The sequence below is a fragment of the Sorex fumeus genome, unplaced genomic scaffold, assembly GCF_029834395.1.
Source record: "Sorex fumeus unplaced genomic scaffold, SorFum_2.1 ptg000014l, whole genome shotgun sequence".
NCBI classification, from domain to species: Eukaryota; Metazoa; Chordata; class Mammalia; order Eulipotyphla; family Soricidae; genus Sorex; species Sorex fumeus.
This window is the reverse complement of record NW_026606071.1, coordinates 33270444-33333446: the sequence shown is the minus strand read 5'-3', so window position 1 is coordinate 33333446 and position 63003 is coordinate 33270444. Positions and strand designations below refer to the sequence as shown.

Here is a 63003-nt window from a genome sequence, read left to right as displayed (position 1 = left end):
GGTTTCTAAAATGGTTCTTGGCCCTTCTCCTCCCCAAACCTTGAGATTCATGTTGTCTATGGGGCACAGCACAAGGAGTACAGGGTCCTGGCAGGAGCACCCCATCGTCCAGGAAGGACTTGCTTCCCAGTACTTTACAGACTGGCCAGTACAACAGCCAGCCCCAAGGTCAAACTCATCAGACAAGGTTTGTGTCATGAGGCCTCTGGGATCTGCCCAAGGCATCCCAGGAGCACTGTCTCCGTCATGAGCCTGCCACAAAGGACCAGCAGCTGAGGTCTGCAGAAGTGTATTATTCAGAATTCATTTGGAGATGTTTAGTCAAGTAGTAGGCTCAAAACTGCTGGTTTGGGGGCTGGAACAATAGCACAGCGGGTAGGGCGTTTGCCTTGCACACGGCCAACCCGGGTTCGATTCCCAGCATCCCATATGGTCCCCTGAGCACGGCCAGGGGTGATTCCTGAGCGCAGAGCCAGGAGGAACCCCTGTGCATTGCCAGGTGTGACCCAAAAAGCAAAAAAAAAGAAAAACAAAAACAAAAAACAAAACTGCTGGTTTTAAGGGGACAATAGACTCCCCCTCCTACAAACGCTGCTGGAAATGCAGCTGCTTTGGGGACGCTGGAGAGTTCTTCAAGTTTACTGCAATTACCACATGACCAGCTTGTCTACTCTGAGACACATACTTGAGAAGTGAAAATACATTCATGTAAAAATGTATAAATATGCCCACTGATATTATTTATGACTGATCTTCCAGAATCTCCCATGTTCAGGTCTGCGGCCCCTTCTGAGGATACGGTGCACTTTGGAACCCTACAGCGCCACATTGTCCTGGTCTCTCAAGGAGAACGTAGGGGCCATCTTAAACAGTGCTGGGAGGGTTCTGGGACCACCGCTAGGGAAGTTAGGGAGACCCTGTGGTGCCTGGGTGAGCCGGGATCCACTGTGTGCAAGACGTGTGTCTTAACCTCTCTACGATCTCTATGCACCACAAATTTTAAGCAAAAGTGTGTCCAGCAGTGTTTTGGCAAAAACAAAATTATTTAAGAGCTTTCAAGGGGGCTGTACAGCAGGGAGGGTGTTGGCCTTGCAGGCAGCCAACTCAGATTTGTCATCTGGGACCCTCAATGAACCTGAGTCCTGCCAGGGGTGAATCCAAGCATAGCTGGGTATGCCCACAGCCCCCCCCCCCCCGCCCCCCCCCAAAAACACACACAAAGTGAACAAAGTGGATTTCAAAACCAACCACATGTCTCTGCAACCTCGAATTACAGCTCAAATGCCCCAATGGTAGGGAGACGAAAAGGGAATCTGGAGGTGACACGTGGTGTGAACGCTGGGGAAGTTCCTTGGTGGACTGAGTAGTGTTCACAGCAATGAGTGACTCTTTGGGGGCCCAGGCATTCCTCCAGTCAAGGAGAGCTGGAGAAGTGATGAGGTGGAGAAGTTGAGGCACATATGAAGTCAAGTTAGGCACCCATGAGTGTTAGAGATAAAGACCAGGAGGTCTGCTCCACGGCTCGGAAACCGGCTCGGAAACCGGCATGCTGGGGGAAAAGGCAGCTCACATAGAGAAGGGAACACCAAGTAAAGGATGTTGGGAGGACCCATTTGGGTTGAAAGATGTGTGCTGAAAGTAGACCATAGATAGAACACGATGGCCGCTCAATACCTCTATTGCAAACCACAACACCCAAAAGGAGAGAGAACAAAATGGAATGCCCTCCCGCTGAAGCGGAGTGGGGTGGTGGGAGGGATGCTGGGACATTGGTGGGGGAGAATGGGCACCAGTGGAGGGATGGGTAAACGATCATTGTATGACTGTAATGCAAACACGAAAGTTCTTAAGTTTGTAACTATACTCGATGATGATTCACTAATTTAAAAAAAATATCAAGTTAGGGGCTAGAGCAATAGTATAGCGGGTAGGGTGTTTGCCTTGCACGAGGCCAGTCTGGGTTCAATTCCCAGCATTCCATATGGTCCCCGAAGTATAGCCAGGAGGTATTCCTGAGTGCATGAGCCAAGAGTAACCTTTGTGCATCGCTGGGTGTGACCCCCCCCAAAAAATAATCGTTACTGTAGATTCTGGCTTTTGTTTGAGATAATGTCCCATTCCAATTACATGACGAAAATGACAAGGATGCATCAGTCTATCGTGAACTAAGGATAACTTCAATTCTCTCCAACATAAGTCCAAAGTAAATAGTCATCTGGAAAACAGGGGCCTGAGCCATAGTATGGCGGGTGAGGCGCTTGCCTTGCACACGGCTGACCTGGGTTTGAACCCCAACATCCTAGCGTTCCCTGCAGCCACCAGGACAGGTGTGATCCCTGAACCTAAAGTCTAGATAATAACAGTAAATAGAATGTCACCTCTATCTCTTATTTTGTAGAACAATGATTAAAAGATAAATTTTGATTTAAAAAAATGGATAACTATATTTATGCCTAATTATTTTGTAGCACCTGGCTTTAAAAATCTCTGTAAGCAATTAGGCAGTATTGTGTTAATAACAGCAATGATAGTTCCAATAATTTTATCCTTAATGTTAAACTGCAGTCAAATTAAAGTTCAACAGCTTAGAGAATGGGGTGGGAAATAAAAATGTGCTCTTAACAAAAACCTGTATTAACTACTGATTGCTTAGATAACAAAATTCTATGTTTCTGTGCAACAAGAATTCCCAGAAAAAACCTCTGGGGAATTTTGGCTCAGGTCTCGTACCAACTACCCAAAATACAGGAGTAATGCCAAGGTGGCAGGTCATGCTGGCAAGATGGCATTTGCCTGCAAGGATATACTCTTCCAATGTGTCACAGGCTAACTCTAGAGTAAGCGACTCAAGAAACTGATGTGATAACCCAGAAATAATAGGAAGTTGACCTTTTTCTACTCTCTTACTGGATACACAAATCAGCATTAATTCAATGTTGGAGGCTACTTGATAAAAGACTAATAGTCAAGATATTCACACTAAAAGGAATCATTATTGATTTAGGGAGGAGGTGGGATCATCACACAGGAAGTGAACCTACTCACTTCCTGTGTGATGAACCCACCTCCTCCCATCCAGTAAAGGTAAAACAGCCCCAGGTATAAGAGAATCAGGACCACGCACACGAGCCCACACAGGGCATCTCTAAGTCCCCATGCAGGGAGGCGGGGCCTTCACTGAGCCATGGAATTAGCGGGGGGCCATCGGGGCACCAAGTGCTGATTCCAAGCTGATCTAAGAGAATGTGATCACATGTTGACTGAAAGGAGGGGCAACGCTTCACTTAACAGAGAGGGGAGTATCTGCTGGCACGAGTCCTCTCAAAGGTCAATGCAGTTCATCGCCTGCCAGGTTCCGGTTTGCAGGTCATGGATGGCTGTTGGTTCAGGAAATTAAGCGCCAAGCTTTCCACAGCTATGATCCTAAGAACTGTGCTTGGCTTGGGCAGACACCCTGAGAGGGAAACCACAGGGACCTGAGGTGGTGGAGCTCCTGGATTTGATTTGGTAGTAACGTGCAGTGCTGGTCACTTGGAAACGGTGTCTCCAAACCGGGTGTCATATCGACCCTCCCACCCCCCCAGCTACTACGATGTCTCAAGGGGCTATAGGTGAAAATTCTGTCAACAGGGAGAGGGCCACAACATAAGACTATATGGGGCTGGAGCGACAGCACAGTGGGTAAGGCGTTTGCCTTGCACATGGCCGGCCTGGGTTCGATTTCCAGCATCCCATATGGTCCTCCGAGCACTGCTAGGACTAATTCCTGAGTACAGAGCCAGGAGTAACCCCTGTGCATTGCTGGGTGTGACCCCAAAAGCCAAAAAGCCCCCCCCCCAAAAGACTAGAGGGTTAACCAGTAAGGGGAGGGGCGACACACACTAAGGAAATGAAGTCAGAAAGGGTCACAGCAGCAAAAAAAGTCATAAAGCACTGCCTTAAACACCTTGTATCTTAGAGACGAATTAAAACAGAAGACACACCCTGGAACCAAGATGATCAATATTTACTATTTCTTAAAAACAAAATCAAAAAATATGTTTTTTTTTTTTTCACCTACACAGCAGCAAAATCCCCTACAAAAGGCAGGTTGAATCAGTGGTGGAAGAGCCGCAGGCTGGTATGAATAAGGACTATCCCCAGCTCGTCACAAGCTTCAATCACAACTTGGTCAGCGGCCGAGCCGGAAGGAGCAGCAATGTAGGCCACACCGCTCTGCGGGGAAAACAGACAGCGCCGATCAGAACGGGAACGACAAGGAACGCCGGTAAGGAACGAGACTGTGTCTCTTGCAACACCACAGATGGGACTCGGTGCGATCATGCTATATAAACAAATTCAGGAGGTGATATGGTAACAGAGGATAGTTTCACCCATCGCTGGAATGTGCATGAGCAAAGAAAGGAAATGGGCAAAACCCAAGAAAAACTCAAGACTCAGGAAAATGTAGTGGCTGCCAGAGGGATGGGTGAAGCCTGCCTGTGTGACATCAGAGATCAGCATATGCCATTTGTGCTCGCCAAATCTTTTGATTCTATACTAATAGCAGGGTCACTTTAAAAAAAAAAGAAAGGCACAATTTTACACTAAAATGGTAAAAGTCCACCCCCAGCCAACAACAACAAAAAAGCACAAGCTGACAATTCAGATAATGCAGACTGTTCCACTCATTTCTTTTTTTAAAAAAAAAAAGCAAAAGAGGATGTGTGTTATCTACACATCAGATGTAAATGGGGAAGTCAAAATAATTCTCCAAATCAGTGCTTATCCATCTTTTTTACACCGGCAGACTGGAGAAAATTGGAGAACCACTTCGAGGACGGGCTGACAGCTAAAAATGGAAAAACCACTGTAGGCAGGATTTTATTTATTAAACTTCAAGTTATAAAATTACAATGTTCAGCTACTATGACATTTGCTGCTTAGACTGGAGTGAAATTTGTGGCAGAGCCCAGACCACAGGATAAAGGACAGGGTATAACTAATACTGCTATTTCCATAGCCATAGCTCGGATCAATTAACTCCCAGTGTTCCAAGAATCTCCCAGAGAGGAACAGAGGGTCTGGAGCTCAAGGGCTGTGCCTATGCCCCACAAGTCATGCATATGTCTGAAGAAAACATAAAGGGGTCTTGAGACCCCGGCTCAGGAGCCTGGTGGTTGCCAACTTCCTGAAAGAGGGGGCCTTTGGAAAACCAGTTCCAGAAGTCACTGGAGCCTGCTCAGAACAGAACCCTGACCTTAATCCCCCGCTCACATTAAATGCCAAATGCATCTTAGCTCAGATATTAATGATACATGGTCCTGGAGACACATGCACAACTTTAACACCACCCCTATCACATTACGTATACACAATCCTTCAGATGCATTCCTCCCTTCTTACCCCTTGAAAACCCTTGCCCCAAATCCGGTGTACTGCCATCCCTTTGGCGTACCCACACCCACATCTCTGGTGTACCCTCTCTTTCATCCATTTCTCTGCTGTCATCTACACTGTCTTGTTCTTGAATGCTCTTTCAGACAAAGACAGAAGCTGTCCCTTTTTCTGTCTTTGTTCGAGGGGAACCCGAGTGGTGGCATAACCAGTGCGTCGCTTGCCTTGCATGTGTCCAACCTGGGTTCAATCCCTGCCTTCCACTTGGCCCCTGAGCACCACCAGGAGTGATTCCTGAGCACAGAGCCAGGAGTAAGTCCTGAGAGCCACCGTGTGGTCCCCAAATCAAAACCCAAATAACGAAACAACCCGTTTTATGGGGTGGAGGCTTTTTACCTCTTCTGCCAGAGCGGACAAAAGCTAGATCTAGAGTCAGTCTCGGACCCAGGGCATCAGATTCAGGATAGTAGAAGTGAAGAGCCAGGCCCAGCAGACCAGGCCAACACAGTGTGGTCAGACCACCCATGGGACTGGCAGGGCAATACAATCGCCCGCATGAGGTCTGTCCTCCTGGGGTGCCCCCTTCTTTTCCTGGAGGTTCGTGCAGGGAGCTCACGTGACTCTCCTTTCTGTGGTCTCTGAGTCCATTTTCCAGGAACAACATGACTTACGCATTAGAAGGATTTGAGATACTTTCTACATATAACCCAATTTCGTGGAAATGCACCCAATTCCATACATACATACCCTTTTAGCTCTGTCTACGTTATCCCTGAAGGGAAAGAAAGCATCAGAGCTGACGACAACTTCACGGAGTTTGCCAATCCACTCCTTCTTCTGGGCCTCGGTCAGTAATTCAGGCACCTCCTCAAAGAGTGCCTTCCACTTTACCAAGTCTTCATCCTTTTGCGGGAAGGAAGGGAAAGGTAGATGCCACCTTTAGTTAGTAATATCCCATATAAATCAGAATGCCCAAGAGAATCTGAATCTATGTCCTAGGACTTATAAACACCCCAATGGCTACTTATCTCTAGATGTCCTTTCTCATTTTGATGTTGTTAATATTCATTAAGAAAGAAAAGCTCAAAGGATTATCAAATGAAGACTATACCATTTGTTTTCTATAAGTCATTCTGCATATACTTTGCCCTTTTAATCTTTACCTAAGTTAAATCAGTATTCAATTTAGTGTTAAGTAAGCAAACAGATAATGGAGCATTTTATTTCGTATTTGTGTCTTCAAGACAAGTACCATATTTGCTATAGTAGCTCTTGGTCCCAGATGACAGAAAAGTCTAAAACTACATTTATATAAGAGTCCTTTGTGTATAGTGAGACTCATGGATAAATCAGAACAGGATTCACAAGATTCCTAGCTGGAAAAGGTGCTTTGACTCTGGGTAAATGTCATGGTTTAAAAGATGCTTTTGTTCATTTAATACATTTAAATTTTTGTTAACTATCAAGACTGCTGGGAGTATTAGCAGAATTTTGGTGGATACTGTGAGACTTAGTATCACAGTATAGCACTGCGGTAAGGCATTTGCCAGCCTGGCCGAGCCGGGTTCTATTCCTCCGCCCCTCTCGGAGAGCCTGGCAAGCTACAGAGAGTATCTCACCCGCCCGGCAAAGCCTGGCAAGCTACAAGCTACCCGTGATGTATTCAATATGCCAAACACAGTAACAAGTCTCAAAATGGAGATGTTACTGGGCCCGCTCGAGCACACTGATGAACAACGGAAGGACAGTTGTTTGTTTGGTGGATACTGTCAAATGGGAGACCCTAAGCACTACAGTAAAATGAAAGATTTTAATGAAGGTAAAAATCTGTTGCAGAGAAAAGGATGAACAAGGCAACAAAGACGATCCACAGCCTCGTACCTCACCGATGGTCCCAGTAACATACTGGTCAATGGCATTGGTGATTTCTGCTCTCTTTACTCCTGCTTTAAACTTCATGGAAAGCACCTGCGGGTGATGCCGAAGCCACCAAGCGTTTGCCTTATCCCCTGCAAGGCGAGTACAGTGTATCCGAGACTGCTGTCCTGCTCCCATGCCAATAACCTACAGAACACGCACAATTAAGCACCCCTTCAGTAAGACATTTTTTTCTCAATAGATCTTCAGCACATTCAATTCTGTGGAAAAAAAACAGTATCAGGCCAGAACAGCAGGAAAGTCATTTTAGTTGTTACCAGGTATGGGTAAAGAAAATTATAACTCCCACCTGTATGATTTACCCTGCGCAGGAAGTTTCTAGAACTCCTGGATATACTAGCAGTGAAGCATAGTTTGACGAGTTTATGAGGAACTGCGCTTGGGGCAGTGACCCGGCTCTGCCAGGTAGTTCTAATCAGAGACTAGCAGCATTAACAAGTAAGTGGAGATCACTGCAACACCAAATGTGAAAGGGTCTTTGGACCATAGAGTAAATTAATATTTACGCTTCCAACTCCCACTTACAGGCTGAGTGATTTAACAAAGGCTAAGATAAAAGGGCTTCCTCCAAAGCTGCTGGAGCCACAGCAAAACCAGGCTGGCCATGGGGCGAGGAGAGGCCTGAGGGCCCAGCTGCTTCGGTCCTGCCTTGGGCAGCACAGTAAGCTGGGAAGGAGACCAACCACCTTGCTCGACATCAGTAAGGAACCGTTCACTATCTCAACTGCAGCCGTGGATATAATCATGTAATAATATAAAAACTGGTGAAACCCTTTAAAAGGGGGCAGATTTTACTGTACACAACTTATGCCTCCCTAACATAATTAAAAAAAAATTAACTCCTCATTTATGAATTCTGGGTAAAATAGCACAAGAAAAAAAAACATAAAAAATACCCCACATGCTGCAAGTGGAAATCCTCCTTGATCTGATATGACTAGCAGGAGCAAGGGGGGTGGGAGGGAGAGGCAAAAAAGTCAGTTACATAGAAGCCATCCGAGTCCCTCTGATCCAAAATGTGCCATGGAGGCAGCAGGCAATTACCAAGACACTTGCTCATCATCACTGGAGTTAACAACAGTGAAACAGTTTCAGATTTACTGAGAGCCAGAAAACGTCCTCTTTCCCGCTGGCTGGTACCCGAGACAGATAGGTGCTTTCTGGGTCCCTGTACAGAACAACCGTCCCGCAGGGGAGAGGACCATGGGGTTACCTGGCCATTCTTGACGTAGCACACGGAGTTGGACTGAGTGTACTTGATAGCCACAGTGCCCACTATGAGGTCTCGGAGCGCAGACTCTGGCAACTGAGGAAAGAGGGAAGCGTCAACGGATCAGCCATCCCGGAGTTCACGTTCTGCAAGTTATGTATCATTTACTGAAGAAGACCTCCAGTGCCGTTACAACCCTCAAAAGGAAGTGAGTGAAAGGAACTCTCCAAGCTAAGCAGGAGGATCCACTGAGAAGCTCAACTTCAGGGATCGGCGGGGAACTCAGCACAAGCCTCAGAGACTCAAAGGGAGCTCACTTCGTGGCTGCTGAGTCTGTTTACCTGGTACACAAGAGAAACAATAACCACTCCAAATTGGACACACTGTGTTTTCTTTACTATGGTACTAATGGATATCTGGAGACATAACATATACATTCAGGAAAAAAAAAAAAAAAGAAAACAACGCTTGGGAATCATTTTCACAGATATTAAGAGGCAACTGTGATATACCAAAGTTCTTCAGGAAAAAAAAATCAAATTAGGACCATTTGCTGCTCTGCTTAGAATATTCTAAGTCAAAACTACTGAAAAACAAACTGAAACCCAAGCACAAAAAGTTGTAAGTCTACAACTGTACCTCATGGTGTTTCACTAATAAAAATTAAAAACAAAAACTACTGAAAAACACACAGTAAACAATTAGCTCAAACAAAATAAGTTAGCAAGTGGAGTTCATGCCCAATTCAATCAGCTAATCAGTGGCTGAATAAATAGCAGTACTCCTACATTAAAAAAAAAAAAAAACAGAATAAGTTAACAAATACTGTGACTAAAAATGTCATTCTTGGAACCAAAGCCTTAGCACAGTGGGTAACGTGCTGCTTTGTACATGGCTAAACCAATTTCAATCCCCAGCACCCCATATGGTCACCCGAGTCCCTCAAGAAACGATTAATAATGAAGACCAAGGGCTGGAGGGGTAGGGTGTTTGCCTTGCACGTGACTGACCCGGGTTCGATTCCCAGCATCCCATATGGTCCTGAGTACAGCCAGGGCTACTGAGTGCAGAGTCAGGAGTGACCCCTGTGCATCACTGGGTGTGACCCAAAAAAGCAAAATAAATAAATAAATAAAAAAGAAGGCGCCTCCTACTCATTTACCTTCAAATAAGACCTTGGTACAGTGAAGTGATTAACATCTAGTTTTATAAATGGCACAAACAGTCAAACAAGCCAAAGCAACACTCAAGAGCAACGGGAGGAGAGAGAATCCAAGTCTGTTCCGTGGGAATACATACTCCTTACACTTCTGTTCTCCCAGCTTGGGGAAAGTGTTTTAATCTATTAAGATATTCTGATTACTTTGAGGGCAGAATGGTTGCAAAAGTCTGTACTAAATGATGAGAGGCTGAGGGCCAGAGCAATAGCATAGCACGAAGGGCATTTGCCTTGCAAGTGGCCGACCTGGGTTCGATTCCCAGCATCTCATATGATCCCCCGAGCACTAACAGGAGTAATTCCCGAGTACATGAGCCAGGAGTAACCGCGGTGCAACTCTGGGTGTGACCCAAAAAGGGCCAGGCCGGAGAGAGCGTATGGTAAGTAAGGCTCTTGATTTGCATGCAGCAAACCTGAGTTCAATTCCTGGACCTGGATTAAACAATGAGCACAGCTGATGTGATTCAAAAATGTAAAAAATGCACCCAAACTGATACAGCCATTGGGACAAGACCTATTAAATACTGATGATTTATCACTCTAACATCTACAAATTTTAGTAAGAAGAAGAACTAAAGACCTTTAATAGCTAAGTACAATGTTCAACATGGAAGAATGAAACCTAAAAAAATTATCTATTTAGCACTTAAAAAAAAACCCATTAGCCCAAGTTAATTGGGGGGGGGGGGGGGGTTGAGAGAGCACAGGAAATTAGGCATTTACTTTTTGCATGCTCCCTATCAAGAACTTTTTTAAAAATTTGAGCCATCTTTCATTTACTTTTCTTTTACTAGATGGTAGTGAATTACAAAGTTACAAAGATATTTCTGATTGAGTTTCAGGCATTTATTATTCCAACATCACTTCTGTCTCCAGTGCCCACAACCCTCCACCAATAACCCCTAGCTTCCCTCCTCCCCGACTGTCCTAGAGCTCTCCTTCCCAAACTGAACCCCCCAACCCTGCCCCAGAGACAAGCTTCCTACAGAAAACCAGTGCTCCTGCTCTTCATTTCTATGGCCACAGGGCATTTGATGTTCACCTAGGAAGTTTCTTTTTATTCCATATTCTGAGACTGTTCCTGTCCCTCGAGCTGATTTCACTCAACATGATACCCTGATTCCCAGCACCACACTATGGTCCCCGAGCACCACCAGGAGCACTTCGGCACAGAGCCAGGACTAAGTCCTGAGCACCCAAACCCAGGCCTGGAGAAATCCCAGTGGCTGGGAGGAGACTCCTGCCCTTCGAGGAACAAACAGAAGCAGGCGAGAGGCAGTTTCTTAGGGGTACAGATCCCAGAGATAAACCGAAAAAGCCAGCCTCAAGGCATTTTTCTAAGTTTGCAGGCAATCAAACTAGAGATGAGTGATCTGTGCAGATTTGGGCATCCCTTTGGGCTAAGGGTGAAGACAGAGTTCAGAAGATACAAGGGGAAAAAAAAAAAAAGTGAGCCGGCAGATACCCAGACGTTCCCCAACCCAAAAGAAAATAAGACTCCACAAAAACTGAAGCTTAAAATCCCATCAGTTCAGCTCCTGTCAGGATGAACATGCCTTCTCAAATGTAAGACCACTTCTGGAAGGAGAAAATAAACATCATTCAAACTCTCGAAACAGCGCCATGTTTTATTCATACCCAGTTCCCAACTTTCGATCAAAAAATAGCAGGCACACCAGCAGACAAGAACAGAGAACAGTGGAGTGACACTGCTGAAGAACTGGGAAAAAAAAAAAAAGGACAGGAAGCAACATGAACTGAGCAAAAAAAACCAGTCCCTTGAAACTGGAGGCCCAATTATGGCATTTCAGAAAGCAAGCAAAAAATATCATTCATTTCCTTAGCTCTGTCACTTTGAAGAATTTCTTAATGTCCCCTATGCCACAAATCTTGGCATCTTTAACAACAGAGATAACAGCAGATAATTCCCTACCCCCACCTCCTTTGCAGTGCTATTTGTTTTATATGATCTAATTCCTGCAATTAAAATGAAATTTTAATTTGGGGCATGAGATAGTAAAGTGGGCAAGGTGTTTGCCTTGCATGTGGTCCTGTACCCATGAGGTTTCCTGAGCACAGCCGGGAGTGATTCCCAGAATGTGGAGCCAGCAATAAGCCCAGAGCATTGCTGGGCGTGGCCTCGGAGCAAATAAAACAATTAAAAAATAAATAAATAAAAAAACACCCTATTCTGGGATTAAGCTCCTTCATAAAAGACAAAGAAAATAGAAATAAAGCATACCTGCACAGGAAACCACCCAAATATCCATCCTGAGACCTCTATCTACAAACAGATTCAGGTGGCTACCCAGCACAGCATCAATCTATACAGGAATCCAAAGGACCTTTGGACAAAGATACAAATCTGTACTAATTAATATAAAAATATACCAATAGCTTGGGCCATAAAAAGAAGGCATAAAAGAGAACATAATATTTTTAGAAATGATCCTACTTATAGTCAATGGAGTTTTTCATATAGTACATATGCACAGAACCTTCTATTACGGCTTTTTATTATTTTTTTGTTTTTAAGCCACACAGGCAGTGCTTGAGGCTCATTCCCGGCTCTGGCCTCGGGGGCTCATGCTGGGGACTGGGGGCCCATACGTGGTGCTGGGGATCAAACCCTTGTCAGCCACAGAGATGATAAACACCCTACACACTCTACCATTACTCTGACCCCGTCTGGTTCTTTTATTTTATTTTTTTTTCTGTTTGTTGGGTCACACCCAGCAATGCACAGGGGTTACTCCTGGCTCTGCACTCAGGAATTACTCCTGGCGATGCGCAGGGGACCATATGGGATGCTGGGAATCAAACCCAGGTCGGCCTGTGCTATTGCTCCAGCCCCTCGTTCTTTCATTTGTAAGCTTTCAAATTTACTTGATGACTTAATTCTCTATTTGCATATTATCCATTTAAAACAAAGCAATTCCTATTTGAACAGGCCTTCGGAACTCAGTGCTTATGTATTCAAAACTTACTTCTTTATTCTTGGTAACAATATTGCTAAATAATGACTTGTCGATGACACCATTGTTTCTTTTCTGGCTCAAACGAAGACCGAAGAGAGTGCGCTCCTCATTCTCATCTGGTTCGTAGGATGGATCCATCTAAAGAACAAATTTAAAGAATACAAACTTATTAAGCTCTTTTGGATGGAAGATCTGTGACTGACACTACTGTTAGATGGCTTCACAGGGATGTAACCCCAACCCCACACCCATCAAAAGAAACCACGTCCCATGCTGCAGCCTCTCCCTTTCAACACCCCTGAGCAAACCCCCTTCAGGCGCCCTCGAAGAAAACTCAGTTGTGTGTATGTGTTTGGTGGGAAATCATCCCCCCTAATGAAACACCCAAGACCAGGCTAGTTCCTGGGTAAAACAGTTTCTGTCTTTCAGAATATAATCCAGGCAAGCAAAAACTGCACCCGGGCAAGAAGAGAATTTTTCAGTCTAGATGTGGAGGGCAATAAGAGACAGAAACAGAAGAGAAATTCTTCGGGATCTTAGATGGTATCTGCTGACTGAGGGATGCTGGAAGCTATGCTCTTCAAGCGCCTATAGTGTGTGTATGCACTTCTTACTAATTCCCTTCCTCAACTTACACAAAGGCTCCTGGCAGGAGCCAGGGTGGGGGAGCAATACTGTACAAATAAACAGCCAGCGGGAGGCGCCCGCCAAGCTGCCCAGGTGCTAAAGCTCAGATAGTTCCTGTGTACTAGGCTTCTCTGGACCAATACCCCCTTACCCCCTCCACCCACCCGCTCTGAAGGGGGTCAAAGGGAGGGGGGCAGGGGGGGAGGTGTCAAAGGTGCCGACCACACAAGTTCTGTCAACCACACAAGTTCTGTCGGTCCACCTTGTTGCCACCTTGCTGTGTTTTAAAGAACACAAATTTAAAACTACAAATGTAAAGGACTGTGCCTACATCCCTCAAAAACCTTATGTCTGCGTGAGACTTCACTGTAAGTTCATGTGCTTTTCTAATTTAAGCACCTGTAACTGAATCACCAGGCCCCAATATTTTCCTTCGATATTTGATAGGGCTTATTTTCATATGAGGCTTTTAAATTTATATATTCAAAACAAATGCTCCCAATGAGTCCATCAGTCAGTACACTAACCCAAAGGACCATCTCCATAGTCCTTGCTAAAGAACAATTTCTGATAAAACAAATTTGTTGAAAACAAAGAAACTAACTTAAAAAAAAAAAGGTTGCTGGCACAAAGATTAAGGTAAAGGTAAAGGCCCTCCCGTTGTTCATCGATTTGCTCGAGCGGGCCCAGTAACGTCTCCATTGGAGACTTTGTTGTTACTGTGTTTGGCATATCGAATACGTCATGGGGAGCTTGCCAGGCTCTTGCGGGCGAGATACTCTCAGTAGCTTGCCGGGCTCTCCGAGAGGGGCGGAGGAATCGAACTCGGGTCGGCCATGTTGGCTGCGTGCAAAGATTAGATTCCAATTTCCGGTTCTTTCTATAAACATAAAATATGTGGTTCACACTTGATTTCAAAAAAGTTAAAAGGAGGTAAAGAGAATTCATAGCCTGTGTCGATTTTTAAAGGAAATAGTTGATGGGATTTATTCCTTCCTCCTAAACTGTGAACTCCAGAGATATGAAGAGGACTGGGAGGTCTGGCCGCAAAGGCTGGGAAGTGAACCCCTGGGCACCCCACACACTGCCAGGCCCATGAGTAGCTATAGGAGTGGCCCCAGAGCCTCCTGAGCACTGTTTATGGGGCAGCTTCCACAAAGGCGGGGTCCTCTCACCAGCTTAGACAGAATGTGGGAAAGCGCCTAAGAACCCCCTCTCAGACCAGGCATTTTTCTAAGCGTTTCTTCATTCATTCTGCAGCTGAGCTCTGAGTCAGAAGGTAAAGGTAAGGTAAAGCCCTCCCGTTGATCGTCGATTTGCTCGAGCGGGCCCAGTAACGTCTCCATTGGAGACTTTGTTGTTACTGTGTCTGGCATATCCAATACTCTCGGCAGCTTGCCGGGCTCTCCGAGAGGGGCGGAGGAATCGAACTCGGGTCGGCCATGTTGGCCGCTTGTAAGGCGAACGCCCTACCCGCTGTGCTATCGCTCCAGCCCTAAGGTAAAGGCCCTCCCGTTGATCGTCGATTTGCTCGAGCGGGCCCAGTAACGTCTCCACTGGAGACTTTGTTGTTACTGTGTCTGGCATATCCAATACTCTCGGTAGCTTGCCGGGCTCTCCGAGAGGGGCGGAGGAATCGAACTCGGGTCGGCCATGTTGGCCGCTTGTAAGGCGAACACCCTACCCGCTGTGCTATCACTCCAGCCTGAGTCAGAAAGCACTGGAATATACAGCCTGTATGCAAGCCATCCCATGACTTGCACGCAATTCATTTTCCTTCATTCTAAAACATTCCTTTTGTCTCTGGGTCACAAAACTTCTGCCAAGTGTGATGTCTCCATTAAATGTGCCAAACCAGTCCCAAGACAGGCAGAAGAGGATTAAGCTGCCTCACGGTGGCAGTTACGTGTCCCTGTGTTAAGAAAAAAATCTCAAAAAAAACCAACTTTTCAAAACCAAACAAAAATCAAACACCGGACAGAGCAGCCCAGGCAGTGTTTTGACATCTTTCCGTATGGGACTGGCAGGTGCTGAAGAGGTAGAGATGAGCAAGAGGTCTGAAACACACTCCCCCCCCCCCCCCCCATGCCAGGACAACCTGTGTAAGCATAAGCACGCAATTCTCCTAACAGCAGCGGGAACTGCACGATGAAGAAACTGCAGAATACAGTGTTAACAAATAGACAGGGTAAACATGTGGCCACATGCCTTTAAAGCAGCCTTTTTGGAGGGAATGCCCTGCCACAGAGGCAGGGTGGGATGGGGGGTCTGGAGGGTGGGAGGGATACTGGGACGCGTGGTGGTGGAAAATGGGCACTGGTGCAGGGATGGGTACTTGGTCATTGTATAACTGAGACCCAAGCACAAAAATTTTTAAGTCTACAACTGTGTCTCATGGAGTTTCACTAATAAAAATTTTTAAAAAATCAGTTATAATTTGAAAATAAATAAATAAAACAGCCATTTTGTGTTTCACGTATTCTTTTAGATGGGGTAGGAAGGCCTCCCTGGCAGTGCCTGGGAACGAGAGGCCACTCCTGTGCTGTGGGGTTTGGCTGTGCAGGTGCTGCTTAAAGTCACCTAGTCACCACTGCAGTGCCCATGTGCCACCAGGGTACACCCTGGGCACACAATGCCCTGCACGTGCAGCCTGTACTCCAGCCCTCCGATACTCTGGATCTCCCCCAAACGGTATTTATATTCAGAGCAGAACTATTTGCTCTTTCCTTGGAAAGCTGACTCGGAATCCATAATGACCATCTACCGCGTGATAGCCGACAATAAAGGCCATGTACCTATTAACTTCCGTGATACGAAGCTGGAATCCCAGCGGTTTCGAGGCACCAATTACCTTCTGATAAGCAGTGTTAGGGATGTTTACTTTCAATTCAAGTAGTTCTTTGCTTTATCCATCTTTATCTTAAGATCATGTAAAACACGAGGATTTATAAAAAAATGAGTAAGGAAATAATCTCAACAGTTAGAAACACAGGCAAAGAACATGAACAGACTGGGCGCATCAAGGAAGTGAAAATCCCCTGAAATGTAAGAGGTCCACACACATCACGCGATAGTGAAAGCACAGAGATCCCATTTCGCGCCTTATGTCTGGGACACACCTGGCTATGTTTGAGGCACACCCCTGGCTCTGCTCTCAGGGGATCCCTCCTGGGGGGCTCCTGGGGTGCTGGGGATTGAACCTAGGTTGGCCACATGCAAGGCAAGACCCCCACACTATCACTCTGGCCCCTCATCTATCTTTTTTTTTTTTTTGCTTCTTGGGTCACACCTGGCGATGCACCGGCTTTGCTCCTGGCGATGCACTCAGGAATTATCCCTGGCGGTGCTCAGGGGACCATATGGGATGCTGGGAATCGAACCCGGGTCGGCTGCGTGCAAGGCAAACGCCCTACCCGCTGTGCTATCTCTCCAGCCCCCTCTCAACTATCTTAATGCTAAGATTATATAATCCTAGCAATGGTGTTTGGAAATAAAAATAAGCACCTTCACACATCCTAGATATAAAATGCACTGCACAACCTCTAGGGGGCGATATCAAGCAAAATTACCAACAGAATCTGTATCGGAGTTCTAATTTCAGTCCTACAACTCCTTCCTCCCCACACCTGAGTTATTCAAGGAGAGGATGTAAAGGTAAAGGTAAAGGCCCTCCCGTTGATCGTCGATTTGCTCGAGCGGGCCCAGTAACGTCTCCATTGGAGACTTTGTTGTTACTGTGTCTGGCATATTCAATACTCTCGGTAGCTTGCCGGGCTCTCCGAGAGGGGCAGAGGAATCGAACTCGGGTCGGCCATGTTGGCCGCTTGTAAGGCGAACGCCCTCACTAACACCTAGTGATGGGTCACCTAATTGAAGACAGAGACAAAACAAGAATGGGGTTGCAGTGTGCACTGGTGCCACTGAAATAAAGGAAGGAGGGTGGGGGTGGAAACCCACAGATGCAAAAACTTACTGAATTCAATAAGTGAGAAAAGAATCAGTGATTTGGAAAAAAAAATGCTACCAGATTTGCAGAACAGAAAGAAAGATTTTGATCATATTATCTTTTGAATAGTAAAATAAGTGATTGAAAACATTTAATTAAGGGGAAGAAAGGCACCCTGATCTTAAAACAAAATCCAAAATCCAGGTTGGTGTGTATGTGTGGCTGAGGGTGGTGGGGGGGATTATGGTGGTCCTTAGAAAGGTGTTATCATAAGGGAAAGATGAAAGATGAAATAGCAGGGGGGAGAAGAAACACCCCACGCCAATGTGCGTGCACACCTGTTTCAAATCTGAATCGCACTAACCTGAAGAACACAGTAGGCCCCTTTCTTCTTTTTGGAAAGTATTTGCAAAGCTTCTTGTTCATAGCCTGGGGCGATGATACCATCGGACACCTGCAAACATAGGATCAACGTCTGTTTGAGAAAGTGGAAACCAATGGCTGGGGATGAGAGATGAGCTCAGAGGCCCAGGGCCTGGGGGAAGCCCCAGCTTAATCAGGTGACTGTGAAAGAGAAAACAGCACAACAGCTCTTCAACAGCCTAAAGAACTAAATGCTCTAAAGGATGTGAGAACCTTCTCCTGTTTTCCCCTCCACAGATAGCACAGGCCCTCTCCTCAGAGACTAGGCTGTGTGGCCAACAGCTTTCTTCTCCTCACCGGCTACCCTAACCAGCTTCCTTAACTGCACAGAAGTGAACAGTGAGCCTGAATACATGTTCCACAGTAGGGAAAATGGACCCTTCAGTCCCCTTCCATTCCCTTGGCAAGTGCCAATCTCATCATCGAAATCAACAGCACCTAAATACTCAATTTTTTTCATGTAAGATTCATCATGCCATCCAAGATGGTATCCCTTATTCTTCAAAACAAACACTGGCATTAAAAAAACTACTGTGGAAGCTGAGAATGAAATATATAAACTAATTCATATTAGTCAAATACTCATTTGAAACCTTCACTAAATCACCAAGTGCAATGCTGTCAATAATTCACATCCTACATAAAATCTGAGCATTCTAAACAGCACACTGAACTAATTTACTGGAAGTATATATAAAGGTTCTGAACTCTAAAAATAATTTTACTCAGTTATGAGAAAGTGATCAGTGACCATTGGACTCCTTTTTTAGGGGGGGGGGGTATGTGTGTGACACTAACTGCCCGGCTCACGGATCACCACGGTGGGAGAATGGTGAGGGGAGTGCAGAAGACGGACACCATACAGGTTGGCTCCACACAGGGCAAATGCCTCAAGCACTGTCCCATATCTCCAGCTTATCCATGAAATCCTGATCCATGACTGACCGCTCACCTCTCTGGAGATAATTTTGGCAGTAGGAACATCACAAACTTCAGATAAGGCAATGAAGTCACCAAAAGAAGACATCCTATCAGCCCCTATAAATAAAGTTAAGATATTTATCATCAATTACCTTTCAACAACACACACACACACAAAAAAAAAACTTTAAGAACTGCCCAGTATGATCTAACTGAATCTAAACTCTAACACATTTCTCTAAAGCTCGGAGAGCCCGGCAAGCTACCGAGAGTATTTGATATGCCAAACACAGTAACAACAAAGTCTCCAATGGAGACGTTACTGGGCCCGCTCGAGCAAATCAACGATCAACGGGAGGGCCAATAAATAAATAAATAAATAAAAGCTAACATAATTACGGAAAAAAGACAAAGAATATGTTTAGAAGTCACTTCGACTGAAATAACCCTTTGGAATACAATTTTAATTTTACCTTCTACAACAGCACTCGGCAAGCTTTTTCCGTGACAGTAGGAAAATTTAAAACTTTACAGTCACTTATCTGTGACAGGAACTGTACACAGTGGCTGCAGGAAATCAGTCACTGAAAATATACAGCAGACTATATTCATGAAAACAGAATTCAGAACTCTATTTACAAAAATACAGTTCCAAACTGTAGTTAAAGGAATAGGTGGCAGATGACATTCAGTCCGCTGAGTCGTAAGTTTATCAAAAAATGTGTTAAACATTTTACGTTAAACTCATGAAACGGGTATTTCTGAAATACACATTAACTCTCAAGTCCTATATTAAGAAATACAAATTTGCAATTCTATGCACCAAATTCCAACTATGCCTCCGTTTATTGGACCCAAAATACATTTTACAGATGAATTTATTTCTAAGCATTCATGTAATTATTCATATTTCAAAATTATTCATAATTCATTTTTTTAGAAAATAACCTAAAAAATCTGCAGCCTTCTACAGAAAAAAAGGACAAGTTATTGTACCTACGATAATACATCACTTTTTTTTTTCTTTTTGGGTCACACCTAGCAATGCCCAGGGGTTACACTCAGGAATTACTCCTGGCGGTGCTCGGGGGACCATATGGGATGCTGGGGATCCAACCTGGGTCGGCTGCGTGCCAGCCAAACGCCCTACCCGCTATACTATCGTTCCACCGTAATACACCACTCTTTCTCCAAAAACCAAACCCAACCCCAAAGCCCTATTGCTCTTCTGACCTCTTGCTCTCGCGTACGCCGTGGCTATGGGTGTGAGGGTCTGGAAGATATCATCGACCATGCAGACTTTGGCCTCATCTTCACTGAGTGGGATTGCAACAGCAGCTCCTGTACGGAAAAACCACAGGACAAACGCCCAACCTCAATCACGACCCGTCAGCGTCTAAGCCAAGACATTCCCCCGTAACATCTAGTCTCCGCAGCATCATTTCGGGTGCTGGTTCCAAATCAAACAGAGGTCTGTATTTTTTTGGCAAACTGCAACACCAAAAACAGAGCTGAAGAGAAGGATGAAAAGTGGGGAATCTTTGCTCCCTGGCCTGAGAAAACAATAATCTCTCAGCTCAGACCTGACCAGGCACAGCTAGAAAGCCAGGTCCCTTTTTTCTTTTTTTTTTCCCCCCTTTTTAGATCACACCTGGCAGTGCACAGGGGTTACTTCCTGGCTCATGCATTCAGGAATTACACCTGGCAATGCTCGGGGGACCATAGGGGATGCTGGGAATCAAACCCGGGTCGGCCGCGTGCAAGGCAAATGCCCTATCCACTGTGCTATAGGTCCAGTCCCGAAGACAGGTCCCTTTGCGCTGATTCTGCATCCTGGTTACTGCTACACAGCGGTTATTCGTCACTCAGATCACTTCAATATTCAGTAAACATCTAGACCCACGTGGAGGGTCCGCAGAACCTGGAAAACCCGCCCCTGTGAGGTGCCTTCCACGCATGCACAGGGGCTCTGCAGTTGGGGCACAACTTCCTTTTGCCTACTCATGTTGTCTAAGGAGGAAGAAGACTGGATCTAATCACTTTCATCCATTCAAGTCTCTAAAGCATCCCGCTTTTATTTACAAAACATTATCGGGCCTTCCTATCTTCTCATCTTACACAAACCTATGGAGGAAACTGTGTGTGACATTGCTGAGATTTTTATCAGGCTACTCCAGTGATGCTGTTCTCAACCAAACTGGTTTCGAATTTCATAGCCTAGCAACAACTGAGTTAGATTTTGCCCAATTTCTGAGAAGCCCAAAGACATGTGCCATTCGGCCCGTCCCACGGCTTTCATTACCTGCTGGGCTGACGTGCTTGAAGGAGGCGGCGGCGGGAACACCCAGAGCCCCCTTGAGCTCTTTCACCAGCTGCCAGGCATTCAAGGCATCACACAAGTTGATAAATCCAGGGGCTCCGTTTACAACTACAAATGACAAGAGTCACATTTTAGGGCTCAAGGTGAGTAAGGACAGGCACGCTCGGATACACTCTTCCCTAAAAAGAAACAACGTACAAACCAAGGCAGAAAAAAAAAATACGTTTTAAATCTAAGAGGCACGCAAGCATTTAAGAACTTGATAAAATAAATCAAGGCAAACCAAACAATAAAGCCTCAGCCTATTTGATACCAAAATTCAAACGACCCATCTACAAACGTTCTCTCACCCAGGGTATACCCCACAAATGTATCATATCCAGACAACCGAACAACCAACTGTGCAGAGAGCTGCTTTGTACACGACGACAGAGTGAGGCAGCAAATGAGAGAGATAATGTTAAGCTAGACAGCTTAATTTAAGGAATGTTCCAACCTGGGTGGGAGTAAAAAAATTAAGGAATGTTCCAACCTGGGTGGGAGTAAAAAAAAAACAAGAGCTTGCCTTCAACACACAGGCTCAATCCCCTATACCCTGGGTGGTCAGAGCTGTAACCTCGCCCCAAAGAGAAAACCAGTAATGAAGAATACCCCCCACCCCACCACACACATTTTGACTCTTAATTCCACTGTTTCTATACAGAGAGAACCACCATCAATTAAACTGCCCCAAGTGACCCATATTCAAACTGCAAAGACAGACACACACTTCTGCTGAGAAAATCCTTATGTTCAGAAGAAATCCTGTGACGTGCTTACAAGACATCCAAACTTATTTGATTGACCCAGCGGCTCCTCTGCCCAGTTCATCATGAACAGCAAACTTCAAAAAAAAAAAAAAAAGAAAAAAAAGAAAAAACCAACCCCGCCCCCCCCAAACAAAACACACTAAGAGATAAGACTTTTACATAATACAATTGAAAACTTCTAAAAATGAAAATTTGAGTAGTAAGAATACTTGGGAACAGAATCCAAGTGGCAAGTATTAACTTTAAGGAGGAAACAGATCAGAGAAAATAGCATATAAATCTCTCTTAGCAAATTGTGTAAGTAAAAATTTACATGAGGTGGAACATTTCCTTCTTCGCTCCAGACCTCCTGAAGGGCCTGGCCAGGCACTCTCCTCAGCACTGGTGACAGGTAAGGGGCAGAGAGGCAGAGGTGTGGTTTCTGCCCTCAGGAGCCATCGGGGCTAGAGAGGTGGTCTAGAAAGGAAATGCATCTGCAGCGTGTAAATGGTGAGCCCCCCCCCCCCCCCCGAAAGTGAGGTAACGTTAGAGGGACACCTTCTGGATGAAAGGAAGAGCTAAGCGCAGGCCCTAGGATGGAAGTAACACCGTCTGCAGAAGAAGGAAGGTGCTGGGAAGCTAAGTGGTTTGCGGGCAGGGCGGGGGGGGGGGGTGGGGGGGGGTGGGGGGTGGGGTGGGGGTGGGGAGGAGGGTCCCAACAGACACCAGGGTCTAGGGCAGAGAACAAAGGCAAAAAGACAGCCAATGGAGGTTTGTGTTTCCCTCCCCAGGAACCTGACTTGGTACTAAGCTCACAGATCACACTTGCCCTGGGGAAGCCACTTTTCTTGGCAGAAATCCCCAACAGCAGGGCTGCCGAGGTCACCCACCGCTGCCAGTGCTGGAGGTTCTGGGGTTCGAAATCTGTAGCCCTGGGTCACTGTGCCATCCTCTGGGCGCAGAGAGGCTGCGGGCTCTGAAAGGACCACAGACACCCGCCCACTCACCCGTGGGTGATGAGGGGAAAGGGGCATGCCAGGGGTCGAAGCAGGACCTTCCCAAGTGCCCTGTTGTGATCTGACCCGTGTGCTCTCTCCCTGACTCCAAAGAAGGGGGTGAAAGGCAGGATAGATCCCCCTTGGGTTTACACTTCTTTTTTTTTTTCTTTTTGGGTCACATCCAGCGATGCATAGGGGTCACTCCTGGCCCTGTATCAGGAACTACCTCTGGTGGTGCTCAGGGGACCATATCGGATACTGGGAATAGAACCTGGGTCGGCCACGTGCAAGACAAATGCCCTACCCACTGTACTATATCGCTCCAGCCCTGGGTTTACATTCCTTAATATGGCTGAGTAGTCAATGGCAAGGACAAACAGCACAGAGGAGTTCTGATTATCATCACTGTGGTGACATGGGGGGCTTGGGCCACATTACAGGAATCACAACAGAATCGAGGGGCTGGCGATGGCTCCGGCAGCAGGCGGCCTCGGGTTTGAGCCCCAGCACCGCCCATAGGCCCCAGTGAGTTCCCAGCGGCTCCGTGGTCTGGACCCACGGCACAACAGCGGGGAATACCCCACACACAACGGAGCACCACCGCCAAACGTGCAAATCTTCCATCACTTCAACCCAAACGTGCGCTGCGAGAAGATCCCCCTCACCACAACGACCACCAAAACGGGATGGGGGGAAAGCAGGGAGAATGTTACTTGAGTCATAGCAGAGGAGGGACAAAACCTGCCGGACCACTCAGCAGGCAGAATGAAGACTTTCACCTGCTCCCCAAAGCGCCTTCCTTGCTTGCTCCCGGTACCCACCAGGCTCAGTGGCTGAGGGTGTAGGAAGGCGCGCGGACGGGAGGGCCGGAGGCTTCCGTCCAGCAAACGCACCCGTCCCACGAGCTTGCCTTTCTCACTCTCACCCAACCCCAACCCCTCTGCCAAAGCCCAGGTCCTTTTCTCACCCCTTTTCTTCCTCCAAGACTTGGGGCCAGCAGGAACAGTCCAACCTCACCAACGCAACACAACCACTGTGCAAGTTCTGACTAAGCTCTCGGCTCAAGGCACGGTACTCGGGAACTGCCGTTTTCCCTCTAACCTCACATTCCTAACTCATTCACTTCGCTGGGCTTCCAGATCCATCGCGGCCAGGAATCTGCTTCTGATTGTCCCTGGATCAGTCACTTGCTCATGGCAGCATTCCACAGCTGACACAGGCTCTCCTATCTGGTTCTGAAAAAGGCTCTCAATTATCTGGTTTCTGCGGTGCCACCCCCTGGTGTGATGGCTCTCGGACTCCAGCCATCCACAGTCTCTCACTCTGCCCGTATGCCAGTGCGACAACCGGGCCTTCCAATTTTCCAACCTGATGTCTCTCCAGAACCTTTGAGTGGCAGAATGGAAGCAGATACACTTTGTGTAGGAGATGAATCAGTGCTTCAAACTTCAGGAGGTTACAGGCGCTATTATGCAATTTATTTACTTTTTTTTTCTTTTTTTGCTTTTTGGGTCACACCCGTCGATGCACAGGGGTTACTCCTGGCTCATGCACTCAGGAATTACTCCTGGTGGTGCTCACGGGACCATATGGGATGCCAGGGATTGATCCCGGGTCGACCGTGTGCAAGGCAAATGCCCTGCCCGCTGTGCTATCGCTCCAGCCCCTGCAATTTACTTTCTCTGCTAGTCACAATTCCTACAAGAAAGGAAGACCTCCTCCTACCTACCCCCCAGAAAGAAAACACCCCCAATCCTGCCACCTAATACTCAGCCTTTACCTGTGATGGGAAGCTTGGGACTCATTGTGTACAGCTGGGCCGGACACTGGTGGGGGTTCATTCCATACCTCAAGGGCAGCTGAGAGACCCCTTTACTGTACTGCTTCCGGAAGTAATCCGAAATGGCTTCATCATACCGCGCCGTGTGAGTGAAAGCCTGCGGGGAAGTCTAAGTCAGGGGGTGCGCTGGCAGCAGCCACTTCCCTGAGTGCGGACAAGACCATCGGAGGTGCCACGAGGAGATCATAGCCCACGTGTCCGTGCAGAAGAGGGGGCAGTGGAAGCGATGGCGTGCGGGGGGTGGGAGTGGGGGGGATACACCTTCCCTCGCTGCCTCTAACAGCGCTCCTGTCACCGACAATGAGAGGACAGTGGCCGAGCAGAGCTGCATGCTGGCCTCGAGTCCCATTCCACTAGAAGGGACTTTCCAAGGCTGGGCGGGAAAGGGGTGGGGGTGGAGGGGCGGGGGAGGGCGCTCACCTTCAAGGCTAACTGGCGCCTCGTCTCCAAGGAGGTGTCTTTGCTGTCGGAGCTCTGCATCTCGGCAGACACGGCGGCATAGTCCGCAGGCTCACACACCACCGTCACCCGGGCGTGGTTTTTCGCGGCCGCCCTTAGCAGGGTCACTCCACCTGGGAACAGTAAGAGACCATTTATGGAACTTGATGAATTTAGCTGCTTTCAAATAAAGCCACCGCTCCCATACTACAACTACCACCGCCGCCACCACCACCACTACTACTGCTGCTGCTGCTACTACTACTACTACTACTACTACTGCTACTGCTATTGCTACTATTACTATACTGCTGCTGCTGCTGCTGCTGTTATTGCTACTACTACTGCCAAAATTTCCTTTAACCACTTAGTAGAGAACAGCACTGTTGACATTACTACTGCTACTACTGCTTTTACTGCTACTACTACTACTACTGCTGCTACTACTACTGCTACTACTATTACTGCTGCTGCTATTACTACTACTATTGCTACTACTACTGCCAGAATTTCCTTTAACCACTTAGTAGAGAACAGTACTGTTGACATTACTACTACTGCTTTTACTGCTACTACTGCTACTGCTACTACTACTACTGCTGCTGCTACTACTACTGCTACTACAACTACTACTACTGCTGCTGCTGTTACTACTACTACTGCCAGAATTTCCTTTAACCACTTAGTAGAGAACAGTACTGTTGACAACATTACTACTACTGCTACTGCTTTTACTGCTACTACTACTGCTGCTACTATTACTACCGCTGCTGCTGCTGCTACTACTACGACTATTGCTACTACTACTCCCAGAATTTCCTTTAACCACTTAGTAGAGAACAGTACTGTTGAGAACATTACTACTACTGCTACTGCTTTTACTGCTACTACTACTATTACTACTGCTGCTGCTGCTACTGCTACTGCTTTTACTGCTACTACTACTATTACTACTGCTGCTGCTGCTACTACTACTACTGCCAGAATTTCCTTTAACCACTTAGTAGAGAACAGTACTTTTGACAACATTACTACTACTGCTACTACTACTACTGCTACTATTACTACTGCTGCTGCTGCTACTACTACTGCTATACTATTGCTACTACTACGGCCAGAATTTCCTTTAACCACTTACTAGAGAACAGTACTGTTAACAACACTACGAATCAAATTTTCAGTGCCTATATCCTTTCCAACGTTAGTTACATCCCCACCAAAGTCTGTTTCCCTCCACCACTGTGCCAGGGGCCTGGCCTCCGCCCCCCACCCCCCCGCCCCATGTATGCTCAGGAAAAAAAAATCTTCATTCCTGATGACTGTAACAATTTGTTCTTCCTTGACTGCTTCTTTCTTACCCCACATAAGAAAAAAATATGGGAAGAGTTCTCACTCCATTTTTTAAAAAATTGTGGTGGCAGTGACATCTATGCACATGGAGATTAATAGAGCTGATCTGAGATTCCACAAAACTGTACACTGATGATAAAGTGAAAAACTGTATCTTTACAGGCATGCATATTTAAACAATATTACGAACAATTCTGTGCTAGTACCTTTTTAAATTTACATGAAATAGATAAATCCTACCAATGTAAAATTTAGTAAGAGTGAAGATAATTAAGAAAAACCTAAGGGAAAACCTGACTTTAAAAATAAGGAGGAAAAAAAAAAAAGGACAAAAAGAATATAGATGAATTCTGCACCAAGGAATCCCTTAGAAAAACACAGGCATATGACAACCAGATCGGAAGAAACCGTTTTCTGCTCCCTCCATAAACATCAAAATAAAATCTCACTGAAAATGGAAATCACCCTTTCCTGTCTTCAGAAATGATGCTGTCCAACTTACCGATATCAATTTGCTCAACAGCCTCTCCAACGGTCACATCTGGCGAAGCCACCGTCTTCACAAAGGGATACAGATTACAAACCACAACTCTGAAAGAGAGGCATTTGACCAGCATTAAAAATTTAGAGTGGGGCTGGAGAAATAGCACAGCGGGTAGGGCTGTGCAAGCCTTGCACGCGGCTGACTCGGGTGCAATTCCCAGCATCCCATATGATCTCCCAAGCACCTCCAGGAGTGATTCCTGAGTGCAAAGCCAGAAGTAACCCCCGAGCATGGCCGGGTGTGACACCCACTCATGATCAGCGCTCAGCAATTTAAGAAGGGAATTTAAGAAGGGGACTCAGGATCATGAAAAGGATTTCAGAACACCAACTGCTAACATCACATTTGAAAGTGAAGTTGGAACTCTTTCCTCAAGACACTCTCAGCATTGTATGAAACACTACACCGACCTACAAAGGTCTACTAGGGCCGGAGAGAGCCAATAGTCTGAGAGAACGCTTTTCCTGCAGACCCCAGCCCCTCAAGTGTCCCCCATCCCACTCCCACCCCCCCAAGTAGAGATAAATTTGCAAAAATTTTTAAGAAAGTGAAGCTATCTCTAGTAGCAAATAACATGAAGTTGCATACAGAAAATCCTAAGAACACATACACATACACACACACACACAAACACACACACCCCAAATCATGAGCACTCACAAATAAATCTAAGATTTGAAGGATATACATTGAACTGACTTAATATATTCCCCATCAACGATTAAAAAGTGAAACAGAGCAAACAATTTCATTTGCAAAAATATCTAAAGAAAGAAATGAATTAAAAAAAATCTAAGAATTCAATTTTTAAATTAAAATTTCACTAATGTTTCTAAACAATAAAAAATTAATTCTATATACTCTAAATTTATATAAAAGGTGTAAAACTGTTGGGAAAAAATTTTTTTTATTTAGTAAAAGCAACTTATACAGGTGGACTGGAAGTCTTATTAAGATGGTAAGATCCCTCCAAATTGATCTACAGAATCAAAATAGAAACAATTTCCAACTCCCTTGCTATACAAGGCATCCTATGCATCTAAAACCATCTTTAAAAGGAAGAGGAGGGGGTTGGAGCGATAGTACAGTAGGTAGGGCATTTGCCTTGTATACGGCCCACCTGGGTTCAATTCCCAGCATCCCATATGGTCCCCCCAAGCACTGCCAAGAGTAATTCCTGAGTGTAGAGCCAGGAGGAGTAACTCATGTGCATCTCTGGGTATGACCCAAAAAGGGAGAAAAAAAAAAAGAGGATTAGAGGGCTGGAGGGATAGCACAGCAGGTAGAGTATTCACCTTACATGCAGCTGACCCGGGTTCAATGCCCAGCATCCCACATGGTCCCTCAAGCACTGCCAGGAGTAATTCCTGAATGCAGAGCCAGGAATAATCCCTGAGTACTGCCAGGAGGTGTGACCCAAAAAGCAAAGAAAAAAATAATAAATAAATAAATAAAAGGAGGAGGACCAGAGAAATAATATAGGGTTTAGACCCTTGCTTTTGCACATAGCTGACCGATTCAATCACCGGGTGGCATGGCAATTCAGTTAAATATACGATTTTAAAAGTAACATAAAGAAAAACAAGGAACCAAGAGTAAAAGTTAAAATTTTTATTTTTAAAATTTCAAAGAAAATACAGGTGTAAATGTTCATTACCTGTGACTATCCAATGGCCTCTTGGATAGAAAAACAAAAACACCAACAGAAGAATAGATAAATAGAAAATCATCAAAACTTCTTTATGATAAGCTAAGAACACAAAGACAGTAAAAATAATGCACAGAAGAAAATGAACTCAGTTAAATAAGGAAAAGTAAAATAACTGAATGTAAGAAATAGACAAAAGATCCAAATAGACATTTCCAAATGTATACAAATGGGCAATGAGTTTAAGAGCATTGGTATCCGAAGGAAATACAAATCTTAACAATACCCATACGGTAGCACTGTAGCGCTGTCCTCCCAATGTTCATCGATTTGCTCGAGCGGGCACCAGTGACGTCTCCATTGTGAGACTTGTTGTTACTGTTTTTGGCATATCGAATACACCACGGGGAGCTTGCCGGGCTCTGCCGTGCGGGCGGGATACTCTCGGTAGCTTGCCGGGTATTGTTAGAATTTTATTTAAAAACATACTACCTCTTTTCACTGCCACAGGAATTGTAAAATGATTACTGCCTTGGAAAACAGTATGGTGGATCTCCTCAGGAGTGTCAAGATGACCAAAATGTTTCACTCTGAAGTAACAATGAATGTCCATAGAAAAACTTATGGAACGAATATTCATAGCTATCTTATTTATACCTACCTCCCAATAGACAATCCAAACATCAATTAGAGAACAAAATAGGTCATATCCACATAACAGGTGACTTTTAGCATTAAAAGAAGGTACTGATAGATACGTGTCCTTACGTGATAGGACACAACTCTCAATACACTAATAATCAATGAATTATAAAGTGGGGAATTCCATGTGAATAGTATCTGAACAAAACATTATTTGCATTTAAAACAAGCTCAGATAGAGAAGGGAGCACCAAATAAAGGGTGTTGGGATGATCCTCCCAGGATGGGAGAAGCATGCTGAAAGTAGACTATAGACCAAACATGATTGCCACTCAATGCCTCTTTTGCAAACCACAACACCCAAAAGGAGAGAGAGAACAAAAGGGAATGCCCTGCCACAGAGGCAGGGGAGAATGGGGGGGGGGATGGAGGGTGGGAAGGATGCTGGGATCCGTGGTGGTGGGATATGGGCACTGGTGGAGGGATGGGTATTTGATCATTGTATAATTGAAACCCAAGCACAAAAATTTGTAAGTCTACAACAGAACCTCATGATGTCTCACTAATAAAAATTAAAAATATAAAAAAATAAAACTGTGCACCTTTATGTCAATAACCAAGTTGCCAAGATACAATAACACACAGATTATAACTCCTTAAAATACAAAGTTTATTATTTTACTACTGTAAAATGAGCAAAATCTAAATGCTTACACTGGAAGGTCACACAAAAGAGCCTAAACAAAAATCTACCATGATAGATCAGGAAACTCAATCTAACATCAATGATGATTTAGGTCAAGTGACGCCAAATTTGGCATACTCTTTAAATTTAATCCCTATTAGCTTGAAAACTCAACTTCGAATATTTACCTTATAAGATTGAAATCAAGTCTGGCCATGTCAGCACTATCTTCTGGGATATTACGAGCCAAGATTCCTAATTATTAAAATGAAAATATTAGTTCCAAAAGCCAGTAACAGGATACTTCTTTCTGAGGTAATAAAGCCTGTAACACTGTTTCATAAGTAATGACATCTAAATAAAAACAAGAGCGACGGGACATGGACACACACGGACACACACGGACACACACGGACACACACGGACACACACACACAGAGGACGACAGACAGATGCTTGCCTTGCAGCAGTCAACCCTGAGTTCCACCCCCAGCACCACAGTTGCCGCCCCGAGCACTGCCACCAAGGACTCCTGAACAAGTCAATGGTGCCCCTTCTGCCAAATAAAAAAAAGAGGCCCAGGGATATAACGAGTGCAGTGCGTGGCTCAAAGATGTGAGTCCCTGGATTCACACAGCACCAGGAAAAATAAATTATTAAGATTAATGAATATAATAAAAATTTTAAAAACTTTTGGTGGTGGGAGGCCACGCCCAAAGGTGCTCAGGGCTTACTCCTGGCTTTGTGCTCAGGCATCATGCCTGGCAGTGCTCGGGGAACCATATGGGCTCCCAGAGATCGCACCCAGGTCTAACATGTGCCAGGAAAATACCCTACTGCTATACTATCCCTAGGGACCCCTTTAAAATATTTTTGTATCAGTTCCCCATTCTTCTTTCCTTGAGGAACAAGTAAAAGCAAGTTTCACAAAAATGTTGCCGGTCCCCCTAATTAAATAGCTTGTCTGATGATGCTTCGGGGCTAAGTCTTTCCTTTTTTTTTTTTATTAGTGAGTCACCTCGGGGTACAATTACAAGGCTAAGTCTTTTACAATGGACTTTATTGTAATTGGAGGAAACATGAATAATACTGCCATTTCTTACTGTTATGGTCAAAATGCAACTTTTCTCTGGCCAGAGGAAAGTAAAGTGTTTTGAAAAAATAATTCTTTTGAAAGTCAGTTACATTGGGAAGCTTTAATCCAAAGTCTCAAATGTGATGTCTTTTTATGCACAAAATCCAAGTAACTTCATTAACTCCAGCAGAAAAGATTTTCAAATGAGTGATCAGGTCATGACCAGTAACAAACAGAGGAAAACAATCTCAATCCATCAAAGAATAAAGCAAACCAGATTTTAAACAGGGTCTTAGGTGTTCTGAACTTCAGCAGTGCATGTGAAAAAACAAACAAACAAACAAAAAAAAAATACAAACTCAGAAGATTTTGTCTGAGCTCATGACCTTCCTTTCCAAACCCTCATTCACTCTTCAAAGCAAGCAAATAAAATATTTCTAAAATCCATCAACCGTTCTCAGTTGAGAGCAGCAAACACTTACCAGCGTGCACTGCAGGATGCAAGGTTTTCACACGTCCGCCTAGCATTTCAGGAAAGCCTGTCAGTTCCGAGACATCTCTGCAAATGGATGAACAGATCACAGCTTTGTTTCTGCCGGACTGTCACTCCAAGTTACTCAAAAGCACCTTCCAATATGTATCCACTGCTCTCATTAAGAGATTTTTTTTTTTCAGTTTTCAAAAACTAAATCCTGAGCCACACGAGTGAAATATTAAGACATAAACTCAACCGAGAGAAAATTTGGCCATCTCTTATAATAAACAAGAAATGTCCTTATCGTAACAACAAACTCAATTTAAAAGCAAGAATACAGAAACCTGAAAGCTAGTTCAATGGGTTAGATTGCATGTTCTACACACAGGAAGCTAGGCTCTGACACCCAGAACATATGAACAGACCCCCAGCACCAGCAAACAGTGACACCCCCCCCCCCCCGCCTTCCCATGCCCAGCAAGGAGTTGGGTGTAGCCCCCAAGTGAAAAGAACAAGAATATTCTTTAATGATTAAGAAAGCTTAAAGCTGGAAAACCAAACAGGTGGGAAAAACTTAAAAGACTGCCAAGAACTCTCTATACTTGGAGTATAAGGTTAATCTCACACAAAATTAAATGACCAACGAATCAAAGGCTTAAAATGCAAAAAAAAAAAACCTAAAACTAATATTTAAAGAGTATTTTCAAAGCATTAAACTGAAACCCAATAGATCTGACTCTAATATTAAAGTCTATTACAAGAGGAAAAACTAAGCTGGAAAAAATACTATCAAATATAGAGAGTTATCTGAGTATCCACCCACATCAAACTGACCTGAGCCCTCTCTCTGCCATTATTTTTAAGTAAATTTGGTGACATTTAAAAAATGGCTCAAATAACAAAAGGGAATGCCCTGCCACAGTGGCAGGGTGGGATAGGGGGAAGGGGGATGGGAGGGATACTGGGACTGGTGGTGGTGGAGAATGGGCACTGGTGGAGGGATGGGTATTCGATCATTGTATAACTGAAACCAAGCACAAAAATTTGTAAGTCTACAACTGTACCTCATGGTGTTTCACTAATAAAAATTTAAGGAAAAAATAAATAAAAAATGGCTCAAAACATGCTGAGAAAAATAAAATAAAAAATCAAAAAGCAAAACATCTGAGGCTGGAGAGATAGCACAGCGGGTAGGGCGTTTGCCTTGCATGCGGCCAACCCAGATTAGATTCCCAGCATCCCATATGGTCCCCCTCAGGAGTAACTCCTGAGCGCAGAGCCAGGAATAACCCCTGTGCATCGCCAAGTGTGACCCAAAAAGCAAAAAAAAAAAAAAAAAAAAAAAAAAAAAAAAAAAAAAAAGACATCTTCACTGTGAACTGTGAAAACCAATATATGCTTTAAAAAAAATAGCATTTTGGCATCAACATGCTTAACAGAATTAAGTCACATTACTATCTTCTAGTTTTCACAACTTTCATATTTCCTGCAGTGTACTGTGACTTAATTTATAGTAAAATAATATGTACACTTCAAGTATACAATTATGCCAGTGGATTTTTTCCCCTGGGTAGATTCTACGATGTGAGACTGGGACGGAACAAGGATGCAAGGGCTCCCGTCAACTGCTGACATTATGATTCCCAATTCAAAATTCCCCTGGACAGAAATCAGAAAATAAAATCCCCTTTTCTCCAACTGAGAACAATTAACAAAATCCTAAGAAGGCAGACCTTTCCTTAAAATGAATGAATGACTGGCATAACTGAAAAGCTCGTTATTCCTTTTTTATTTAAGATAGAGCTGCAAAGTTAACATTTTTCAGAACTGTCTATATGCTCACTGAATACATTTTCATCAGTTTACCTCACGTCTCAAGGTTCATTTCCTGATATAAAACCTGGGTTCTTATGATTTGTGTAAGTTGTATGCGCAAAAGTGACATCTCCGTGCTCCGGCTGTTTTATTATTTATCCAATGGGTTAATGCCACCTACACCAAAAAGCAGTCAGGCTGGCGTGGCAGTTATAGTCCAACAGGGTGCTGGCTTTGCAGAGGCTGACCTGGGTTCTCCCCAACATCTCATAAGGTCCCCTGAGCCGGCGAGGAGTGACCCAAGTGCAGAGCCAGGAGTAAATCCTAAGCACCAAAGGGTGTACCACATACACCCCACAAAAAGCGGTAAGGATTATGTAAGTCTACATTCACACAGTCTGAACAATTTCTTACCTAACAGTAAACAGTTACACATTGCCATTGCCCACCTTAAAAAAACAACAACAACAAAAAAAAAACTAGCCATGCTGGAGGTGAATGAACAATGGTGGCTACACCTGGAAAAGAAAAAAAAAAAAACTTCCCCAAGACAGAGGTGAATAAACAATGGTGGCTAGAGAAAGCCCCAGATTAAACATAAACAAACTAATGGAATGTGCAGGTTGGGTAACAGAACAGTCTGAAGGGTGACTGTACTCTTTCCTGATTTATACCTAAAATGCCTACCAGTTTAGTGGGCAGAGAAAGACGGAACAAGAGGATCACGGATCAAGCTTAATTTGCGAGGTCCCAGTGGAATACGCCCCAGCGTGGCCCAAAGGAAAGCACCACGGCCTAGATTCTGAATTCCCAAGCCAGGATTTCAAAAGAGCTGCCTGGCTTTCCATTCTAATTTTTACTAGGGTCTTAGAAAAACCAGGCGAGAGGCCAGAGTTTCAAAGAGTCGGAGAAACTGAAAGCACTTATTTAACAAAGTGAGGCGTTCTGGCCTCAAGAAAGCGGCAAATTTAGAGCCGCTGAGAACTGCTCACTCCAGGCAGGGGTCAGAAAGCAGAGAAGGTAATTTGCCTCTGCACGGGTCTGGAAGGCAAGTCTTTCCCCTCCACCCAACAAGAAAGGTGGCTTGAAGTTTCATTCATTTCCTGAAAAGTATTCTGAGGGATGGGTATGTCAGTCCCCTGAGGTCACTTCTTACAACTGTTCTATCTGTGGTCTTTTTGTGGTTAATTTGTGGGTCACACTCAAGAGAGGTTCAGGGATCTCTCCTGGTGGGGCTGATGGGGGGACGCTATGTGGTGCCTCGGATCAAACTGGGTCGGGCGCTGCAAGACCCACTGTGCAATCACTCCAGCCCCCTCTATCTATGGCCTTTTCATCTTCTACCTCTGAGAAGCTCGACATGCTCTCATCAGAATACTAGTTCCCAAGGTGGGCGGAAACATTCCTCTTACCAACACCAATAAGCAGTCTGTGTGTAGAGGAGACAACGAATCTATACCTGCTGGTGGTTACCAGGGATGCTAAGGCAAGAGAGGGAGCAGGGATCTGCATGCCACTGGTTTTCACTGAAGGGCCCCCAAAATTGGAGGACAAGGGAGCCCCTCTCCCCAGTGTTTTCTTCTTGCACCGCACAAGGCCATGCCTGTAGGAATCTGTTGAAGGGAGCCACTGAGCACTCTGCAGCGAGGCCTCCGGGCCCTGGATCCTTTTCTCCATCCTTAACTGCAGCGGCCCAGTGCCGGGTGGGGGCGGGTGTGAGGTGTGGGGTGTGGAGTGTGGTATGTCCCGCTCCTGCCCTTGCAGAGGGGAGTGTGTCCAGCACATCAGGCTCTGCTGCCTGGGGCGTTGGTGTCTTACCTGACGGCCAGCTTGGCCTCCCGGAGGGCTTTGGCGGTTCCTCCTGAAGCCACCAGATCCAAACCCACTGAAGCCAGGCTTCTGGCAAATTCCACCAGGCCGGTTTTGTCAGAGACACTAAACAAGGCTGCAAACAGAACATGCCCCCCAATCAATCAATCAATCAATCAATCACCCCCTCACAGCACGAGCAACCAAAGTGCTCCAAAGCCTGGAGCAAAGGTGGGCGGGAAGGGGGTGCACATGATGATGATGAGGGGGGTTGCAGGAGCTAATCATGATGCAGGGGGCCCCCCAACCTCCCCATCGCCCCCATCCCAGGAATTTTGCAGGAGCTGATCATGTTGCAGGGGAACCCCCCCCAACCTCCCCTACACCCCCCCCATCCCGGGGAGTTTGCAGGAGCTAAACATGATGCAGGGGACCCCCACACACACTTCCCCTCCAACCCCCCCATCCCGGGGAGTTTGCAGGAGCTAATCATGCTGCAGGGCCCTCCCCCCACCCACTTCCCCTCCACTCACCCCCCCCATCCCCACTCCACGCTCAGTCTCCCGAGCTGCGCAGCTGCGGGGCCGCCCGCCCGCCCACCCCAAGGCCGGGGAGCAGAGGCGGGCACGCGGGCGGCTCCAGCGGGGCTCACCGAGCTGGGCGGGCGCCATGGCTGCAGGCGGCGGGAATCCGGGGGTGGGGAGCGACGAGCGAGGCCTGGACGCCACGTGCAGAGGGAGGCGGCGCGGGTCAGTGCCGGGACGAGAGGAAGCGGCGCGGCCCGGCGGGCACCTGACCCGTCACGTGACCCGCCCGGGCCCGCCCCAGCCCCACCCGGCCCCGCCTCCCCGAGTCGCGGAACCCGGCTTCCGGATTCCCGGGCGCGCGGCGCCGGCGGGGCGGAGCTTCCCCTGGGCGGGGCGAGGCGGGGTTTGCCCTGGGGCTTTCCCTGGTGGGCGTGGCTTCGCCGGGCGGGGCGGGGCTTCCCGGGGTCCTGGGGCTGGAGCTGAGTGGGGATGCTCCGGGACTCCTAATGCCGGGTGCGGCGCGGTCCCATCCTGCCAGGGTGGCCCAAGGCGGTCTCTGCGGAGTCGAGAATAGTGGCCTGGATATTTAGAATCTTAGGGCGAGGGATGCCATATAGTTCACCGAGGGGTGATGCTTAAGGCAGAGTTGGCTGGGAATTCCTTCCTGCCATCCTCCAGGGTTGCACAAAGTCGCAGAGCTGCTCACCTGGGAAAAGGGAACCGTCTCTCCAGATTATTAATTAGCAGCAATTAGAGTCAAGTTGACAGGCGAATGTTTATTTTTTGTCCTAAAAATGTTTATTTTTTGTATATATATACATATATATATATACACACACACATATATAAATTTTGAACAAATTGGCAGGCTACTCAATGTAACCTGCCCACAGGGCAGAGTCTGGCAAACTCCCCATGGCGTACCCAATATGCCAAATACCAGTAACAATGATGGGTCTCATTCTCCTTACCCTGAAAGAGCCTTGAATATGGCACTTTTTAAAAAATCTCAGGGCTAGGACGAAAGGAGACATTGCTGGGACCTGCTCGAGGCAATCGCGGAACAACAGGAGGGTCGTGATCGTGATATATAATATATATTTATTAATTTCTACAATCGGTGTCATCTTTTTAGTTTAAACTACAGGTTCATTTTATAAGTTTATCCATTATTTGAAATGTCTCCTCTCCCACCGTTTTAAGATTTATAAATCAAGAAAGTGATGTTTTTTCTGAAATTTGAAAACCAGCAATTAAATAATTTATTTTGGACTGTCACTGTCTTCCCGTTGTTCATGGATTTGCTCGAGCGGGCCCAGTAACGTCTCGATTGTGACAATTGTTACTCTGTTTGGCATATTGAATACCTCCCGGGGAGCTTGCCAGGCTCTGTGGTGCGGACGGGATACTCTCGGTAGCTTGCCAGGCTCTCTGAGAGGGGCGGAGGAATTGAACCCAGGTCTGTCAGGTCAGCTGTGTGCAAGGCAAACGCCGTACCCGCTCTGCTTTCGTTCCAGCCCTATTTTGGGCTAGTTACAGTGATAGATTTTTTTTAATTATTTTATTTTATTTGCTTTTTTGGTGACACTAGGAGATGCTCAGGGGTTACTCCTGGCTCTGCATCCAGGAAATACCTGCTCTGCACTCAGTCACACTCAGCGATGCTCAGTGGTTATACTTCTAGCTCTGCACTGAGATGCCAGGATTTAAACCTAGGTTGGTCACTTGCAAGGCAAACGCCCAACCTGCAGGCCCCTCATCATAGATTTTATTTTTTTTTTTGCCACTTTTTTTTTACATCATAGATTTTAAAGTACATAATTTGAATAGCAGTTAAAGTAAGCATTCTTTTACTATGCATTGCTCCCAAAGCATTGGATGGACCTTTGTAAATAATACTAAGTATTAACAAACCATGATAAATTTAGTAATCTTTTGCAACACAACTGGTTCTCATTTTGGCTTTTTAAAAAGAGCTTTATGGTGTAACATCAAAATTAGGAAGGAATATCTTGTATCTATTAGGCGTGTTGCTTACAGTACATTGAGTTTTTCATCCTCTATTATATACTAGTCTGATGTCTGCTTAAAGATTGTATCTTCTTGCAGACTCAAAGGTTAGTTCAGTCTTAAAAATGTGCATGGCAGGAGCAGGGAGATGACTCCACACTTGCCAGAACCAGGGCACTGCCTGACCCTGAGGGCACTGCCAAGTGTGGCATAGGCAGGGACAAACACCATTGCTCCTCCGAACCATTGAATCTTCCCACCAATCTGTTCAACTGGCAAAGTATTGGAGGGAGTGAACCTTCAACTAGTTGAGCACTGCTTGGTCCCCAACCCCTATCCTTCCAAATACTGAGAGCTTTGAATTTTCTTTTTTAAATAAGAACTTGCCATCAAATACGTACATACTATTGCCTTCAGAATATTTTAAAATTTAATTAATTTTGGTTTGGGGCCACACCTGGTGGTGCTCAGGGATTACTTCTGGCTCTGCACTCAGAAATTACTCCTGGCAGGACTTTAGGGCATCATATGGGATGCAGGGGATAGAACCGAGGTGGGTCATGTGCAAGGCACACCACCCTACCTGCTGTACTATCTCTCCAAACCCGTAGAATTTTAAGAGGGAAAAATGAAGAAAATATTTAAAGGATAAGCCTTCCTAAGAGGTATAGCTTTAGTCTGGTAATTATTTCAAGCCGAGTTCAAACAAGGCCTTAAAGATGCAAGAAAAACTTTCAGCACTCTCTTATCACGTAAAATCTAGGTTCTAGAAGAATGGAAATTGAAGGCATTACCCAAGTTTGATATTTTCGCCTGAAAGAGACTATTAGGAAGAAGTAGAAAAAAATAAACAAACAGAAAAGCCTCTCTACCCAAAAGACAATACAAAGGCTAAGACACTTACCCTACATTTGGTAGATCCAAATCGAATTCCACATTCCCACATATATCTGGTTTCCTGAGCCTGGCCAGGATTGGTCCTTGAGCAGAGAGCAGGGAATAAACCCTGAGCATTAATGGGGATGGCCCCAAAACAAAACAATAGAAATAAACATCTTATATGGCAAGGCAGACATCTAACACCTAATTATAAAATTAGTTTTCTTCTTTTTTTTTTTGTTTGGAGGGGGAGGAGGACAATGTTGTTGGTTCATACACTGAATGATGCTTCTCAGAGATTACTCCTGGCAAGCTCGGAGACCATAAGGGGTACTGGAATCAAATGGGTAGGGGAAAGGTTGTGCAAGACAAGTGTCCTACTAGCTCTGACTTCCAAATCTTTAGGTTTTCATCATCTGAGTCCCACTTACTTGGGCATATGAGTCCTCTACATCTCTTCTGGAAGCCCCATTCCCTGACACAGTATTACACCCCAACTTTGTGCAGTTAGCTTTAGAATTCATTTCTATGTAGATTGTCCATATAATTATATATAATTAAATTTATTCACTTTTTTTTTTTGGTGTAGGGAGGGTTTGGGCCACACCTGGTGGTGTTCAGGAATTACTCTTGACTCTTGACTCTTTTCTCAAGGATAACTCTTGGTGGTGCTCGGGGAACCCTACAGGGTGCCAGGGATTGACCCCAAGTTGACTGAGTACAAGGTGAGTGTCTACCCACTGTATTATCTCTTCAACCCCTAAATTTGTTCTTTTCTCCTGCTTTCACCTGGATGATCCAGTTTTCCTGTCACTTGAGAGGCTCAGTTCTATTGAGAGACAAAGTGACAATCAAACTTTATTAGCAACAAGTCTGCAGATGGGGTGATGCTGGGTTCTTCTTCTCGGGAACCATCTTGCCTGCACCAGCACAAAAAGTTTAGTTTATGTTGGGAAAAAAAAAAACAGAGAAGTCTAGTTTTTGAAAGGGTGGTGGGGGGAAGAAAAGGGTGAATTAAAAATGACTGAAGGACAGGGTTGGAGTGTCTTAGTTGATTTTTTGGTTGATGGTGAAGGTGTAATTTCGTACAGCAATATTATCATTAACACTATTGTAAGGCATAGTTACCTAGTTACCTAGACTACAATAGACAATTTTAAAAATAAATAAATAAAATGTAAGAGGCCAGTTGCAGACCAGGAGGAGTCAGGATAATCAACAACTCCCCTTATGGGCTGGTCCTTTGAGACATCTTCAGATGGGGACAAAGATTTCTGTTTCAGAACACAGGCGGCTGGCTGCCTTCCTTGTAATAAGCTTTTGCAAGGAAGGAACAGAAGAAGTAAACATTCTATTCATTCTCCACAGCCTCTGCCCAGAAGAGTTTGCTGGTTTTAAATGTTTGGAGTGAGCTATTAATTCTCTGGGACTGGTTTCACTACAAATATGCCTGGTGTTGATTTGATTGCTTGATCAAACCAAGCACAACCGAGAGGCAGACACTTTTTCTCCTCCCTCCCAGTTCCTTATTAAAATTATATCACAAAATAATGGCATTATTTGCCTATTTTTCTTAGTTTGTGGCTAACAGCTACAGAAAGAACTGTCTTTTCTCATTGCCCACGTGCTGTTTTTTTTCTATTCTCCTCTTTTCTCTAAGTCTTCTAGTTCCTTCATTACTTCCCTAAATGAACACCTATTAGCTAGAATTAAACACTCTACTTTATCACATCTGCTAGGTGAACTCTTTGCTCTTAATATTTTTCACATTCCTAAGAGAAATATTTAAGATCATCCTCAGTGTCTTCAGAGTGAATGTGTTTGCCAACTCTGAATTTACAAAAGACAAGCTTCATTGCTAATAATAAGAGAAATTTCCCTGGCCAGTCACCATTAGGTTTTAATAGGAAACAGAAATACAGACAAAGGAGAAAATAATGTTAAAAGGAAAATAAACAGTTCTTAGGCAATCATCATTTTTTCCTGCAGGTGAATTTTAAATACTCAATAAAAATTTAGTGAGCCATTTCTTTCTGAAAGGCAACAGTGCAATATTAGTAAAAAGAGGATAAATATCACCTAATTATTACCCAGAGGGGACAAATGATGGAATGAAATAATAGGAATATAGGTAGAACTAGAAAATATGAAAACAAAGAGAAATGAAAAATAGACTGATTTGTGTGGAGGTCTTTATAATTCTGATGTGTGTGTGTTGAAAAGGAATAAACTGGGTGCAGATTCTAGAAAAAAAGAGTTTTTTTTTATTTAAAATTATTTACTAAAATTAATTCTTCTTTGAGTCTCCCAAGAAGTCTCCCTGGGCTCTGGGGAGTATTCAGGTTGGCAGGGCAGTACTGCTCAGGCCCTACAGAGCCAGAGACAACCAACCAAGGCCTCCCCTGCAGTGCTAGTAGGACCATGTGTTGCCGGAATTGAGCCCAGGTCTGGTGCATGCCTTTCACATACCCTACCCCCATACTATTTCCCTGGCTAATCTTTCACAGTTTTAAAGTTTGACTCAATCACTTCCTCATAGGTTAAAAGTCCTGTGGGAGCTCAGATAGAGAAAGGATCACCAAATAAAGAGTGTTGGGTTGATCCTCCCAGGATGGGAGAAGCATGCTGAAAGTAAACTATAGACCAAACATGATTGTCACTCAATGCCTCTTTTGCAAACCACAACACCCAAAAGGAGAGAGAGAACAAAAGGGAATGCCCTGCCACAGAGGCAGGGTGGGATGGGGGGATGGAGGGTGGGAGGAATACTGGGACCTGTGGTGGTGGAAAATGGGCACTGGTAGGTGGATGGGTGTTTGATCATTGTGTAATTGAAACTCAAGCACAAAAATTTGTAAATCTACAACTGTACCTCATGGCGTTTCACTAATAAAAATAATTTTTTAAAAATAGTCGTGTGCTAATTAAACTTAACTAACTTTGTGATCCTAGTCTTGTCACTCCATTTTCCAGAAGTTCATGGCTGTATCTGTAATACAGACATTTTATTTACTCTGAAAATTTTAGCCCATGTTATGGAGTAAGTTGATCTGTCCAAAGTATAAGCCGTCAAGTGATCAAGGCAAAGAAGGAGTGTAATTTTCTTCCTAAGTATGTGTCACCGTGCTTCAGAATATATTCTCCCTATAAATGTCCATCGCTCACCAGTTGGCATGTTAAAAATGACACATTTCCACAATGATGTAGGCTCCAAGGGTATATCATTAGCATTACTGTTTTACATAGGCAGAAAAAAACACAAACGTATCAGACAGTGCAGAAGTGGAGATACTTACCTTGTGGGCAGCTAACCTCTAGTTCAATTCCATGTAGCAACCCAAACACAGAATCAGGAGTAGATGCTCTATGCCCCACCAAAGTAACAAACCAAGAAGACATGCATGCATGCACGTATATTCCAGGTTTACCTGTGGAGAGTGTTTGGGGCCACACCTACCAGTGCTCTGGGGCTATTTCAGGCTCTGTACTCAGGTGTGACCCAGAGCAGTGCTCAGGAGACCATACATATATGGGGCCAGTCATTCAAACCAGGATTGGTTGCATGCAAGGTAAGCATACTGCCCTAACTCTTGTACTATTTCTCTGGACCCACTACAATATTATATTTTTTATTTCTTCTCTTCTTACATCTCATCCTTCTAAATTTTCAGGAAGCTTGAACACCCTGAACTCATATCTTGACTGTCTGTCTGACTGTCCTCCCGTTGTTCATCCATTTCCTCAAGCGGGCCGGGTAATGTCTCCATCGTGAGACTGTGTTACTGTGTTTGGCATATTGAATACATCACGGGTAGCTCGCCAGGCCTTGCTGTGCAGGCGAGACACCCTTGGTAGCTTGCCAGACTCTCCCAGAGGGGTGGAGGAATCGAACCTGGCTCAAATGGACTGGCTGCACACAAGGCAAACACCCTACCACTGTGCTATCTCTCCACAACTCATATCTTACATATCTAAAATTCAGTATACTTACACAAAATTTTAGCTCCTCGGATGTGATGCAATTTTATTTTTTTGCTTTTATATTGTTCCTGGGAGAGAACAAGGCAGAGTCTCCTACCCTGTGCCTGACTGTCCTCACCAGGGCCCAACAGCTGAAGACCTCCGGGCCCCAGCCAAGGCCATGCTGGAACCACTATCCACACACTTGCATGAGCCTCACACATAAAAGAACTGGCAGAGGAACCCAGGTGCGTGGGACCCAGGGCTGAGATCTCCAAGTCTGCCCGGTTTGGGACTGGACCTGTCAGTAGCTAGACAGTTACATCCACCAACTGCCATGTAACCCCAACAATGGCCAGGATCCAGAGATTACCACACTCAGTTCCCGGGAGAGAACAAGGCAGAGTCTCCTACCCTGTGCCTGACTGTCCTCACCAGGGCCCAACAGCTGAAGACCTCCGGGCCCCAGCCAAGGCCATGCTGGGACCACTCTCCACACACTTGCATGATCCTCATGCATAAAAGAACTGACAGAGGAACCCAGGTGTGTGGGCCCCGGTGCTGAGATCTCCAAGCCTGCACGGTTTGGTACTGACCTGCCAGTAGCTAGACAGTTACACCCACCAACTGCCGTGTAACCCCAGCAACGACATCTTATCACCTCATTCCTACTTTGGACAAACTGGCAGGCTACCGAATGTAACCTGCCCACATGGTAGAGTCTGGCAAACTCCCCGTGGAGTACCCAATATGCCAAATACCAGTAACAATGAAGGGTCTCATTCTCCTAACTCTGAAAGAGCCTTGAATATGGCACTTTTAAAAAAAAAAAAATCTCAGGGCTAGGACGAAGGAGACGTTACTGGGGTCTGTTCGAGGCAATCGACGAATAACAGGATGGTTGTGATTGTGATTGTGATTTATATTGTTCGTTCCTTGTTTGTTGATTATTTCCTCCAAAGAAATCTCTGTCTCACTTATCCCACTCCCAGACCTGAGGACTCTTACTAGACTCTGAGGAACAATAACGCTGCTCCACTTGGGGCTCACTTGCAAATCTGCAGTCTCTTGGCTATAGCCTACCATGTGAAGTTTTTCCCAGCAGCTTGGATAATTGGATTAATATATTAAATATAGTTTGCAAAATGCCTCTCTACTCTAGTTAAGAGATTAAACTATTTATGACATGTTAAGAAATTGAACATTTTACTTGAAGGTCCTGGGCAATTTGGAAATTAATAAAAGCTTATAATGAGATAAAGAATGGATCAGGATAACTGGAAAACCAATTAGAAAGACTCTGCATTAACCCACACAAATCTTTTTTGGGGGTGGGGAAATTGGACCACACCCAGAGGTGCTCAGAGGACCAGTCCTCACTCTGCTCAGGAATCATTCTGGGGTCAATCTGCATGCAAGGCAAATAACATAACCCCTGTACTGTGTTTCATGCCCCGAAACACTTAACCAAAGACCTTAAAGTCTGTATCCAAAAACAGAAATGAGACTCCAAATAGAATTATTTTATGTCAAGCTCCACCAGGTCTTAATACCTAATCTAATTGCAGCTGCACCATTTCCCAAAATTGGAGTTTAAAAATGATTTGGCATTTCCTGGCTAACATTAGTGAGATAATCTGCATGATAAGACACCCCATTATTCCACACATCTGATTTTTTTCCCTAAGAATAGGTAGTAGAAATTGTTTTCTGAAATAATCTTACTAGTAACCTTAGCCTTCTCTTTTCAATTATAAAACTTACTTTGTACAAGTACTTGGAATGCCCTTCTGTGTGCTAGGTGAGATGCTTTGTGAAACATGAATCACGCATTCAAAATTATTCTGATTAATATATTTTAGAAAATAAAAAGTTTTTTTTTAATGAGTTAAAACCAATATCACGACCATCCTGTTGTTCGTTGATTGCCTCGAGCAGGCACCAGTAATGTCTCCTTCGTCCTAGCCCTGAGATTTTTTAAAAAGTGCCAAAAAACCAATATATAAATTGCAAAAGGGAAAGAAGAAATGAGGAAAAACTTTGGAAAATCCATCATTTATAGATTGATGATCTGAGTACCTACCTAGTAAGGCACCTAACTGACATAAAAATAAATAAGAAAGGTTTAAAGCAATAGTACAGCAGGAAAACTTACTTTTCTTGCATACAACTGACTCAGAATTTATCCCTGGCAACATATATGGTTTTTAGACCTTCAGGAGTGATGTGAGCACAGGAGTCAGGAATAAGCCCTGAGTGCTTTGGGCATGTGTGGCCCAAAGCCCTTCTCCAAATCCTCCCCCGCCCCCCCAAAAAACAAAGCAGAAGGAAAAAGATTATTTAAAAAAAAACAGGTTTGGCCTTGGCCTGTGTCCACTTTTATTCAAGGTCAATATTAAAGTTTAGGTAAAAAATTGCATTTCTAAATGATCTTTTTAAAGTCATTTGACATGCTGCAACTCATGATCATCAGATGACACAAAATACAAAATGTACATTCAAGTTTTTAAAATACTGATGCAAATCACAAATGAATGTGAAGCTAAATATAAATAAAATTGGAGAGTTAATGACACTAAAGTAGTAGTTGAAGTCCAAAAAGAAGACACGCTTGCTCAATTAGGTCTAACAAATAGCCTGAGTAAGTCAGAAGGCCTATAAAAGGAAATTTATTCAAGGAAGCATTTAATGCCCTAAGTGCAGGTGGATTTTAACCATTTAGCTTTTATATAATTAATAGAGTGGCTGATAGAGTAATAAAATGTGATATTATGGCAAGTGTTCATCTAATGAATATTTATTGAGGATAATGTGCACTCACCCATAAATTCATTCAAATCAAAACATACTAAGATCTGCTATGTGCCAGGCATGAGTGTTATGACAATTGACGAAACAAATTTAAAAAAATATCCCTACCCTCATGGAGTTTATATTCTCAGAAAATTAGAAATTGAGCTCCCATTTGACCCAGCAATACCACTCCTGCGAATATATCCCAGAGAGGCAAAAAAGTATAGTCGAAGCGACATCTGCACTTGTTTCTTCATTGCAGCACTCTTTACAATAGCCAGAATCTGGAAAAAACCTGAGTGCCTGAGAACAGATGACTGGTTAAAGAAAGTTTGGTACATTTACACAATGGAGTACTATGTAGCTGTTAGAAAAGACGAAGTCTTGAAATTTACATACAAGTGGTACTACATGGACAGTATCATGTTAAGCAAAATGGCTCAGAAAGAAAGGGATAGACATAGAAAGATTGCATTCACCTGGGGAACATAAAGTAACAAAATAGGAGACTAACACCGAAGAGTGGCCAGTACCAGGAGGTTTGCTCCAAGGCTTGGAGGCCTGCCACACATGCTAGGGGAAAAGGCAGCTCAGATAGAGAAGGGAGCACCAAATAAAGGGTGTTGGGAGGATCCTCCCACGATGGGAGAAGCATACTGAAAGTAGACTATAGACCAAACATGATTGCCACCCATTGCCTCTTTTGCAAACCACAGCACCCAAAAGGAGAGAGAGAACAAAAGGGAATGCCCTGCCACAGAGGCAGGGTGGGATGGGGGGATGGGGGGTGGGAGGGATACTGGGATCTATGGTGGTGGGAAATGGGCACTGGTCGAGGGATGGGTATTAATTAATATTAGGATCTGAGTTTGGCATATAGGCTCTGCCGTGCTGGTGAGATACTCTCGGTAGCTTGCCAGGCTCTCTGAGAGGGGCAGAGGAATCGAACTCAGGTCGTCCATGTTGGCCGCTTAGTAAGGCAAACGCCCTACTGCAGTGCTATCGCTCCAGCCCAATAAAAATTAAATATAAAACCCCCCCCCAAAAAAAAAGAAGTGGAAGGGAGAGGATAAAAAAAAGATGGATTGCATTTGTAAGGTGTTAGATAGAGACAGACCTCATTTCTACAGAAAAGAGAATCCCCCAGAGGGAAGGAGCTGGAATTTTACGTAGATGCATCAGCAACACTATACTGAGAAGGTACATCTTAGGAAAGCATAGAGAAGGCAGGTAATGAACTGAATGAGGAGAGGGTAGGGTACAGGTATTCCCATTTGTCGAACATTTGGTCATACCACTTGACTTTTACAAAATCTATGCTAGTGCCTGCTTTCCAACCCAAAATGAATAAGGGGTTTTTGCCTTTATGGGACAAATCCAAAAACATAGGTGTTTTTCAGTGTTAGTTTTCCAGCAGCTGGTAGAGGCAGCCTGGACCCAGAGCACTGAGATTGGAGCTGTCAGTCTCTCTCTGCCTGAGAACAGCTCAATGTGCCTGTTTATTTATCACGTTGTCTCTGCTTTTACTGTAAGTTAGTGTCATTTTCATTTCCTGTGTTATTTTGCAGGATTTGGTATGTTCTTTTTTTGAAGATCCAGAAAGCATGTTTTTTTCCCCATCTAAATAATGGTAGTTGCTTCTTAACACCCTTTTGGCTTCTTAAAGTTTTTGTAGCATCAATCTACTGTCCGATAGTGGGAGAAGCTTCTCTTTGGAGAAACATGTATTAGGCAGTATAGCCAGTGGAAAGGCCCCATGTAGAGAGTGTGCCTATTCTATTTAAGGAACAGAAGGGAGGTGAGTATGTCCATAAGAGAGAGACAAAGACAAAGAGAAGGAAGGAATTACATCTACAGTGAGATTGTGCAGAGCTTTCAGGACCGTTGCGAAGACTTTCAATTCTTACCCCAAGAAAGTATGTCCCCCTCCACTCCATTAACAGGAGAAACATCCAGCATTGTTTTGTTTGCTCTGGTTGTGGGAGGGCAGAGGTAGAAGCACAGAGATCCTAGGAGACTTCGCAAAAATCTAGAACTTACAAATTGATGCAAGATCAGGTGGACACAATGTGGCCCAGTGGAGACTATGAGAACTAATTAGGTACTAGATACACTGAGAGCCAAGAGCCACCAAGATTTGCTGACAAGTCAGATGCAAAGTGGGAGAGGGAGGGAGGAAGTAAGAACGCCACAAGATAGATAAATGTGTACCACTGACTGACTTCAGTTGCTATCAGCTAACGCTTGGAGCACTCAAGTGAAGTAGCCTTGCAGATAAAGAGATCTTAATAGGGATATCTGGTGGGCAGTTAAAGAAGCCCCACAGCAGGCTATAGGCTAGACATTAATTTCATTAGAGAAGTGGTCCTAGGATCAAATCCTAGAACATCCAACTATTGATGTTCAGGAGATGAGAGTAAACAGTAATCTGGGAAGAAAATAGTGACAGAGGAGATTGGGCTGTACTAGAAGTCAATTGAAGAAAGTGTTTTGGGGAGTGGATGAAAGGTAACCCCCGAAGAACATGCTGCTGTAACAAGTCAAATGAGGATTGGAAGTTGAGTATTGAATCTTGGGTTATACTTATGAGGACATATTGAGTGGCATGGTGGACTAAGGTCTGGTTAAAGTGGGCTCAAGAGAGAACAGGGAGAGACTGAGGATGTAGAATAAAGATTATTCTCATTTTTTGAAAAAGAAAAAGGAAAAAGAAGAGTCTTGCTCTAAAACAAGTTTTCTCAGCTTCAGGAGTATAGCCATTTGGGCAAAATAATCCTTGTGGAGACATTGTGCTATGTGGTAGAGGGTGTTTATCAGCATTTCTGGCTACTCCACTAGTAATACCTCCATCTCTCAGATTTGACAATTGGAAATGTCCATGAGGAGTGTCAGTTTGTCTCCTAGTAAGGAGCAGAGGGATAATCACCCACAGCTGAGAACTATTGCTCTAAAAACAGAATAGAGTAATAGTAGCATAGCTACACAGAAATAGGTTCAGTGCTGTTTGACCTGGTATAGGGCAATGCTTCTAATAATTTCTATTGGAGAAAATCCCCAAAACCCAAAATCTGAAAGTTTGTTTACAGTTACCATGTCTAGAAGATACTTGGTCATCTATTCAAGATTTGATTTCCCTCTTCTTTCTGTCAGATTCCCTTATTTTTTACAATTCACCATTCTCAGGATACCACTTATGTTTAGGGAGCACTGTGTAAGAATTTGGGATAAAAAGATGTGGCAGACCAAAAAGTACAGTAGAAATGACATCTGCACTTGTATGTTTATGGTAGCACTATTTACAATAGTCATAATCTGGAAAAAACCCGAGTGCCCAAGAACAGATGACTGGTTAAAGAAACTTTGGTATATCTACACAAAGGAATACTATGCAGCTGATAAAAATAAAATCATGAAATTTGCATATAAGTGGATCAACATGGAGGGTATCATGCTAAGTGAAATGAGTCCGAAAGAGAGAGACAGACATAGAATGACTGCACTCATTTGTGGAATATAAAGCAACATAATAGGAGATAACACTTAAGGACAGTAGAAATAAGGGTCAGGAGGATTGCCCCACAGCTTGAAAGCTGATCTCATGCACTGGGGGAAAAGGTAGCTGGAATGGAGAAAGGAGCACTAAGTAAATGATGGTTGGAGGAATCTCTCGGCATAGTAAATGCATGCTGAAAGTAGACTATGGACCAAACATAATGGCCTCTTGATAACTGTATTCGGTGAAATGGTATCACCCTGCCGCACCCCTCTCTTGACATCAATGATCACTTCTTTGTAGAATGGTGAGATCCTGGTAGTGAATCCGCAATACAGCTCACGGAGGATCCTGATGTATTGGGCTTGAATGCCCTGATTGGCTAGGGCTTCAATGACCTCTTCCGTCTCAACAGAATCAAAGGCCTTCTTTAAATCAATGAATGTTAAACAGAGCGGCATCTTGAACTCCCGAGAAACCTCAATGAGCTTGGTTACCGTGTGGATATGGTCGATGGTTCTGAATCCTTTGCGGAACCCTGCTTGCTCGCATGGTTGTCCTTCATCTAGTGTTCTGCCAATCCTATTCAGGATGACTCGAGTGAACAGCTTGTAGATGACAGACAATAGGCAGATCGGGCGATAGTTGCCAATGTCATGGATGTCTCCCTTCTTGAACAGTAGTACGGTCCTGCTGGTTTTCCATTGGGACGGAACCTTGCATTCAGACAGGTAGCGAGTGAAGAGCCGAGCCAGTGTATTGATGAGTACTGACGGCAGGTTCTTCAGGTGTTCAGGTCTGACGTTGTCTGGGCCGGGTGCTGTTTGCTTCTTTACCAACGAAATGGCGTGTTGGATTTCGGAAGGGAGAACGTTAGGAACGACATACCCATCCTGTGGAATTTGGTATGTCGGCAAGTGGACATGGCTATCGAAGAGATTTGAGTAGAAGTCATGGATAATCTTCTCCATTGCCGTTCTGGAGGATGTGATGGATCCATCAGGACGTCGGAGGGCAGTCATCTTGGTCTTATAGTTGGCGAAGGACAGGCGGGCGTTACGAATACTTTTCCCGGCTTCTGCCGCATCTACCAGTACTTCTGCTCTTCTCTCTTTGAGGTCTTCCTTGATCGCATCTCTGCACTGCTTTGCAAGCTCGGACGTTAGCTTGCAGTTGCCTGAGGCATGCGCCAAACCACGCTGGCGAATTAGCTCAAGAGTTTTCGAAGATAGGCGACTTTTTGTGGCTATCTCTCTCTTGGCGTTCCTCGCACATTCATGGAGGTGCTGAACCAGTCGATCGTATTCCTCGTCAATGTTGTCAACAATGGCATCTTCCCATGTTGCCGCAATAGTACCAAAGAGTTCCCAGTTGGTGGTCATTCTGGGAGTTCTCTTTTTGAACTTTGCAGCCCTTTCTCCCCACTCTGTGAAGTAGAATTTTGCACGAAGGAGACGGTGGTCCGATCCCATTCGAAATTTTGGGACAACAGCGACATCAGTCAGGCAAAACCGTCGATTGAATATGATGTGGTCTATTTCGTTGTGGAATCGTCCACCAGGAGACTCCCATGTCCATCGTTTAGATTCTGCCTTCTGGAACTGTGAGTTACCATGAATGGTCTTGGTCGACATGATGAACTCAGACAGTCTCTCACCCTGTTCGTTCCATTCTAGGCCATGGGTCCCGATGTGAAGTTCTTCAGCTGATCTTCTCGGTCCTATCTTGGCATTAAAATCACCCACAATGATCTTGTAGAAGGTGTGGTCTTCTTTATAGAACTTCTCTAGCTCCATGTAGAACTTCTCGATTTCTCTTTCATCATAATGAGATGTTGGTGCATAGACAACGAAGATAGAAACTGCAGGCAGTGAGCCACATCTATTCAAATGTAAACGTCCGATTCGGGTTGTTAGGCATTCGAATGAATCAATGCTCTTGGCCAAGTTTGTGTTGACAAGGACACCGACGCCTCCAACACCTCTTTTATCGCATGTTCCGAGGAACAATTCTTCTCCGGTGTCGAAAACGGCATGGTGAGTTTCGTGCCTTCTTGTCTCGGTCAGACCAATGATGTCTTACTTGATCATTCGCGCTTGTACCATCAGGTCCTCGATGGATGCATCTGATGCTAGCGTACGTGCATTGAAAGTACAGACGATCATTTTTGTCTTCCTTCGTTGTGGCAGCCTAGGTCGGCCTTGAGATTTTGTCGGCCTCTCCTTTCTCATCCTTCTCAGTGCTGCCATGTCGGTGAAGCCTTCAGGGTCAGGTGAATGAGACCAGTTGTAGTTACTGGTTTTGGCATATCGAATACACAGCGGATAGCTTGCCAGGCTCTTCCGTGCGGGCGGAATACTCTCGGTAGCTTGCCAGTCTTTCCGAGAGGTATAGAGGCTTTTGTGCCACCCTCGAGAACATCATGCGACGACTGGAATGGGAAGGAATGGGAGTGAAGATAGATGGTCGGCAACTACACCACCTCCGCTTTGCTGATGACATTGTTTTAATAACACCAAACATCAGCCAAGCGGCACAAATGCTGGTCGACTTTGACCGTGAGTGTGGAAAGGTAGGACGACAGCTGAATCTTACGAAGACGATGTTTATGAGGAACAGCCTTGTTCCTGACGCCCCATTCGCTCTCAATGGAACGACCATCTCCGAATGCAACAGCTATGTGTACCTAGGTCGAGAGGTCAACATGAGAAATGACCTGGCACCCGAGCTGCGCAGGAGGAAGAGAGCGGCTTGGAACGCCTTCAAGAACGTCGAAGAAATAGCTAAGAGGACGAAGAACCTCCGGCTCCGGGCACATCTCTTTGATTCCACTGTTCTTCCTGCATTAACATATGCCTCAGAGACCTGGGCCCTACGCAAACAAGATGAGAACGCCATTCAGGTCTCCCAAAGAAGAATAGAAAGAGCTATGCTTGGAATATCACGTTTCACTCAAATGAGAGAATGAATCCGGAGTTCTGACATCCGTCGACGATCAAGGATCAGGGACGCTGTCTCATATGCCAAGGTGTCGAAAATCAGATGGGCTGGTCACGTAATGAGATTTAAAGACGACCGTTGGACTAGAGCTGTTACTGATTGGATTCCACGGGATGTCAAGAGACCGCGTGGCCACCCACCTACCAGATGGTCAGACTTCTTTGTCAAGATCATGAACGATCGGTTTGAGGCCCTCCATGTTCCCGGAGCGAAGAGATGCCATTGGGCTACACTAGCACGCGACAGGGACAAATGGAGACGTTACTGGCGCCTGCTCGAGCAAATCGACGACTAACGGGAAGTTAAGTGATTAAGTGATTAAGTGATAACTGTATTGCAAACCATAACACCCCAAAGCACAGAAAGAGTAAGAGGGAATGTGCCTGCCATAGAGGCAGGGTGTGGGAAAGGATGGAAGTGGGGGGAGGGAGACTGAGAACATTGGTGGTGGAGAATGGGCACTGGTGGAGGGTACTTGAACATTGTTTGACTGAAATGCATTCATGAAAGTTTATAAGTCTGTAACTGTATCTCACGGTGATTCATTAAAAAAAAAACCAAGATGTGGCAGAACTATTTGATGGGATTCTGAGAAATGTCTATCTTAGGCTGAAGGAAGGTGCAACTGTTTTTCTTCTGCTGCGCAGAAAAAAAACTGGTGACCAGCTTCTAGCTGCTTTTGACTATAAACTCTGGTAAGCATCTTCTCACTACTTTTAACTATAAGATCTATCCTGTGGTTAAAGAAAAACTAGCAGAATCTGGGATTTTAATGTCACTGTGAAAGCTATGCATTCACCATGTTTTGAATCACCCTACTTTTAAATTTACTGTTATTTGAGTAATTGATTTCTTTTTCATTTTAGCTAATTAACTTTGAATTTTCCAAACAAGTGGCTTTAAACCATCATAAAATATTTTTTAAAGGAAAGAAAAGAACTATTCCAGAGATTAATAAAACATAGGACTCATCCACCCTTAATAGAATGTGCTGTTGTCTGCTGAATGATCTCATCTTGAGCTACTCAATATTGTAGCCACTGGCTATGTAAGTATTGAGCTCTTTAAATGTACCTGTATGAACTGAAAGTTAAGTAAATATAAAACAAGCAATTTATCTTGAAGACTTAGAAGACAAAACATAAAATAATTCTAGTAACTTTAATTGATAATTAAATAAAAATGCTTAGAATATTGGATTAAATAAAATCTGCTGCTAAAATTTTTTCTTTTTAAAAAGCTGATGTGACAGATTAAAACTTTAAAATTACTTAAATGGATAACATTACATTTTATAAGATAGCTCTAGGAATTGTCGTGTCATTTGACCATTGAGGTAAGACAATGAATTTATTAAAATGCTTCATATGTGACACTTCAAATATGTAATAGGAACATATTAAGTATATAGCACTGCACTAGCACTGTCCTCCCATTCATTGTTCATCGATTTGCTTGAACAAGTCCAGTAACGTGTCCATTGTGAAACTTGTTGTTACTGTGTTTGGCATATTGAATACGTCACGGGGAGCTTGTCAGGCTTTGCCAGGTGGGCGAGATACTCTCGGTAGCTTGCCGGGCTCTCCAAGAGGGGCAGAGAAATCAAACCTGGGTCTCCTGGGTCGTCCGTGTCAGCGCGTGCAAGGCAAACACCTTACCGCTGTGCTATTGCTCCAGCCCATTAAGTATATAATATGATACAAATGAAAACTTCAAATTTTAGTAATTTTTCTATAATTATAAATGTGGGAGATTTGGGGTGGAGGTTTACTTTTGGAGAGGAGTTGGATCACACCTGATTATGCTCAGAGATCACTCTTGGTTGGGCATGGAGGACCATTAGAGGTATCAAGGGTCAAACTCGGAGCTGACTGCATGCAAGGCAAGCTCTTAAGCCATAGCACTGTCTCTCTGGCTCCAAGGCATAAAGTTCCAGAGATATAGGATTGATTATAATTTAGTTTAGGTAAAGTCAGGATTTTGATATCAGACTCTATATTCTTTCTATCTTTCTTCTGAGATATCAAGTAATATACCCAGAAACAAATGCTTATTGTACTATTTCAAGTTTCTTGATGAGAAATGTCCATTTGTCTGGCTCTAAAATCCTAGATTTTGAGTTCTAAGAAGGGTAAGTTTTAGCAATAGGAAAACAAACGTTAAACCCTTCTTTTTAAAATATAATTGCAAGCAGAAAAAGAAAATAGATGGATAAAAAGTTGTTTCATCTTTCTATAAAAGACTCTGAGGAGGGATAAAGCCTACTCTTTCCTTTATGTTGATAGCTAAAAAGTTGAAAAACCTTCTTTCACCAAAATATATCACAGTGACTTATAGCAGTAACAATGTATATATATACATATACATATATATATTACATTACACATGTTGTCAGCATTGTTTTTTTTAATTACTATTAATTAATTTTTTTTGGTTTTGTGCCCACATCTGGTGGTACTCAGGCCTACTCCTGACTCTGTGTTCAGGGGTCATTTCTTTTTTTGGGGAGGCACACCCAGTGATGCTCAGGGGTTGCTCCTGGTTCTGAACTCAGGAATTACTCCCGGCGGTGCTTGGGGGACCCTATGGGATGCCGGGGATTGAACCCAGGTTGGCCATGTGCAAGACAAACGCCCTATCCACTGTACTATCTCTCCAGCCCCCAGCAATGTCTTTTTAGTCATTATAAATATATAGATAACAGTTATACATCTTTTCCTATATGGTATACACGATTCTTTGCACTTTACATAAATATCTCATTTAATTACATGTCCTTCAAAATCTATTTATAAAAATGAAATCTTTAATATTTTATCATATGTTCAGAATTTGAAACCAATATCCTAAACAGTTGGAGAGAAAAGGGTCAATCTGCAACATTGAACTAAAACCTTCAATCTGGCCATCTGGAAAGGTTCCATATAAAAATCAATAGCAAAAGAAAAATATTTTAGATCACTGGGAACTATAAAATAATAATAAAATACCTGGCTGTTTTTCTTGCAGCAGAAAAAAATTGTATAAACCTTCAGAAATGGAAAAAAGATTTCATCTGCTCAATTGTAAAAGGAAACACAATTGTCATCTGTCATATATCTCCTGTTCCCCCAAAGAATCTAGTTTAGTATTAAAATCAAATACCAAATCCAACAAACCATATTTTGCACCTGTCTTTTATTAAATCTAGATACCAAAGTAATATCCAAGCAGAAGAATTATTTCAGAATAGTATCATTATAATTTATTATCATGTTTTGATTATCAAATGTTAAGGAGTATCAATTATAAATAAATATAAATTTTACTTTTCATTTGTGAACTCCCAAATATAATCTATTTGGACCCTTTCAATAAGGGTCCAAAGAAGACTATGTCTTCCTTATTTTTTTTAATGTATATTGATTCAACATAAAAAGTTATAGCAGGAAAGTACAGTATGAGCAAGGCAGGCACCTTCCTTTCACGTTACCTCCTTGTCTTTTCTACGAGGCTCTCGATAACATCAAGAATAACCATTACTTTTGCTTAGGAAAACTTTTAATTTGTCTTGACAAAAGTTAAATCTAGGGGAAAAAAAACTATGTTTGATAAGATAATTCTTTTTTTGATTCAGGGATAATACAAATTAGAAAGAACTATAGATCCTGGAGAGAACAGAGCATAAATGTCAGTGGCATCATGGTTATGTACCAGTTACTTTATTAGGTTTGCTCCATCCACACAAAGTCATGCTCGGTAAGTCAAGAAAATAACAGATCATGGACACTCCTAAGGACACTAACCTTAATAAAGAAAAACAAGTGCAAAAATTCAGGAAAGTGCAATTAGGGACTGGAGCAAAGTACAGTGGATAGGGTGTTTGCTTTGCATGCGACTGACCCCGGTTCAATCTCCAGCACCCAAGATGGTCTTTTGAGCCCTGCTAATAGCGAATCCCTGAGCACAGAGCCAGGAGAAGCCCTGAGCACCACTGGGTATAAACCAAAACCCAAACAAAACAAAGCAGCCCAATTATAGAAATGTATCTAAACTCCCACTAATGGCTCAGATAATGATTTGCATAGTCTGTAATTTATGTACTTTACAATTTTTATGGTGCTGGGGATCCAAGCCAGGATTTGACACATGTAAGCTTAGACCCCCTACCAGTAAACCACATATCTGTCTTTGCATACTCTTTTGTACAGAATTCAAGAAGTTTCATGCAAAAATATGAGACATATCAAAAGGAAAGCATATCTTCAAAAAATAACAAGAGCAGGGACTAGAGAGATAGCACAGCAGACAGGGTGCATGCCTTGCATGAGACTGACCTGGAACAGATCCCCAGCACCCATTATGGTCCCAGTCCTGAGAAATGCCCTGTATACTCCCCCATCCCTACCACCACACACACACACACACACACACACACACACACACACACACACAAAATAATAATAACCAGAACAAAGGGGATACTTTTCTAGGACAGTGATTCCAGGAGAACATGCTACCACCAGGGGGCAGCCAAGATTGTCCCTTGGGTCATCATCCTCAATTCAGAATCTCAGGGTCCAGGAAACAAAATACATTTGCACCATGATTTCCAGTTAATAATCACATTTATATTAAAGTGTAGAGATCACATTCTATTCTGTTTTTTTTAATATGTAGGAGCACTCCTATTAATTCAGCCATTGATTAACTGATTGAATTGGGCATGAAGTCCACATTATATTTTTTAAAATTTTATAAGTTAGTTCATAATGTTTGATTACATTCAATATTCAAACACCAATCCCACCACCATTATACCTTCCTACCACCAAATTTGGGATGTTTCCATTCCAAAGCCCTGTCCCATAGCTCAACCGAAATTATATATTTTGTATTGTCTGTTATGAAGAACTACTGAACATGCTTGGAAAAAAGTGCCATAGAGGAAACAGTGTGAAGATTGTTCTATTTTGGCAGGAGTCATCGAGATATTCTATAGGATATCACTAACATGTTGTTAAAATTTGGGTGATGTGAGCTTTGGTATATACACCTGAAATTATATATGTAGGCATATATATGTATACATCTATATATATATTTCCCTCTATGATTTGATGCTTAGTACCTGAATCCCATCAAATGTAGTGTGATAATTATGGAGAATGGGTTTTACGATGTGTCGAGTGGCCACAAAAGCAGCCATCTGGTCTAGGAATATGTTTACTCATATGTGAGGCTCAGCCTGAGTGCGTGGGGAGTGGCCTGGAGCGTGGCAGTGGTTGAGTTGTGGAGATTTTTAGCTGCTGGAGCTGGGTCGCTTGGGGTGGGAAGGGCTCTCACTCACCTCTCTGGAAGATCACATTCTATGCTTTTTTTTAATGTAGGAGTATTGCTATTTATTCAGCCATTGATTAGGCTGATTGAATTTGAGATGAACGCCACCTTACATTTTTTTCTTTTTTATAAATTTATTTATTGAATCACCATGAAAGCAGTTACGAAGCTTTCACATTTAAGTCTCAATCATACAATGATGCAACACCCGTCCCTTCACCAGTGCCCATTTTCCACCACCAAAAATGGGCAGTATACCCAGTATACCCCCCATCCTACACTGTCCCCCTACCTGTGGGGCAGATGACTTCCACATTACTCTCTCTCTACTTTGATTACATCCAATATTTCGACACCAGACCCACCATTATTATTTGGGATTTTACCCCAACTCTCAGATCTGCCGAAAAGGCAGCCATAGACAATTTGTTTTCTATTGCTGGTTATGAATAACATATGATGTCGCATGACCGCAGCAGTGGTCATGAGATTTTGGAATCCCGAAATTTTAACAATTAAATCTGGAAGGATTTCTGCCCAAACCTGCTGGATTCCGAGATTTGTTCCTGAGTATCTGGGATCATGGTCGTTAAGCAGCTTGATCAGGGCCAGAGGGACTGTTCATGGGCAGCGACTCGGGGTCTCATTGGCATGGGGAAGAAAGGGCCAGCTCCACCCCTACCCCATGAGGCTCCACATGTCTCATCAGTGAGGGCCCAAACCTGACTGTCCAGTGGCCTCTGGAGGATGGCGGCCAACGAGCAGCCAAGAGGGAGCAGGCGGAGGGCAACACTCTTTCCCCCCTGGGGTGGCCTGGCACCAGTAACCTACTGTGGCCACCAGACACATTTCTTCTAAAAGTCGCTGGGTTCCAAGATTTGTTTCTGAGTCTCTGGGATGATGGCCATTAAGCAGTTTGATTAGGAACCAGAGAGGCCTTGCCTCCAATTATATAGCTGAGCTAGAGATGGTTTGTGGGTGTGTCTCCCACATACCTAATTTTAGGCCGTTTACTTTCTTGGTGAACCTTGCCCCAAGTTGTTGGGGTCTGGCCAAAGGCACAGCAGCAGTTTTTGGGTATCTAGAAGTCTGAAGGCACCATTAGGCTGCTGATGCACTTGCCTCACAGGTACAAACTGACCTGCTGGCGGCACCATACCCCAGCTCATTCTATTATTAACCCCAGTTTTTAGATGCAGACTATGAAGGTATAAACTGAGGCTACAGTGCTAGGAAATAGTGGAGCTGAAGTGGAAATTTTCAGCTTCACTGAAATTTCACTGAAATTTCATTTCAGTGAAAATGAAATTTTCCACTCTAAAGTGTTTATTTTAAATCATTGGTACCTAGAGAGTAGTGGGGAGAAAAAAACAACCTTTGGAAAGCATAAATTTTGGTCTAAAGTGAGCAATCACTGAATTTTTAAATTCTAAAGTGTATCATTGATTTTAAAGCCAGGATTTTTGTTGTTGGGTAGAAATGGTGTAACAGTTGATTTTAATTTTGAGTTGCTTTACAATTTCAAAGGATTAAAATATAAAAAATAAAATGTATTGCTAACTTAAAATCGAAACTTAAATTTTATGTTTATTCATATGAATATTCCAAGTTCATGTGTATGTTTATATCTATGTATTTAGGTGCATATACTATTGACCTTCTAAAGAAAGTGATGCAATGGGTCTGAGTACTCTCTCTTCTTGGCATTGTCTTCCAAATTGTTTTATTCTACTGTGTTTATTCTGGCCTCTAGACCAGTTCTTACTTGAAAATTCAAGGTGGTATTTACTAGCTGATTCTTTATTTACTAACAATGTCAGTGAAGGATACTGTAGTTTGACTCATTTCTTGAAAGCATTTTTTCATTTATTAAAAACAATGTCCAATTTCATATCAGATTATAGGGGTAGTTGGTATCAAAATAAAAGGTATTTTGAAAGAGATGGACTTAGAATGCCTCTCAATAACTCATAGAGGTTCTCATGTTAGTTCTTAGTTCTTATGCTAGATCCTTATGAAGAAACACTTCTTTCATGCCTTTTCTACCTGAAAATTATGATAACACATTTTTCAGTATTATGAAATTGATTGCTTTGGCACTAAAAATAAAAATTTTAGACCAATGTCTCTGATAAACATATATGCAAAGATCCTCAATAAAATTCTAGTGAATCAAATGCAACAATATGTTAAATACACCGTGTACCACAGTGAAGTGAAATTCATACCTGGGTTGCAAGCACAGTTATATACACTCAAATGAATTAATGTGCTTTACCACATTTATAAAACGAAGGACAAAAAAAATCATGTGACAATCTCCATAGATGTCGAGAAAGCATTTGACAAGGTCCAACAGTCATTCATGGTGAAAACCCTCAGCAAAATGGGAATAGAAAGAGCTAAACTCAATATTGTAAAGGTCATATACAAAAAAGCCCCAGCTAACATCATCCTTAATGGTAAAAACTGAAAGCCTATTCTTTAAGGTCCGATACAGAACAGGATGACTACTTTCACAGTTCAGCGCAGTATTGGGAATGTGTCACACAATTAGACAGAAAATGAGAAATCAAAGGGATTCAAGTAAGTAAAGAAGTCTCACTATTTGCAGGTGACATGGCACTGTACATAGGACGCTAAAGCTATTATTTATATTAAATAAATGATAAAGTTACATTTAAACTTTAAGTTTACAATACATTGTATTTTTCATACTTTAATCCTATGCTAAAAACTCCCAGAAACAGTAAGCATATACAATAAATTATTAGGTTAGAAAATGCATAGAAATCTGCTTCATTCTTACATGTTAACAGTAATGTAGAAAAGAAAGACATTTTTTAAAACTCTCCAAACTATCTTTTTTTTTTTATTGTGGGCCCAGGATTTTTAGAGGATTGATAAACCATGGACTGATACTGGATTATATGAAAGGTTTATTTATTCAGCAAAAATTTATGGAGGGCTGGAGCGATAGCACAGCGGGTAGGGCGTTTGCCTTGCATGCAGCCAACATGACCGACACAGGCTCGATTCCCAGCACCCCATATGGTCCCCTGAGCACTGCCAGGAGCAATTCCTGAGTGCATGAGCCAGGAATAACCCCTGAGCATCGCCGGGTGTGACCCAAAAAGAAAAAAAATATGGAATATCTAGTATTTGTCTTCTACTAGATTGGCACTAAGAACATGAAGGGAATAGTTTTTGGATAGAAAGTGTAGCCACTTTACTCTGGTGAGGCAGAAACAGTGCCAATATTAAATGTAAAATGGGTATCAGGGGTTTGGCAGAATTCTTTCTCCTACTTCCTTATGAAAGGAAGAAATAGTGAAATATCATTTAACAAAATATCATTATCAGTTCCTTTGATGGTACACAGGATATTGTACAGAAAATGTAGAAATTGATGAAACTGGGAATATGGATATTAACCTCTTAAATAGTCCCTCTTGATTCCCACCTCCTGTTTCTTACCCCTTTATATGGTCCCATCTCACAGCATAGCGGGGTTAGTCTGTAGCTTCTATGGAAGCAGAGTTTGAAGTCAGTGGAGAGGTGGGAAGCTAAGGAGGCAGGAGCTGTGATGGAGTGTTGCTTCCCTTCTGCTGGACTCACCTTGTTCTCCTGGTAAATTAGGATATTCAGAGTTTGTCACGAGCACCTACACTGAATGGATGCTAGGATCCCACCAGTTCGACTCAGCAGCTGCCAAGCTATACCCGAGGTCCACTTGATCTACACAACAGTCTAGGAACTGGTCCCCTCTGGTCCCCTGCCAGAGATTTCAGGGAGGCTTTGCCACAGGTTGGAGCAAGGGTTTTCAGAGAAAGAAAAAAAATCAGTTCTAACTGATGCCTGCCTTTCCCAAGCTTATGGTCTACACTCAAAGAAATGAACTTAAGGAGAAGACAAATAGTGAAGTTATAGTTTCATTTATGAGTTCAAGAGAATTTGGGCAGAGAGAGAGAGAGAGAGAGAGAGAGAGAGAGAGAGAGAGAGAATAGTTTGCTACTACAAAGTTACAACAAAGTTGTTGGTTTCCTAGGGTTTTTCTCCCAAGGCCTGTGCTTGGCACTTGAGGCATTCTATGTAGGTGAGAGTCAGTCTTATCAACCTTGAACTTTTTTTTTTAGTGAGACACCATGAGGTACAGTTCTAGATTTACAAATTTTGTGCTTGGGTTTCAATTATAAAATGATCAAATACCCATCCCTCCACCAGTGCCCATTTTCCACCACCCCGGGTCCCAGTATCCCTCCCACCCCTCTATTCCCCCCATCCCACCCGGCCTCTGTGGCTGGGAATTCCCTTTTGTTCTCTCTCTTCTTTTGGGTGTTGTGGTTTGCAAAAGAGGCATTGAGTGGCAATCATGTTTGGTCTATAGTTTACTTTCAGCGTACTTTTCCCATCCTGGGAGGATCCTCCCAACACCCTTTATTTGGTGCTCCCTTCTCTATCTCAGCTTCCTTTTCCCCTAGCATGTGTGGCTGGCCTCCAAGCCATGGAGCAAAATTCCTGGTGCTAATCTCGGCCATCCTAGTGGTACTACATGGAAAGTATCATGTTAAGCGAAATGAGCCAGAAAGAGAGGGATAGACATAGAAAGATTGAATTCATCTGGGAAGCATAAAGTATCAACCTTGAACTTTTAGTGGTTTCTTTCAAATTCTTATTTTAGGCTCTTTTGTTCGTGCTACAGTTGGTCCTCTCCTGAGGGAAACCAACCTTCTCTGAGTAGGTGCTGGCATCTTCCTCAGGCTTCTTAGCTTCTTCAGGATTCCTTCCTGAGCCTATGCTAGGCCTACAGTCTTAACGCTTTTGGGCTGCTGACAGAGTAACTTCTTTAGATAGTATCTAGGTCTATTGCTTCCTTGGCCAGGAGCCTCCTGTCCATCTGCCTACTTCAGTAACAGGGAAAATCCCTTCTCTCTCTCTCTGAGTTTTCCTGATTCTTGGCTTATGCAATCTTTCCAGAGGTCAGTTGCAATGTTGTGGACAGCCCAAGGAAGAGGCCCATAAGTAGCTGGACTAGAAGTCCTGTTCCTCTCTGTGCAATTCAATGGATCACAGTCTTGCAGTGTGACTACAGCCTCAGAAAAGACCCTAAACCATCAAAACCCAACCTCACCTGCAAATCAAGAATATTTGTTTTTTTTCAGCAGCTGGAAGAGATAAATTTGTATAGAGTATTGAAGTTGCATACAACTGGTTCTATATGGAAAGTATCATGCTAAGCGAAATGAGTCAGAAAGGGACAGACATAGAAAGATTGCATTCATTAACAAAATAGGAGATTGACATCCAAGAATAGCCGAGATAAGTACCAGGAGATTTATTCCATGGCTTGGAGGGCAGCCATACATGCTAGGGGAAAAGACAGCTGAGATAAAGAAGGGAGCATCAAATAAAGGGTGTTGGGAGGATCCTTCCAGGATGGGAGAAGCATGCTGAAAGTAAACTATAGACCAAACATGATTGCCACTCAATGCCTCTTTTGCAAACCACAGCACCCAAAAGGAGAGAGAGAACAAAAGGGAATGCACTGCCAAAGAGGCAGGGTGGGATGAGGGGGATGGGGGGTGTGAGGGATACTGGGATCAGTGGTGGTGGAGAATGGGCACTGATGGAGGGATGGGTACTCAATCATTGCATAACTGAAACCCAAGCACAGAAATTTGTAAGTCTACAACTGTACCCCATGGTGTTTCACTAATAAAAATTAAAAAAAAAAAAAGAAATTGCCTCCTTGATCAAAGATGGAGCCTCTCCTGGCCTGATGCCACACCAGCAACACATGAAGAATGCTGTGTCCCTCTAAGAGAAAACAGAAAATCTGGTCATCCAATCCCTAATTCTAACACTGAGCCTTCTCTCCCCAAATATACATATATTGACTGTATGATCCCAGTTCATCAGAAAATTTCCATTCGTCTTTTCCTCGTTCTTTATTCTTT

General features: G+C 43.8%; 1 protein-coding gene across 1 annotated transcript; it reads right to left on the bottom strand.

The window, feature by feature from the left end:
• Positions 1 to 4011: 4011 nt before the first annotated feature.
• On the bottom strand, positions 4012 to 35815 carry ATIC (5-aminoimidazole-4-carboxamide ribonucleotide formyltransferase/IMP cyclohydrolase). The gene is made up of 16 exons (XM_056111769.1): positions 35718 to 35815; positions 35075 to 35201; positions 31449 to 31525; positions 30080 to 30146; positions 26875 to 26963; positions 25005 to 25156; positions 24525 to 24681; positions 20941 to 21066; positions 19872 to 19979; positions 18670 to 18755; positions 17659 to 17748; positions 12731 to 12859; positions 8528 to 8620; positions 7258 to 7440; positions 6124 to 6279; positions 4012 to 4215 (listed from the first exon to the last, which is right to left on the bottom strand). The coding sequence occupies exons 1-16, from the start codon at positions 35734 to 35736 to the stop codon at positions 4096 to 4098; spliced, it is 1779 nt and encodes a 592-aa protein (XP_055967744.1). The 5' UTR covers positions 35737 to 35815; the 3' UTR covers positions 4012 to 4095.
• Positions 35816 to 63003: the final 27188 nt, after the last annotated feature.

Excerpts from the sequence above, each read along its gene's own strand:
- ATIC (XM_056111769.1), bottom strand. Across the intron at positions 25,157-26,874 it reads TGTTGAGCAAATTGATATCG|GTGGAGTGACCCTGCTAAGG; the intron begins GTAAGTTGGACA and ends TACTGTTCCCAG. Across the intron at positions 17,749-18,669 it reads CCAAAATTATCTCCAGAGAG|GTGTCCGATGGTATCATCGC; the intron begins GTGAGCGGTCAG and ends CTATGTTTGCAG.